This window comes from Trachemys scripta, chromosome 4 (assembly GCF_013100865.1).
Source record: "Trachemys scripta elegans isolate TJP31775 chromosome 4, CAS_Tse_1.0, whole genome shotgun sequence".
Taxonomy (NCBI): Eukaryota; Metazoa; Chordata; order Testudines; family Emydidae; genus Trachemys; species Trachemys scripta.
In genome coordinates this window covers 128,309,315-128,370,262 of record NC_048301.1, presented here as the reverse complement: position 1 = coordinate 128,370,262, position 60,948 = coordinate 128,309,315, and the positions used below count along the sequence as shown (strand labels likewise).

General features: G+C 51.0%; 1 protein-coding gene and 1 long non-coding RNA gene across 2 annotated transcripts in view; one reads left to right on the top strand and one right to left on the bottom strand.

The window, feature by feature from the left end:
• Positions 1-7,346: 7,346 nt before the first annotated feature.
• Positions 7,347-25,694, bottom strand: LOC117875886 (chemokine-like protein TAFA-5). The gene is made up of 4 exons (XM_034767451.1): positions 25,371-25,694; positions 17,173-17,325; positions 15,467-15,594; positions 7,347-9,970 (listed from the first exon to the last, which is right to left on the bottom strand). Exons 1-4 carry the CDS (start codon positions 25,465-25,467, stop codon positions 9,962-9,964), a joined length of 387 nt encoding a protein of 128 aa, XP_034623342.1. The 5' UTR covers positions 25,468-25,694; the 3' UTR covers positions 7,347-9,961.
• A 21,204-nt stretch (positions 25,695-46,898) lies between these two features.
• LOC117875887 overlaps positions 46,899-60,948 on the top strand; it is a 20,144-nt gene continuing 6,094 nt past the window's right edge. Inside the window, exons 1-3 of the long non-coding RNA XR_004645381.1 lie at positions 46,899-46,982; positions 47,648-47,784; positions 52,437-52,516. This is a non-coding gene — a long non-coding RNA (uncharacterized LOC117875887). The remainder of the gene's footprint in view (positions 46,983-47,647; positions 47,785-52,436; positions 52,517-60,948) is intronic.

Genomic DNA, 60,948 nt, shown 5'->3' with positions numbered 1-60,948 from the left:
CATTGCTGGAATCCTGTGTCCAGTTCAGGTGCCCACAATTCAAGAAGGATGCTGATAAATTGGGAGAGGTTTCAGAGAAGAGCCACAAGAATGATGACAGGATTAGAAAACCTGCCTTATAGCGAGAGACTCACAGAGCTCCATCTATTTATCTTAACAAAGAGAAGGTTGAGGGATGACTTGATTACTGTCTATAAGTACTTACATGGGGAACAAATATTTATTAATGGGCTTTTCAATCTAGCAGAGAAAGGTCTAACATGATCTGATGGCTGGAAGCTGAAACTAGACAAATTCAGACTGGAAATAAGGCGTAAGTTTTTAACAGTGAGAGTAATTACCCACCGGCACAATTTACCGAGGGTTGTGGGGGATTCTCCAGCCTGACCATTTCTAAATCAAGAGGGGATGTTTTTCTAATAGCTCAGCTCTAGGAATTATTTTGGGGAAGTTCTCTGGGCTGGGTTATGCAGGAGGTCAAACCGGGTGATCACAGTAGTTCCTCTTGGCCTTGGAATCCATGAATCTATGAACTTGTGATAAGATACTTCCCCAGGTGGGAAAAAAATATTTTGGCCATGTGACAAGAAAGTCATGTGACTAACTCAGGCCAGGCCTCGGGATATAAGGGAGAGGCCTGAGAGCCTCCTGGGGGAGTTTGAACCAGTAATGCCAAGTAGTCAGGGCTGGGAGTGCAGGAGCCTGGGGAGTTGCAGCTGGCTGGAGGAAGCAGCTGTAGGTGAGTGCTGCAAGGAGCAGGGCTGGCTCCTGAAGGGATGAAGGGACTGTTGGGGTTGTTGTGACCCAGCTCTGGGAAGGAGGGCTGTGGGCTCCTGGTTCAGGGACAGGCTGGTGGCTGGTGCTCCCTGGATTAGGGGGAAGGGTTGGAGCCTGGAGGGCCAATGTCTGGATGGGGTACATGAATTGGATCCCCCTCCAGAAGGGGAATGTTTTAGAGTGATATGGACTGAGTGGAGTTCTTGGGGGGGGGCTCTGTGAGACTGGGAACCTGAGGCAGGGTGCTGCAAAGCCACCCCAGCCCACAAGGGGGTGCTTGGGAGGCAGTGACCTGTTCCTGTGCCAATATAGTCAAAGAGGCCTATGTGATTTAGGTGCCCAACTCCCATTGAAAGTCAATGTGAGTTGGGCACCTAGGGGGTAGGACTTTCAAAAGTGCCTGAGACCAGACCCACAAAGGTATTTAGGCTCCTAATGTCCAATGATTTAAGTGGACGTATCTTTGTGCATCTGGGCCAAAAGTGATGTAGGGGCACTAATCTTTCAATGGTACTTGTGCTCCTAAGTCATTTTTTCAAAATCCCACCTCTAGCTCCCAGCGGAGATCAGGCGAATCTGGAGTCAGGCGGTCTCTAGGAAATACTGTAAAGCCTTCCTCTTTCACAAAACCTTTCCCACCATCAGCCTGACACAACACCCCCTCCACCCACGCTGACACCTGCTTCTACCCTGAAACCTCTATCAAAAAAAAAAAAAAAAAGGCAAGTTGATAAAATTTTGAAAACCAAACAAGCCCTATCTGAAGCGGAGTTTTGACCCCCAAAAAGGACCAGTGTCAGTGTCTCCACAAAGTGCACGCATGACTTCACTATTGCTATTGATTTCAGATGGCAGGATAAAGCAGCTAGCTAGCTGGATGTGTATGTGGCTAGATAGATGGATAAACTCCTTTTAGGCACCTTTGAAATCCCACTTTGGCTACGGTCACCTATACTGTAACTGGACTCTTCCCTAGAAGGAGAAAAGCGTGATGAAAGTTATCAAGTGATAGGAAAAGCCAGAGTGACTGATAAGCTACTTCACAGTTGAAAGATACTTTGTGGGCTGTGGGAGAGTTTGCTTCACAGCTTGTGTATTTAACTCTGCCTGTTTACTTTGTAACTGATCAGAAAAGAAATGAAATTGTCATGCTGATATATTTTAATTGGTCCATTAGAATTGCTAAATAAAATAAATTTTCCCTGGCAGATGCACCCACTGGAGCGTGAACTTTCATTTCTCATTCTTGGTTTGAGCAATGCAAAATTATTTCTTCTGCCTTCCAAGAAGATTTCAATTAAAATTCAGTGTCTGACGCTGTATCCATCCACATACGCTGTCTTTTGCTGTGTGTGATGGTTCAGAGATAGCTCTGTCCCAGCTGGGGCTGAGACAGTCTGTTGGGAATGGGAACGTGGCATTGCTAGAACAGCTACTTGAGCATTGGAAGCTGAAAGTTGCCTATTGGATAAAGGAAAGTTGATTGTGGTTAGAGTCTACGGTGGAAGGTGGGTGGCTTATGAATTAAGTGGACATGGTTTGTGGGATGGCTTGCACAAAAGTGGTTGGGATCAAATGATTTAAAAGAAAAAACTTTCCTGAATCTGTGATTTTAAGTTAGACGGAGACGTGTTAAGCATCTGAATTAGGTACCTGCCATATCGGATCAGACGTGAAGTCCAATATATTTTAGCTGTGTACACATAAGAAGATACTTTAGCACTGATAGAAAAGCTAATATGTATCTAGGTGTGCAATGTTACGTGTCAGGGGGATGAAGCCTGGGGGGTGCCTTCCTGACCCCTAAAGATAACCAGTTTATGGCATGAAGCATGAGAACTGATTTTAGTTTTTATAGAACTACAGAACAGAGCTGTGAAACCAGTGCAGGATTGATCTACAATTATCTGGATTCAGACTTTGCAAATCTGTTTTTCAGACTGTAAGCTTTCAGGGGACATGGACAGTTTGCTTACGTGCATGTGCAAAGCCTAGCATAGTAGGGCTTCAGTCCTTGACTAGGCCTCTCGGGACCACCACAAGGAGCTCTAGCCATAATAATATCTGTGTTCAAGTTTTACCTCCCCTCAGTGGCGGTTGCATCTGGGGGGTTCTTTCAGGCTCGTTGGGAATAATTGAAAACTGTCAGTTTATCTTTATTCCGGTTTAATCCAAGATGATAACCTACCCACCCACACCCCACACACATCTGAAATAAGAACGCAGATGGGGTTGCATCTGCTCTTTAGGATAAACCTGTACACAGATAAACTTGGGATGCGTGGTAACTAATTCTCTGTGTGTGCGGCGCTTCGGCATTGCCTTGCTGCTTGTGGTTAGCGGTGAGCACGATTTGCCACCCGTGTCTGTTTACCGCCTAACCTGCCTCATGGCGTCCCTTGCTTTCTGGTGCGTGGCGTTAGGCACTGCTGGTAGTCAGCCGCCTCCAACCCCTCTGGGAAGCCAACAGCTGTGAGATGCAGTGGCGTGCTGGCATCAGGAGGTGCTAAACATGCTGCCAATGAGCAGCTGGCACGCACGTTTTAACAGAGCTTCTTGTTCCCCGTCAGCTGCTGGCTGGAAGCTTGGCAGCTCTGGAGATGTGCCAGCACATGAGGAGGAGGAGAGCCAGAAGCTTTTGGGGGGTGACAGCCAACAAGCCAAGAGAACTTGCATTGCCGAAGCACGAGGGATGAGAATGCCAAAGCAATGCCTAGATAAGAGAATCAGTGGTGCCAAAGCAGTAAAGCTGGCAGTGCCGAGACCGGATTGCTGGCAGTGCCAAAGCAGGAGAGTTAGCAGAGCCAAGACAGGCAAGCTGGCACAGCCAGGAGGCAGTATTAGTCTCTCCAGTGCACAGGCATTGTTCTTTATTCCATAAAGAGCATCTTGTAAAGTCCCAATCAGTCCTGCTACAGTTGTTGCAATGCAATTTTTCTGCCTCAGTGGCTCAAAGCAAAATAGGTTTCATGCTGTCTCTGGCGTTCCTCTCGGGGGAGAACAATACTGAATGGAAGGCAGGGCTTGGCACAAGGGATGTTTAGTGGGCCGGGTAGCAAAGATGGGGCTTAATTTTTGAGCTCACCAAAATGAGTCCACTCTGCTTGACAGTCTGGGCTACTCCGTTTAGTCAGAGATGAGTGACAGAGCAAGCTTCTACCACGCGGCCCCCAACTCTAGTTTGGAGGGACCACCTCAGTCTCCACGGCCCTTTAACTCCTAGGTTCCTGTCATGCAAAATATGGAGTCACAGCCCATCATAAAGAAATCAGCAACAAAGTATAGAAACAAACAGGATTCCACCTAGCTTGAGTACCAGCTTTCTCTGCTTTGTTTACCAGGGGCTGCACCCTGGCTGGAACTCAATATGACACGGAGACACCTAATGGCTGAATAACATACTGCAAGTAAATATATATTCGGGGCCATCTCCCAATATTACCCACTTGTGCCAATTGTGGGTATGCGCCCCTGCCCTGTAAGAACAAGAGCAAGAGGACTTTAGCTCATTTCACAGTGGGTAGAGGGTTAGGGCTTTCAGCACTACCTACCTGGGCAACAGCTACCCAGGTAAACTGCAAGAACTCTGTACCTTATTACCAATCTCTTGAGTCTTCCATGCTGTCACCCCCAATTCATTCTGACCCTCAACGCTGCTTCAGCTGATTTGTTTTAGGGTAATTGACATTGTGATCTATGGGTGGGGAGTGGAAGAAGAAAAGGTAGAAGGACCTGTAGTAAATATTTCAATCCTCTTATTTTAATCTGGAGCACTAATGGAATATATAATCTACTGGTTTTTATGGTGCATAATATTCACCGGTTCAGGGAAATATGTAACTGTGGTGATATTAAAATATGGGTCCTTGGCTTCCTTTATGATTCCTGGCTGGTGCAGGAAGTTGTATTGGTGATTTGATAGCAGGGGGTTCAAGCCAGTCTCTGACTCAGTACTGAGTTGATGCCCTGTGCATGAAGTCAGGGGGGTCTGTATTGCTGGAGGTGGCCTCTTTTGGATGTTATGCATTATAAGAGCACTACTGGTCATTAATAATTCCAGGCAGGGAGCATAAATTCTTGAGTCTTGACCAAATTACCTTCAACAGGGGAATTACAATCTGCCTTCCTAAAACTTTCCCTGTCATTTTCAGTTGGGTGGAACAATCTTCACTTCCTGTCCTGCGTAATAGCGCTGTGTGGTATTGTCAAACAGCTCCACCCCAGAGTTGGCTGCATTTCAGAGGTTGATGATTCCCATATGATTCTCTATTTATGAAAATACTTTGGGCTCTTCCTGGACACAAGGCATTATTGCCATCCTGTGGAGTGCTTTGTGGTTAGTTGGATCAGGGGCTAGTTGGGAAATATTTAGTTCAGAGATGTTAAATAAATAAATGTTTAAACTCTTGCAAGGTGATCATGGAGATGAGCATGATTTAAGCCTTAGACAGAGTAGGTAGGTAACTGTGTATTAAATTCCGTGATGACATTTTTGGATGAAATAATTAAATTTTAAAAAGCATGTGTGTTTTTTTTTTTTTAAAACAAAGTAATGAAATTACAACTTATCAAGTTACTCCATAGGCATCCATAACAATAACAGCACCTCATCAGGAAAGGCAAGTTAGGAAACTGTGTAACCCAGTGGGTAGAGCACCTATCTAGCTCTCCAGAGAGCTGGGCTCTGTTCCTGGCTCTGCTGTGTAGCCTCTAACAAGCTAGTTACTGCTCTGTATCTTCGCTGTTCCCACCTGTGAAACGAGTGTAAAGATACTCTTCAAAATGCTTTACAAAGGAGAGCAGCACTACTAAACTAGGAGCATCCTTGTAACTCAAATAGACCCATTGGGGAGGCCCAGTTGGCCATCAAAAAGAGGGGTGGCAGCCCAGTTCCTAGCAAACAAATGTGTACATTGCACAACCCAACTCCAGGCCAGCACTAATTGGGGTAGCAATTACCATAGTGGTGCTGTCTGTGTAATACCGTGGTGGCCGTAGCATCTGGACGCCCTCTTAGACAGTGAACTCCTTGGGGGCAGGGACAGCACCTAGCACAGTGCGGCTCCTGGCCCATGACTGGACTCCAAGCGCTGTGATGATATAAATAATTGGGTGGCAGCCTCAGCAGAGAAGCTGAGGACAGAGGAGGGCCTGATCCAAAGCTTGAAGGCAAGTGGGAGAGTCCCAGTGACTTTGGGCTTTGGCTCAGCCCCGGCATGGGGTCAGGGACCAGTTGAGATTGCTTTTCCAGATGAGGGACACTGCTCTCCTGCCAGCCTGTGTTTTATGGGTAATTAAAGGCTCCTTGTCTGAACTGCTCTGTGCCTGGGCTGCAAATCGCCTCTCTTGGTTTGAAGCCGCTTCTCTAACAGACCCTCACGTAGAACCGCTCCGAATGGTGCCCTGATAATGACAGAGACTGTTGAACGTGGAAATCCAATCAATGGTAATTAGGTGGAGACATGAATTAGTGCCTTGGAGACTGACTCTCTGAACTCTGGAGGTGGGGGGAGGACGATGAAGCCCTGTAGAACAAGGCAGGTATTTAAATGCTGCTGGCTAGCTGCCCACCCAGCTCCCTTGGTGGCTGCCCAGTCGGAGGAGAGTTCATTGTGCACCTGAAGCACATCACAAAGAGGAGGAGGCAGCTTCTGTTAACCCTGCCACTGGCCTGGGAGCTGTTGAAGGCCCATGCTTGCTGCTACCCATCCCCAGCCGCATGTGTTCATTCACAGGCAGCAGCCTAGCACAGAAGGAAGAGGAGGTGTTTACGGCTTTGTAAGGGGACTAGAGGCTTTACTCCCAGTCCTGCCGTCCTGATGGGCGGGCGGGGGACCTTGGATGTGTACAATAGGGGCAGGTTCTCAAGAGCTCAGCTGCCACAGTTGACACAGGATTTTTCCAAAAAGCTCAGCTCCCAGTGTGAGGCTTATGGCCGGATTTTCATCACAGCTGTGCACTCCTCTGCAAACCTGGCTCTTCGTCTCTCTGGGCCTGTCTTTCCCACTCTATACATGGGGAGCATAACTTGGTGGGGAGTCAGAGGGATAAATTCAGTAATGGGGGAGGCTGCTCGGATATTGCAGTGTAGGTGGGGCTATAGAAAAGCCTATCCCACTCCCTCAAGCTCAGCCCTCTACCTAAGTGAGGTGAAGGGCCGAAGAGGGCAGTTGGCTTTTGAACCTCAGAGCAGCTGCCGCAGTTCTCTGGCCAGTGCCTTCCATTCAGGTTGGTGCGCTCTGCCCCCAAAGTCCGGAAAACCAGAGCAAGCCACTGAAATAGGAGGTGGTGGCTGCAGCGTATTGGCAGGCCATAAAGCCTGAAGCAATAGGTTCCCTGTAGGGCTACCCCTTCACTCTGCCTATTTGTGGAGGGATTGCAGGATCAAGGCCAGGACCTCTCGTGTCACTGATTCCTTTTAAGATGTGCCCGTTACGTAGCGGCCTGCCAAGCCATTGCCAAGAGCTCCCAGGAGGTAATCCCCGCTTCCCCCAGCCTGTCTCGCTGCGGCAGTGGGGATGGGGGAAAACCATCACCAGGAAAACAAGAGCCTGCCCAGAAGGGGCCTCTTTGATTAATAAAGTTAGAATTTTATTTCCTTATATTGTTGACATCACAAGTTTTTTGGAAACTTATTACAGTGAAAAAAATTCCGTGGATCAGAGTCCCACTCATAACGAGATGGTGGGGGAGGAGAAGGACCCCTGTTAATATTTACAAGATGATGGAGTGGGGCTTGCTAGGGATCTTCTCCCTGGAGCCAGCTCTTTATGCCACGTGAGAGAGGACTGGGCCAGGTCACCCCTGGGCTGCAGGGAATGAAAAGTGGAACCCAACCCATGGCCCATCCTGCAATCCCCAACTACAAAGCCACTCTGGGACCCAGGATAGGAAAATGCTGTAAATCACTAGCCAGCTACCTGTTGGCTCTTAGTATTGGGGGCACAGAGTGAGACCCCCTTCTTGGACAATGCTGCCCGCCACTGTCTAGCATTCAGAGACACCCCGGTAGCAGGGATCAAGCCTCTCCTAGTTTAAGTCTGCCTCAAGGACTCCTGCAAACTTTGATCCACGTTGGTCTTGCTCAGTCTCCCCTTGGCCTGCTCTCTGCCTTCTGCCATGCCGTCCCCTTGAATTACAAGGGACCTTTCCTATAGGCCTCCTTCCTCCCATGCAGACCCGCCTGTTCTGTAAGGCCTGGCTGCACTAGAGTCCAGATGCATTTCATGTGTGTTGATGGCTCTGTACCTGTTGGTACCTTGGAGGAGGACATGCAAGGCCTGAGATCCAAACTTGCCCACAGCTCGGGGATGTCTGCACCCACGGCTTTGGCTCAGGCGCCTCTCTAAGGATAAGCTCTTCGGGGCATGGACCTTCTCTTCTTCAGCTGTGTAGTTCTCACCACTGTACAGCACTCTCTATAGAGAGCAGAAAAGGCCTGATCCTGAGAGGTGCCAAGCAACTTCAGTTCCCATTAGCTTCAGAGTGGGTTGTAGGCAATCGGGCCTTGTCCAGGCAAGGATTTGGAAGGTGTTAACAGTCTAGTGTGGTCAAGGCACAGTGCTTTTAATATGTGTTACACTGGTGCCTTAACCTAGGCTTTAACATGAGCCATGCAACATAGATCATAGACTATCAGGGTTGGAAGGGACCTCAGGAGGTCATCTAGTCCCACCCCCTGCTCAAAGCAGGGCCAATCCCCAGACAGATTTTTGCCCCAGATCCCTAAGTGGGCCCCCTCAAGGATTGAACTCACAACCCTGAGTTTAGCAGGCCAATGTGCAAACCACTGAGCTATCCCTAGGCACCCTACCTTGTCTGCACCAGGCCATGAACACAAGTTAGCCCATGCCTCCTAAATCCTGGTCTAGACAAGGCTGCAACATTGAGCCCTGAGTGCTTCCCCAGCAACCTGACTGGCTCCCCTGACCTTTCTCTTACTTCGACCGTGGGATCAGACCAGTGTGAGGCAAACAACCCTTTCCAACCCAACAGCTCAGAGTCTCAGCACGTCCTCACTCCACCCTCTCTCTCCCTCCTGCCCATGCACACGGCGAATACCTGCCCAGACTACCCTCCGCCGACAAGAACTGAACCCCCGTCGCCCTTTGGGAATCTCCTAGCCAACGTTTCGTAGCAGGGACGTCAGCGTGAAGGTTGGAGGGCACTCATGGGACCCCAATTCGGAACATATAACCCCATCCCAAGAGCGATGCTTGGCCAGTCAAGGCCCCAAAACACCACCATGGGACCAATCAAAACAAATGAACATGACTCAATTGAAAGATTTCCCCCCACACACACCTACCCAGTGATGAATTGACTGCAAGTGGGCGACAGGCTGAGAATTTATTTGTAGGAATAATTTGGCCATTTGTTCTGAGCTGCTGAATAAATCTGGGGAAATTGTGAGCTGCTGATGGACAAGTTGCAAATGGAAAGGGAAGAGAAACTCATCAAATCAGTGTTTCCCTATGGAACAACTCACAGCAGCCTGTGGGGAACCTGTGCTGCTGGGTGTGGGGTGAGGGCTTGGCTCAGACAGCCCCACAACCTCAGGGGACTCTCGAAAGGGCTGAAGGTGAACCAGTGGGGTCGAGATGAGATGACCTTAGCACCTTCTCTCTGGAGCTGTCCCCTCTGCATTCTCTCTGTCTCTGCAGATTGGGAGAGGAGGAGAAATACAATAAGAGAGAGTTTGCTTCAAGGTGATGGACAGAAATCCCCAACTCTCAGCTACGCTGTGGTTGAACATCAGTCTGCGTCCGTCTGTCCTTGGGTCTCACCTGGGCTGCTCCCTAGTGAGCCAGCCGCAGCAAATATGCCCACTCTTTAACCCTCTGGGTGCCAAGGGGCTGCTCCCTCTGTTCACAATGCAAAGGTTTGCAGAAAGATGCATTTCAGTTAAAACCCCTCCGGACGCCGGAAATCCATTGGATAGGGATAAACCCGACACGTCTTTCCAGCTGTTTGACATCATCCCAGCCGGCAACAGAGCAGGGCTCCCGGCCTAGGCGGTTCTGTGTCCAGCGTATGGGCTGCAGAGCAGTGTCTTACCAGGCCCTGCTGCAAGGAGACCGGGGAGCGGACAGAGGGGCTGGTCCCTTGCCCCAGGGCAGCGGTATTTATACTGCTGCGGAAGCCAGGAGTGGAGGCACCAGGCTCAGGCCTTCAGCTGCTGCTGTCAGGAGACCTGGGGAAACAAAGCACACAGGGAGCCTGTGAATCCCTCCCTCTTTCTCTGCCTCCTCCAACAGCCCTGGGTGCTTTGGGGCAGGTCGGGAGGAGCCCTGGCTAGGGGTTTGTGCACCCAGAGACCCATCTGCTGCCTCCTGCCAGGGGCATCCCCACTCTTCAATAGCCCCTGTGCCTCACTGGAGCATGGCCTCCATGCTCTTAGCTTGACCCAGTTAGGGACACTGTGGAAAGGCCTTTTGCACCCCTGGGATGATGGGGAGAGCCCAGTGCACGATAGCTCTGCCCCCTCCGAAAAGGAAGGGGCCCCAAATGCGGATATCAGCAGGGGACGGGGGTCTCAGCCTACAAGGACGGGGGTGCAGGCTGCAGGGTCCAAACGGGGGATCCAGAGGGGGACACTGAGCAGAGAGCCCTGGCCAATGCGTGTGCGGAGTTCAAATACCTGTGTCTAGCCACAGGGCAGGTGCCACGGGGCAAGCTCGCCGCGCCTCTCTGCCCCAGCCTGGTGGGATGAGACGGGAGGTTGGCCTCCCTGCCCCGGTCAGTCCTTGGCCTCGCTGCGGGCAGCTCCTGCACTTAGCACTGGCCATATATAAGGTGGGGCAAGGCACCTCTGGAGAGCAAAGTCCTACGTCTTTGGAACAGATACAAGCATGGCCAAGTGGCAGGGCAAGCATCCCTCATGCTGCCCTAAACCCTGGCATGGCGACCCCACCTCCAGTCTCCATCCAGTCAGTCCCCGGCACCTCTGCCAAGACTTGTCATTTGGTGCCAGTTATGACAGTGTGTGTCCACTAGGAACTAGAGTGAGACCCATTAGCTTATTGCACATAATCTTCTGATGGCAACGGCTTTTGGTCACTCACTCTCTGGGCTGGAAATGAAGCCCAGCCCCCTGAGCCATCACCTTAGCTCCCTGTTTCTTAAATGGTTGTAGACGACATCATGCTCTTGGAAGCAAAGGTCTAGCAAGGAGTCTGGCTGCACTATACAATCAGCTCTGTGCAGAGTCGCCCAGACAGACCAGCCAATGTAGCTCTCTCCTGACCTACAATCTCACCTGCTATCTAGGTCGGGGCCTCCCCTGAGCCGGGGCTGCCAGCTGGCCCTCTCTGCATGGTGGTATTGCACACAAATGTTTCCCGCAGATTAAGCCGGGAGCAGCAAATCAGTTTCACCTGGGAACAAAGTGGTGATTTATCTCAGGTCCCCAAGAGCTGGCTGATGCTTTACCCTGGTTGTCCTCTGAGAAACTTGTCTTTCAAGCCCCTGATCTCCTTGCTGAACTGAGACCCAGCCAACTCATCACACAGTCCACAGGCTTGTGCCACAGTAGTTCTCTACCTTTTCCATATTGCAACCTGCTTTTCAATAATCTAGCCCTGACATTTATCAGTAGGGGCAGGGCAAGGTGGCTATGACCCCCCCTGACACCTGGGCATGACCTCCAGGTCAAGAACCTCTTCCCTAAGCCGGTTGGTTAGTGCCTTGTCTAGCCGGTATCTTCCCCCTGTACTGATCTACTTCTGGTTGGGCTTATTGAAGGAATTAGGGGCTCCCGCTCCTCCACAGGAATGAACTCTGAATCTCAAAGGGGTCAATAAGGAAGGCCCTCTTGACTGTCCCAGGACAAGAGGCATAGAGTGGGGGGGGAGAGGTGGGGTGTGCTGCCCCTTTCAGACCTCCTGGAGAGAGGTTGCAGTTGTGTCTGTTTACTGTGATCCCTTTGCTCTGGTGCGGAGGTTTCTCCGCTCCAGAGGCAAGTAGGGTTCTGCGTTTCCCCCAACTCCTGGGGAGAAATGTGCGGATTCCACACTGCTGCCCAGTGTATCTGAATATTGAATTATGCAAAACAGGGCTGTGTAAATGGGACAGGAGGGCAGTTCTGAGATAGTGTCTGATAAATATGAATGCGCCGCTCCTCTCCCCTGGTTCCCACTCCCAGCATCCCAGGGTGGATTTATCTTTCCTTCACTGCCTGGAAATGGCACGCAGTTGGCAGTTGTTCTCTGGAACGGTCGGGATCCTTCTACGCTGCATGCCAGGCTTTTACACCAGAGAGACACGCAGGGAAATTCAGGCTGAGTCAGAGGGATGGAAGGATGGGATCCCAGCCCAGCAGAGCCCCAATATTCTAGACGAGGCCTGGGCTCCCCAGAAGTGAGCCCACTCCCCATGAACAAGAGTCCTGACATTACAGACAGGGCTCCATCCATACCCTCACCACCCCAGACTTCTCTCAGAAGTCTCCCCAATCTCTCAGAACCAGCTTCAATCCTAAAACCAAACCCAGTTACAACTGGAGAAAAGACCCTGATCCAAACCCAGAGCTCAGCCTTATACAGAGACTCAGTCCCAACCATGTAGATAATGCCCTGACAATACAAAGGGTCCCATCCTTTTTAGACAGGACTCCATGGTCATAGAGGCATAGGCCTGGAAGGGATCTCCTGGGTCAAGTCCCCTGCTATCGCCAGGGCTGGCGCTGGCAGCCCAACTCTGCAAGGCAAAGCCCTGACAGGACACACAGACTCAGACAGGACATCAGCCCTGGATACAGCGTCCTGAGGCTGCAGATCAGGTCCTGACCACGCTAATTAGATTTGTCATTTTGCACATCATTTGACGGTGGAACTCACTGCCACATGATGTCACTGAGGCTAAGAATTTAGCAGGATTAACAAAGGGATTGGACAGTTACATGGATACCATGAATAGCATACAGTAGTTATTGCTAACACGTTTTGGAAGGGCTAACCTCATGCTTCATGGCTTCAACCGATCTCTATAAGGGATCAGGAGGAGACATAATGCAGGTTTTCCCCTTAGCCGCCCACTGAAGGGTTCTTGCACCTTCCTTTGAAGCAGCAGGTGCTGGTCACTGTTGGCAACAGGATACTGGGCTAGATGGGGCCCCTGGTCTGACCCAGTGTGGCTGTGCCTATGTAACTAAACAGGAAACTAAACTGTACTTCAGAGCCCAGAGATCAGCCCTTTGCATGGGCACCTCATTCTAAACCAGCCAGAGAGCCACATTTCTGCAAAGGCTCCGTCCAGCCCTGATTCCTCCCTGTGCAGCAGAGGGTCCCTCCCACCGGGCCCTGAGACAAACCCGATAACGTGGCGATGGCTAGCGGCCAGGACAGCCGTGTTCACACGGCTGTCTGCTTGCGAGATAAACGGCCGTGGCCCGGCGAGGCCTGTCTCCCCTGTGCTGCGGGGAGCGTAATTCGCTCTTCTCCAAATCTTCATGTCTCTGACATCAATAAAATATCCCGCTGCACTTCGGAGGCTCCCGCCAGCAGCGCCCAGCTCCCCGCTCATTGTTATTCACTTGCTGAGCTGCCTGCAGAGCAGACTCCCGGGCCTCGCGCGGAGGGAAGCCACGCAGCTGCTTCTGGATCCGAGGGCTCCTTTGGAGGATGCTGCTAGAGGAGTGTCACTTTGACAGCCTTCAAATGCAAGCTGCACAGACCCTCCTCCACTGCGTTCCCTCAGCCCTCCCCACAGCAGACACCAGGGCTCCAGTCTCTCTTGGCTGTCTGGGAAGGGAAAGGCCGAGCAGCCTGACAGAGATGGGCCCCAGCTCAAACCCTGGATCCAGACAGCCCCAGATTTTCGGGAGATGCCTGGAGTCTGAACCTGGATCCAGATCTGAACCTCACAGCTGGCCCCCATAGCTATAACAGACCAAAACCGAACCACCAATCTCAACACCCCCAACACTTGGGGTCAGAAAGGGTTCCACATCTGGATCCAAGTTTTCCAGCTCGGGCTTGTCCACTCCCCACCAGCCTATAAAATATCCCCAAAGTTCCTGTGGGTGTTAGGAAAAGCATGCGCCTGTTGGAAGCTGGCCCCCTTCCCCTCCTCTGTGGCACTGCTGCTGTACCAAGCCCTACAGCACCCCCTGCTGGGAATGGCAGGGACTGGAGTAGTTGGGAGCTCCCCCACAGCCAGTGATCTTGCCTTCTTCTTTACAGTTCCCGTGCTGGGAGAGGCTGGCACTAAACCAGCTGTGAACCAGTCTGCAGGTTTCAGATGTTTAAAATGACAGCATGTGTTGGCTGTGTACAGGTCTAGTCCAGGCTGCAGCCTGTGGCATGGTGGGGGAGCCTGGCAAGCAGTCCCAATGGAGAAGCGGGCCTTCCTTCTGAAGACAGAAGGGAGCAGGTGCCAGAGCCTGCTGCCTGTATTCCCTGCACTAGAAACAAAGCCATGATGCATTTGTACTCGGACAAGGCAGAACTGAACTGGGTCCACTCTATAATAATGCAGGGCCTGGGCTTGTACCAAAGGACACCTCCTGTTTATCCCGTCCCTGGGGCAGAGACGGAGCTGAGTGGAGTCTGTGAGTGGGGGTTGGCAAGTGGGCACTAGACCTTCTGCTCTCCCTGGGGGATGGAGCTGGGTCCGAGAACAGGCCTGCAGGATCTACTATTCTCTCCCTGTGTTAGCAAAGCTGATTCCCTTAGGTGCCAGCAGCTGCCTCCCTGTGCTCTCAGGGCAAGCGGAAGGAATGTACCTTGTGTTGGGATTTCAACACAAGCCATCGAAGCCCACTTTAGCCAGAGGTCTGTGTTTCTTGGGGCTGTTTCTCCTGTCGGGGTCTGTGCACATTGCATGGAGCAACCACAGTGCTCTGCTGGCCTGTCTGGAGTAAGAGACAGCAAGCTCCCTTCCTGCCATGCAAATATTCCCCCTTCTCTCCCTATACCTAAAGACTTGACCTTCCCCATACACACATGCATGCTAGGAGAGGGATGGTCTTGTGGTTAATATCCAGGTCTAGGAGGCTGGAGATCTCAGCTCTTATTCTGACTCTGTCACTGAATCTGTGTGAGCAGGTCACTTCCCCGCTCTGTGCCTCAGTTTCTCCATCACTCTAAGATGGGATAACAACTAGGCTGACCTGTCCCACCCCTCACAGGCTCATTTGCGAGGTGCCTAGGCCCAGACCCTTAGGCTCCTAAATAGCTTTAACTCCCATTGAAATCACTGGGAGTTAGGCTCCTAAATACTTTTGAGGATCCAGGCCCTAGATAATATGGTACTTTTAAAGCCAATCTCATGATCTTCGGATGCCTGCCTCATGATCTTTGAATGCTTGGGGTTGACTGTGCAGGGAGAGGCCTGGAAATGCCCATCCCCACTGAAGCTAAGATCAGGCAATGGGAGTAAATCCAGTTTCTCCAGCAAAGGAGCACCCAGCCCTACGGAGACATGTTTATAGCCTTTCCTTATTGCCTGTCCTGGTTGGTTCCTGGAATAGCTCTCTGGGCAGAGCAGCTCAGGTTTTACTGGCATGAGCTGATGGGGGGGGGGTGTCCTCACTCACCCATGGAGACAGACACACACCCCAGTGATTCACCTTCTTTCCCAGCTAACACCAATCCCCCTCTCTCCAGATACCTTCAGACCAGGACACCCTCCACCCCCACCCCCGGCTGGTTTCAGTCGGGTTGGTTACAAGGAGGCAGGAGTTACTTACTGTGATGGTTTTTATTCGGCCCAGTCGTCTAGTGCAGCTCCAGCCTGAACGATTTATTAACAAAGTGCACTGTTCCCCTTCATCACAGGGCTCCATCCCGCACCACTGCTTACTGGCAATGAGCTGAGCTGCCAGAGAGAGCGGGGGAGGGAATGGAGCATGGGGAGGGGAGGGAGAAATTAGAAGGGTTATGAAAGAGGGTAGTGTACAAAGGGGGAAAAGATGGGTGTATATAGGGATGGATAGAAAGGTGGATGTGTATATATATATATATATATAAGGATGGATAGACAGATGTGTATGGGATGGATGGATGGATAGACAGATGTGTATATATAGAGATGAATGGATAGATGGGTATATATAGAAATGGAGAGACAGATATGTATGAGAATGGATAAATAGATGGGTGTATATATAGCAATGGATGGATAGATGGGTGTATATATAGGGATGGAGAGACAGATGTATATAGGGATGGATGGATAGATGTGTATATAGAGAGATGGATGGGTGTATATAGACATGGAGAGACAGATATGTATGGGGATGGATAGATAGATGGGTGTGTATAGGGAAAGAAAGATGGGTATATATAAGGATGGATGGATATGTATTGGGGTGGGTGTATATAAGGATGGATGGGTAGGTAGGTATGAGGAGAGAAAGGGCACAAGATTAAACAAGAACAGGAACAATTAAGGAAAGTAAAAAAAAATCAAAGAGAGTGGAAAGAAGGGTTGAGTTATTCAAAACAAGGAGACCAGGAGATAAAATAAGAGCAAAATAAAATGTGTCAAAGGGGCAGAGGAGAAAGGGAGAGAGAATTGAGGCCATTAGGGACAGTTTATGCAGAAAGTTACAATCTGTATCATTGTAGCACCTCAGAGCAGCCTCTTGTGTTCCCCATGCTTAGGGACACCTGCCACCTGTGAGGGACACATTCCCTATGCAGAGCAACCTGAGATGACATGTCCCTCCCTCCCCAGGGCTCCACGTGGCCCCTGACAGCTGCGGGCATAGCAACTCTCTTGCTTGGATCAGTGGGGCTTTCTTTGCAGCACTCTGTCCAGCAGGGCCTCAGCACGGCTCATGCCTCCCTGCACTCGTGCAGTGCCCGGGAGTGGACAGGAGTTAGCTTGTGAAGCTGGACTTCCCAAAAAGTTCAGAGCTAGATTTTCATGGGCTCGGCACCCACAAACGGGCCAGATTTTCCGAAGAGCTTTGCACCCCCCCTCATGTTTAGGGGGTTCTTCCCCTCCCTTGCCCCCCACCTTGCTACCAACAGATGTAAACCCTGATACAGCCGGACGCTGCTGGACCATGAGTGTTCTCAATGAGCAGGTGTGTGTGTGTGTCAACATGGACCCCTCCCAGGACTGTTTGACTGTGTGTCATGTCACCTGTATGGTTAGCAGCTCCCAGTGATGATAGGGGCCTGTGTTTCTGGGCCAGGCAGGGGTGCTGAGAGCCATTGAACTAAACGCTAAACCTTGCATGTGATGGAAACTGCTTCAAGCCAGGGGGTGCGGCCTCACCCCTAGTTCCAGCCCCTCTGGGAGCAGGAGGAGCTAAGTTCTGTGGCTGCTGTCATCATAAAGTCCCAAGCGCCCATGGCGTGCATAAGATTGAATGAGAACCAAGAAGCCCCAGGCAGCCCCATGGCCCTGGCCCATAGCGCTCTGGAGCAGTCAGAGATCTCTTACCATCCACACAGGCAGGTTTTGTCCTCGTTGTGCCTGCGACTTGGCCTCTCCTGCAGGCACAGCGTGCTGTCTGCCGGGCGATCATCCTCCTGGGGTGGCTGAGGTCTCTGTTCAGTGCCGTAATCTCACACGTCCCCACCTCCAGCTCCTTCCCTGCAATGAGACACGGGGACATCCAGCAGCCACTGTGCAGTGAGAGCGCCAGGGCAGGGCACCTGCGCTCAGGGTGGCAGCCCTTGTAGCAAGAACAGGAGGTGGGAGTCAGGGCGGCTGGGTCCCATGCTCAGCTCTGTCACTGACTTGCTGTGTGTTCAGGGCCAACAGAGTCAAAAAAAGCCACTGATTTTTGGATGCCTCTATTTCTTGGGAGCCCAGCCAGAGCCAGCGAGGGCCTGGTTCTCAGAGGGGCTACCAGCCTGACGCTCCCATGGACTTTAGATGGCAGAAGGAAACCTAAACCCCACAGAGGTCCAAATCCATCAGTCCCTATTGAGTTCAGTGGGAGCAGTTCCTCCACGGGACTTGAGCCTGAGTCAGGACAACTCTGGAGATGGCCCAATCTAGAGAAAAGGCTTTTCACCTCCCCCTCGCCAGGTACCGAGCACCTTCCCTCAGCTCCTTTCCTGTCCCATGGGGCCTGGGAGTGGCTTACAACATAAGCAGGGTGCCTCTCCCCTGATCAAGGGGAGGAGGGGGAGTCATTCGAACAGCTCTACTGTGATCCCAAGCACAGTCTGCAGCTGTGGCATCTCTCTATTTCAGACAGTCCTGCTCCTTCAAATGAAAGAAACTCCACCTGTTTGCCATTTACCCTATTAGCTGGATAAAAACACTTGCTCTTTCTCTTCATATTTTTCCAAATTGCACAGATGAAAAGAGATGAGATCACTGGGATTTATATGGAAGCATTTGGCAGGCCTTTTCCTATTTATTTGGCCTGTAATATATAAATTCAATCTGGACTCTCCCAGAGTAAGCTGTTTGTTATCTGAGTAAGTAGATGTGGGTGGGTAAGATGTTTCTATTAGAATGGCATTCGTCAGGTATGACTTGCCTCGGAGTATGTTGTTTTATGCTTTTGTTTTGATTAATTAGGGCCCGGTCCTTTATTCCTCATGACAGTCGTAGCACTGAAGTCAGTGGGGAATGATCTGATGGGGAAGGATTCCAGGATCAGGCTCTTCATTTGGGCACGTCTACACAGCAAAAAAACCAACAACAACAACATCCCTGCGGTGAGGAGTCTCAGAGCACGGATCAGATGACTCAGGCTCCTGGGGCTGGCACTGCGGGGCTAAAAATAGCCACGTAGACGTCTGGGCTCGGGCTGGAGTTGGGGCTGTGAAACCAGGTGAGCGGGGAGGGTCTGGGAGCCAGGGCTCCAGCCCAACCATCTACATGGCGATTTTTAGCCCTGCAGTGTGAGCCCAAGTCTGTTGGCCTGGACTCTGAGACTTGGTGAATTTATTTTTTTGCTGTGAGTAGATGGTTTGTTTGTGGGGAGGGTGTTGTGGGGTTTTCTGGTTGACTTTTTAAACTTTGGGACGCTAGCTATCAAGAGGAATGAGGAGGTGCAGTCATCAGGGCTGGGACACCTGGAACCTTGGGCAAGTCAATTAGGCCCAGATCCTCAAAGGTATTTAGGCACCTAATTCCCACTGATTTCAATGGGAGTTAGGCTCTGATCCTTATGTGTCTTAGTTTCTCTGTGCCTCGGTTCCCCATCTGTACAATGGGGATAGTAGCACTGCCCTATCTCCTAGGGGCGTGAGGATAAACACATTAAAAATGGTGACGCACTTCGAGATCAATTGTTGAAAAGTGCTACAGAAGAGCAAGGTATGATTATTCAAAGAGTGTGAGGCAGTCGGATGTTATGGCGATGCGGGCCATGTAAGTACCTATGATCGCTAGAGATGGGTCTCAATTGGCATTATTTAGTCTACAGAAGAGAAGAGTGAGGGGGGATTTGATAGCAGCCTTCAACTACCTGAAGGGGGGTTCCAAAGAGGATGGATCTAGGCTATTCTCAGTGGTACCAGATGAAGAACAAGGAGCAAGGTCTCAAGTTGCAGTGGGGGAGGTTTAGGTTGGATATTAGGAAAAACTTTTTCACTAGGAGGGTTGTGAAGCACTGGAATGGGTTACCTAGGGAGGTGGTGGAATCTTCTTCCTTAGAGGTTTTTAAGGTCAGGCTTGACAAAACCCTGGCTGGGATGATTTAGTTGGGGATTGATCCTGCTTTGAGCAGGGGGTTGGACTAGATGACCTCCTGAGGACCCTTCCATCCCTGATATTCTATGATTCAATTCCCAAGTGTGTAGAAAGCAAGAGCTAAACTCTGATCCAAGTGGGCTGTCCATGGAATGGACCGAAACAGTGAACTCTGTCAAATCTTAACACCTCCAAGTGCTGGCGCTGAGTTCTGGCCCCAAAAGCAGGTCTGCATTTGATGGTTCGGGGTCATCAGGAAATCTAAAAAACCCACTGAAAATATTGTCTAAGTATGCAAAAAGAAGAACAGGAGTACTTGTGGCACCTTAGAGACTAACAAATTTATTAGAGCATTAGTCTCTAAGGTGCCACAAGTATTCCTGTTCTTCTTTTTGCGGATATAGACTAACACGGCTGCTACTCTGAAACCTGTCTAAGTATGGTTACACTTCAATAATAACCTTCAGCTCCCGCTCAAGTGAACGGGAGTTGGGCACTTGCCACATCCCCGAATCAGGCCCTTAATTCATAGCAAACGGAGGGCAAAGCATTACAGAGCTTTCAGAACTTCTTTGATCCTTAAATCTATGATCCTCATTTGGCCTCACATAACAATAGTGCCTGAGCACCTCACAGCCTTTTAATGTATTTATCCTTAGTCTTTTCTGTTTTTTATTGATCTGAAAATATAGCCACTTCTTTCTTCAGCAACAGGTTCAGCCTGCAGTCATGCTGAGTAACTGGGATGCGGCTGCTTTGTTCTTGTGTGGCCCTGCTGGCTGGAGCTTCTCTGTTGTCCTGACAAATCCTGAGCTGGCTCCTGCTCCCACTAACAGGGGAGTAAAACAGGAGGGACTCTATTGAAGACAAGCGAGGAAGGCCTGGAGAGTTTTATTGCACTCACTGTCTGGTCTCTTCCAGCCACACCCAGTGCTCCTTCTGGATGAAAGCCAGCAGAAAACCTACACTGCTATACTTTGTGCCAGGCTCTCTGCCGGGATTCCTGGACAGCCTGTCTCACCAGCGCAGCCACATTTCCATAGAGCGAGTGCCCTGCCCCTCAGGGCAGACTCTGGAGTGATGTGATCAGGCCTGACTCTCTTAAATGCTCCAGCTGCCCCTCTAACCAGCTGGCCAGAAACCCCTGTGGGCCCATGCTCTGCTCCACCTGCCTCTCCCCTGAAATGCAGGCTGCTTGGTTTCAATGCTGGGCCCAGTTTGAAATGTGCCGGGGTCAGGCACTGTGGAATTCACTGTGCTTGGAGCTCAGGATGAGCCTTGAAGACATGAAGCGGCGTCTCTTCAGGTCAGCCTCCTGCTCAAGGGAATAAGCCATCCAGCTCAGACTGTGTCTCTCTGTCCACTGCCTGGATGCTCAAGTGTTAGAGCGACTGCCATGGATGGATGGATAATGAGCTAGCATGGTTTTCAAACACAAATTGACTCCATCCACTCCCATCAGCTAAACCAGCTTAGGAACCAGTTTAGGTGGAACCATTATTCAAGCCAAGTTTACGCCCAGTTCCTTACACTTGCAAGGAGGACCCAGCCCAAGGAGGCCAAAGTGGGCTCCCAGCTTGCAACCTGACTTGCAGATCCCTTTAACAGAGAGACCATCTCATGGATGCCTCCCCTGCCATCTATGCTTCTGAGGCGGAGATGGACACCCAGCCTTCTACCCAGCCCTGGGAGCTATGTACATGCAGTTCCCAGTGCTGAAAAAGGCTTTCAGTACAGATGTGGGGTGAAATGAGGCTCCTGGGGGAAGTCAGTGGCAAAACACCTGCTGAGTTCAATGGACCCAGGCTATTAAACTTGGCATTTAAAGTGGAAGAGCGGGGGAGTTAGTCCCCTGGAAGGGTCTGGGTAACTGAGTCAACGTAGGTTTTAAATGCACATCAGAGGCAACACTGACGAATGCCAATGGACAGCTCCAGTTTGTACTTGGTTATGAATCCAAAGCCTCCGTTCCTCGGGGCAATTATTTAACACGCTGTTATCCCTCCCATTACATTGAAATTAATTGTGTGCCTGGCATTCAAAGTGTTCCTAGATTTAAAGCAGCCAGTGCATGTAACTCTAGATCTCTGTTTGCTCCTGCTTCTCACTCCTCTCTCAATCAGCCCCTTGAAAATAGCACTGAAGAGATGGGGCGTTTTCTCCTCCTCTCCTCTCCTCGGGTGACGTGAGTGAGACATCTTCAGGAGCATCAGTCTGTATTAGACAGAGAAAAGCACCACATGGAGAGAGACAGGAGCAGGAAAAATTCACTGGGCTGAGATGTGCACCCCATGGACCATTCCTAAGTGATGGGTCAATAACACTGACAATCCCTCGTCATTACCACATTTTAAAAAATGCACGGACCAATCACCAGGGAGAATCTCTCAGAAAGGGAGTCTGTGGATGAGTATTAGGGGCTTCGGCCATCATTCCCGGCCTCTGCTGGGTGCAGGCAGGGTCACTGCTGAAGAAGCGACCCTACAGTCTGCTACAGGAAGTCACAAGTGTTTTATAGGCAGCTCCAGCGTGAGCCATGTTTGGCCTAGTGTTTGGTAGCTTTGAAGCCAGTGCTATTTGCTGCCCACAGCCAGGCATCCTCTGGGCCAAATACTGGTTCCAATGAAATCAGTGGGAGATTTGCCATTGATTCAGCAGGGATTGTGGTTTGGTTTGGGATATGCCTTGGGAGTTTCTGGGATCTGCAGCAGGGGGATTCATTCACCACCACCCCTGCCCACACATACACTGCCAATTAGCTGTGGCCATTTGAACGATGGGGGATTTCAATAATGTCCGGAGGAGATTGTATGAGTCACAGGTTGCAAAATGCTCCAGCACAAGAATGATGGCAGCTTGGAGAGCATCTAATATGGATCCAAACTAAATCCTCCTTCTAAAGGAGGGGGCGCCGCCAGCTCTGCATTCATACACAACTGCACGCCACAAGGAACGCAAGAGAACTGCTCTGAGTTGTTTTATTCCATCATAAGCAGAGTGAGAAGAAACTCTCAAGCAGGTCAAGGGCACTGAGAATCACGGCTCTGAAAACGTTAGGGTGTCTCTGAAATTTCTCTGCTCATTTGCTTCAAGGGGTGTTAATTTCAAAATTTGCTCAGAGCCATTCAAATTCTATGCTCTCCAGGTACGCAGCCAGAGAGAGAGGGGGTCTTTTGGGGCCACTGGTTTTTAAATCAGAACTCCCCCTTGAAATTACTAGAAACCACTTCCCCCTCCACCAGGATACAGGCATGCACCCATCCACCCGGCCACACGCACACACATCTGAGCATTATACTTCGCACTTGCCTAGAGAACATTAACTGATTAATCCTCCCAACCCACATCTGATGTAGTTAAGTGCAACTGTCCCCTTTATATAGACTGGAGCAACTAAAACACATGCGTGTCAAATTGAGAGCGGGCCAAATTCTCACTTACTCCACTGTGAATCAGGAGTGACTCCACTGAAGTTACTCTGGATTTACACCAGTGTCACTCAGAGCAGAAATTTGGGCCAGAAAGGTCACATGATTTGCTTAAACCCACACAGTGAGTTAATGGCAGAGCTGAAGTTTGAATTTAGGATTTCCTGGTTCAATCTGCACCTCTCTGACTAGGCCTTCTCTCTATTCATTTGCTAAGCAGGGCTTTCTGGTTTAATATCTTAAATCAGAAAGACGCTGGGGTTCCTTTCCTCTGACATTTGCAATCTGCTGCGGCCCCTTACCTCTAACAGTGCTTTACAAATTGCCCAGCAGGGGGTGCTGTGGAGTCAGGAGCATTGCACCCTCTAGCTGTCCTATCTTATAGCTCTGCCAACCTAGCTGATGCTTCAGCAATTCTAGCCTCTTCCATGCCCGAGGCCAGGCTTGAACTTGTCTCTTGCTTGGCTGAGTAATGCTGCATCATTTGAATTATTGCACAAATGTTTAGTTACAGTTGGTAATTGTGGCATTATTTATGGATCCACATGGCTCAGCAATGCTCCTCTCACATCCTCATTTGCAAGCACAGCCTCTGGAGGCGAGGGAGACGCGGCCGGCTCGCTGAAGCGCTCAGCGTAACGGTGCCGATTCAGGGGGCGAGCAAACGTCTTGGCACGGTTTGTTCAGGTTGCTGCCAGCCCCGGCAGTCACGCGGCAAATTAGCAGCAAGAAAGCGGAGGAGAAGATTGAATGGCAAATCAGTTACGTAGCATGGGGCCTGTCCTTTGAGGTGCCATGCAACCTCAATTCACGCTGGAATCATAGAATATCAGGGTTGGAAGGGACCTCAGGAGGTCATCTAGTCCAACCCCCTGCTCAAAGCAGGACCAATTCCCAGCTAAATCATCCTAGCCAGGGCTTTGTCCAGCCGGGCCTTAAAAACCTCTAAGGATGGAGATTCCACCACCTCCCTAGGTCAAGGGGCACAGCACCCCCGCAGGATTGAGCCCCCAAAAAGGGGAGTGTTCTCAGCCATTTGTCACCCCAATTTCCATGCCGTTTTAACAGCTTCTCTTCCAGTTTCCCACTGTCTTTCCTTGGGTCATGTGTGAAACCCGCCTCCCCCATGTTGGCAGCAATTGGGAGACAGACCAAGCAGTGCTGGAAGTGAATTTCATTTCAGCTATAAAAAGGATCAGTACTGCATAAGATACCATCAAAAGACAAGAGAGAGAGAGATTTCAGCTCTCATTCAATATAGATGTCTGGCCATCCCCAAGACACTTTCTGGAAACCAGCTGGGACAACACTGGAAAGTGGGACACTGAACTAGATGAAGTTCAGTCACTGGAAACATACAGCGCCCCCCAGTTTGAAGGAAAAGGGAAACTGACAGTGCTTTTCAGGTTTTTTTTTTTTTTTTTTTTTAACCTGGGAGTTTTCCTTTCTCTGTCCTACTTTCACTTCTCTCCCCCCACCCCCCTTGTCTATGAGAAGAGTCACCCTGGGAACCCAAGCTGCAATCCGCATTATATGGGACTCTGTACAATTAAAGAGAGATAATTCCCAAGGCAGCTTATTTTAATTTATCCCATGTAAATATAACAGCCCCAGCCCCCATGGCACTAATATTTTGCACTTTGTAGCACCTTTCATCTAAGCGCTTTAACCCTGTTAATAAACAATCCTCAGTAAACCATGATCTCCAGTTCACAGATGGGAAACCAAGGCACAGAGAGACTAAGTGACTTGCCCATGGTCCCACAGGAAGTGTGTGGCAGAGCCCAGGGTTGAACCCATACTTCCTAACTCCCAGTCCCGTGCTTCAGACCTTAGAATAAACTTTTTCCCAGGATATCCCCACATCTTCAGGGAGAGATTGACCTATGGGCACATCCCCACTCATGATGGCACAGACCACTTCCCTTCCCACTGGATGACACCACAACTGCCTTACATGGAGAGGAATTATTAGGGAAGTACTGACTGTACCTCATGCTCTTTCTAATGTGATTTAGCAACTGGTAACAGGGAGGAGAGGCAGCCCCATCTCGTGGGCCAGCTCTGACCTAGCCCCATTTGACCCCGTGCAACACGCAGGCCCAGCATCCTCGGGAGGGAAGTGAAGCCCCGGTTTCCTTACTGAACAGCTCAGCTCGCAAGGCTTATCAGGCCCCCAGACTCCCAGTCCACAAAGAGGTGAATCCTCCCCCTACTGCAGGCCAGCGCCTCTCAAATTGAAAACCAGTCCAGGGGTCTGGCCAGGCACCTGGCAGCCAAAGACCAAGCCCAATGGGAGACTGAACCTCTTCTCCCCTGGGGAGCCCTTGCTGGAAAGTTTGCCCCCAGCCCTTACAGCAGGAGATGCTAACTCTGCTATGCGAAATCCCAAAGAGGAGGGGGATCCGTGCAGGTTGCATGGCATCAGATGGCTCTGATGCAGGCTCTCTCGGGTGGCATGTGGCGGAAGGCGACACAACCCCTTTAAAACTCCCACTGCCCCAGCTGGCACAAGCCAGCAGCCTTGGCAGGCATATGATACCACAGAGACTTTACCTTCCTTAGGTGGATGAGAATACAAGAGCCAGAAGAAGAGGAGGCAGCAAAGCGTGGCACCAATCCCTGCAGAGAGCTCTCTCCAGCCGGCCAGCATCCTGAGTGGGCTGGGAGGGGGGCGGGGAGGCAGGGCTGGGCCCCCCTCTCACGCTGCAGGAAGTCCTGGTTCCCTCTAAATCCAACTACCAGGGCCGTCTCCACCTGGCACAGGGTAGCCCAGCATGGCTGGGGAGCAGCTGCATTCCCTTCAGAGGAGGAGCAGGAGCTGGGGCGCTGGAACCATTTGTACAGTGGGGGTGCTGAGAGCTGTTGAACCAAACTGTAAACCCTGGATGTGATGGAAACCACGTCAAGCGGGGGGGGGCAGCCCCCCTAGTTCCAGCCCCTTTGAGCAGCAGGAAGGCTGCAGCCAGGGAGCCCCCAGCTCCAGCCAAGCTGGACAGACTGGTTCCTTTAGTACCTGGGTCACCGCATCCCAGCCGTGCAGGGGGACCCCACGCGCGGGGGAGGGAGGATCTGCCCCTCTCGAGGGTGGCTCCTTGTCACAGCTGCCTGCACCATCCAGTGCTCCTGGGTCAGGCAGGGTCAGACTCTCACCCTCAGCGGGTTGGATTTCTCTAAAGCCCAGTTTCTTCCAGCGGATGAAACCCGAAAGTATCCAGAAGATGCAGCGGGTCCACCCGGCTCCTCTTTGGGGGCCAAGGCTCCAGCGAAAACGCCTCTGCTGCCTGGCGGGGGCTGGAGGGAGCCCGGAGCCCTGGGCTGCTCCTTTGCATTCAGCCCGCAGAGCGGCGGCTAATATTCCCCCCCGGTTTGATGCAGTTTGCCAGGCGAAAGCCAGGCGGTAATTCGCTCTCCGGCCCCGCACGCAGCAACTCTGCGCTTCCCTCCCGCAGCTGAGCAGGGAGCGAGGCGGGCGGCAGGAGGATTCATGATAGGGATGGGGAGGGGTAGCAGACCCCCCTCCCCCTTCTCCCCGGCTGCACCTTGGCAAGCTGACTTGCTCCGCTGGGCGGGTGGTCCTTCCAGGCGGGGGGGCGCCAAGCTCGCTGCCCGGCTCTAGGCTCGCTAACCTGTGGCGGGTACCCAGGAGCAAACAGCCCCCGCCATCCCGGCTCAGCTCAGCAAGCGGCAGGGGAATCCCGGGAAGCGCAGCGGGGGGAGGGGAATCAGCCCCGGTAGGTCCCCCCCTGCAAACTGAGACTTGCCACAAAGCCCCCCCCCCTCTTGGGGTGTCAGCTCCCCGCAGCCTGCGGATTGCAACCCCCCTCCCCCAGTGCTGCTGCAACCCCGCGCCCCAGGGCTAGGAGCGGTGGCGGCTCTGCAGCCAGCTGCGGGGGGACCCACGGCAGCTTCTCCCTCCTCCGAGCATCCCCCGCAGCTCTGGCAGAGCCTCCGTCTCCCCCCTCCGACCCGGCCGTGCAAGGAGCCCCCCCGCCAGCAGTCCCTGCAGCCGGGGCTGCCTCCCCCTCCCTGTGGAGCCGCTGCCGGGGAGGGGGCGGGGTCCCGGCGCAGGGGAAAGTTTCTCGGCGCGCGGCAATGGCTCCCGGGAGCCCGAGCTCCCCGCCCGGGAAGGGCTCACGCTGCAGCGCCTCCCGCAGCCACCCGGCCTGAGCTGCCGCAGCCTCGCCGGGCCCGGCTGGGAGCGGGGGCAAGGCCCGGGCCGCGCACGCAGCACTTCTCTGCTCCAGCCCGGCCAGAGGGGGAGCCCGCGGCTGGGATGCAGCCTGGCGCGGGTGAGCGGCTTGGGGCTGGGATGCCCGGCGCGGGGGGGTCTGGGATGCCCAGGGGGAGGGGCTGGGATGCCCGGCGCTGGGGCTGGGATGCCGAGGGGGAGGGTCTGGGTTGCCCAGCGCTTGGGGGGGGGGGAGAGCTGGGTTGCCCAGGGGGAGGTTCTGAGATGCCCAGCGCTGGGGTCACGGAGGATGATGTTGCTGGGATGCCCAGCTCACCCCCTGGGTGGCTGTGGCGGTTGACCACAGGCCCCTCTGGCACAGCTGTGGTGGGTGGCTGCTGGGGTGTCCGGCCCTCTCCTGGGCCAGCTGGGGTTGCTGTTGTGGTGCCCAGGCTTTGCGCAGGGGGAGACGTGGCGAGCCTGCAGCGATACCCATCTAGTCCAGCTCTCTGGCTGTGGGGGGATGGCTGCTGTGTGACCACTTCTGGGGCACTTCTGTGGTTTCTTTTTGTGGCTGAGAGCTCCAGACTGCTTGGGTCTGCTGCACGGTGCAGGGGGAGGCGGGGTATTCTAGGGTCCCGAATGGCAGGGCCTCTTGGCTGAGACCCCACACGCTCATCACATCTGCCTGACTTAGGTCTTGATGGGATATAAGGCCCCGGTTCCCAGAAAACAAGGGGTAAGACTCTAGGGAGAAAGGTACAAAACTGGAGATGGGCTTGAATGAAACTCCTGGCCCAGTCCCTAGCCCCCCCAAACCTGGATCTGGATCCGAATTGACTCCTATCTTTATAATGGGCTGGACCAATCCTCCAGGTCTGAACACCCCCCAAATTGGGACCTGGATCTGGATGGGGAAGGTTGTGGGGCATCCATCTCATCCCTGGCACCGAGGGAGAACAGGCACCAGCCTCACGCCCCTCCGTCTAGTGCCACAGATTCCATTCAAACACAGTGACAGGAGCTAATTTATTACCATGGGCAGCTCCAGTTTTAACCCCTGCTGCCCCTCCCCCATACACCTTCTCAGCCCTCTCCTTTGATTTGGGGGAAATCGATACATGTTTTCCGCCACAGCAGCGCCTGTGACTAGTTTGTTAACTATGAGGACTCCTGAATGAATAGTGCTCAGGCAGGTAATTTACCAGCAGATCTGAGAGGGGATAAAGGGAAACCAATATAAATAGTCAGTAATAAAACTGTTTACTGACACCGGGCCTTCTTTTAATGAGATTTGTATGCAGGGGAGGGCGCCTCTGATAAGCTCTCCAGCTTACAATTATTGACTCTTGTCCAGTGGAGCCACAAAGCAGGAGAGACTATCTTCATAAAGCCCCTGATCACATCAATCGGGAAGAGAGCTGGAACAGAGTTGAAAAGGAGCCGGGGCACGAGTCAGTGTTATTAGTGCTGCTAGGATGGGACCTGATGCTACAGCACAGTGCCAAGACCACTCAACTCCCAGGAGCTGAGAGCGCCCGGCACCTTGCATGAGTGGGCACGCGATGCAGACACACTTGCCTTGAAAACACTGAGGGCTCTGCTGGGTCTAGTGATTTTGCTAGTGATTTTCCTGCACTCTTCAGGAGTTATGCAGCCTCGGCCCCAGACTGCGATGGTGATCCTTGACCTTCCTATTGTGCCTTCCACCTGAAGTAAGCAGGACTAGCCTTATTTTACTGATGGGGAAACTGAGGCACAGAGACGTTATTGGCCTGATCCTTAGAGGTGATAAGTATCTGCATCACTTGTTGACTTCAGCTGGACTTTTTTGGGGGGCGGGGGGTCAGCACCTCTGAAAATATGGCTGGAGGTGTCTTGAGTTGCTCCCAATAATTGAGGCAGCCAAAGTCAGTGGCTGCTTTTGATCTGAGTGAGTTGCCCAACATCACAGAACAAATCAGTGGCAGAGCAGGGAATAGATCCCAGACTCCTGATTCCCTTTTTGCTCTAAGCACTAGACTACACTCCCACCAGATGTGAGACTAGAACTCAGGGTCCTGACTCACAACCATCAGATGTACCCTGGGCTGTAGGGAACTGTCCTGTACCCACTGGGGAATGGATCATGGGCTTGCCAGCCTTTCCCCACTCTCGTGATGCTGCGTGCACTTCCATGCCCTCCCGTATCTCCCTCCCTCCTTCAGTTCTCATCTAACCTGGTACCAACAGGGCTTCGGCCTGGTTAATGCTGCCCCTTGTGGGAGGCCACCAGCAGCACTGAACTGATCCTTGCTCAGAGAAATGCTTGCTGCATACATAACCCATCACGCTGATCGCAGTCCGTGCAGCTCTCAGTGGGGAAAAGGAATGTGGCAGCCCCTCCCCAAATAGCAGTGCCGAGATTGCTGGGTAGATGAGCACAGGGAGGACATGGACTGGCAGGATCTGGAAAGCTGTCTCCACTAGAGCGGCCTTGTTATGGGCTGGACTGAACCTTATTGAACTGGGAAGGGGTGTGTGTGTGTAACTGCTGCCCTTCATTTAAGACAGTTGGAGGTTAATTGTTTCTTACTTTATGGAACCAGATAGCTGAAACAATAGCAGCCTCCACCCAAAACACAGGCACATTGGAGGGGTTTCGCTGGCTATTGTTCTGTGTTGGTTTATGTGTCTGTGCAAGAGAGACGGAAGGGCCAGAGGAGCAGAGACAGAAGCAGGCGATAACACAAGAGAGCAGGGGCCAAAAAGCCCCTGTACAAGTACTGGGAGTGTGGCCCTGAGAAAAGCTTTTGGGCTAGGTGCTGGCTAGAAAGGGTCTTGGATTTGGAACTGCAAGCAAAGAAACTGTCTCCTGTTGTTTGATTCCTCCTGCATTCAAGGAAATAGGACTTTGTACGTTCTCTGTAAATAACACTGGTCTACAATTTTTGAGAAGTCGTCTGCTTCAGAGATAAAATGTGCTATTTATTATGTATTTTGATGTGCTGAATTCAAATATGACAATTAAAACAACTGATTGGCTACTGTTTCTAACATATTTAAGTTTTTACAATTTACGTCTATGTATATTGTGTAGATAGTAGAGTTTTAATGATAAATTGTAAACCTAGGTCTTTTCATCTGTTTATGGTTGCTTTACATGATAATATTTCACCTGTCCTGTTTATGTAACACTTTAAAAATCAGCAAAAGGGTTATATAAATAAAATGTATTATGAAACAAAAGGCAAAAAACTATTATGTACATAGTTTAGTCCTATTCAGTTCTACTCGGTGCTTCTTGGCTTGTCTCTTGTATTCATTAAATGGAGCATCTCTTGTCACTGTCCAGCAATAGTCTGCAAGCATTGATGGGCTCCATTTGCCCTAATAGCGTTTCTCCATTGTTGCAATGTCCTGGTGAAATTGCTCGCCATGCTCGTCGCTCACTGCTCCACAGTTTGGTGGAAAAAAATCTAGATGAGAGTGCAAAAAATGTATCTTTAATGACATGTTGCAACCAAGGCTTTTGTATGCCTTGAGGAGGTTTTCCACCAACAACCTGTAGTTGTCTGCCTTGTTGTTTCCGAGAAAATTTATTGCCACTAACTGAAAGGCTTTCCATGCCGTCTTTTCCTTGCCACGCAGTGCATGGTCAAATGCATCATCTCGAAGAAGTTCACGAATCTGAGGACCAACAAAGACACCTTCCTTTATCTTAGCTTCACTTAACCTTGGAAATTTTCCACAGAGGTACTTGAAAGCTGCTTGTGTTTTGTCAATGGCCTTGACAAAGTTCTTCATCAGACCCAGCTTGATGTGTAAGGGTGGTAACAAAATCTTCCTTGATTCAACAAGTGGTGGATGCTGAACACTTTTCCTCCCAGGCTCCAATGGCTGTCAGAGTGGCCAATCTTTCTTGATGTAGTGGGAATCTCTTGCACGACTATCCCATTCACAGAGAAAACAGCAGTACTTTGTGTATCCAGTCTGCAGACCAAGCAAGAGAGCAACAACCAAATCGCCACAAAGCTGCCTCTGATGTTGGTCATAGTTTATGCACCTCAAAAGTTGTTTCATGTTGTCATAGGTTTCCTTCATATGGACTGCATGACCAACTGGAATTGATGGCAAAACATTGCCATTATGCAGTAAAACAGCTTTAAGACTCGTCTTCGATGAATCAATGAACAGTCTCCACTCATCTGGATCGTGAACGATGTTGAGGGCTGCCATCACACCATCGATGTTGTTGCAGGCTACAAGATCACCTTCCATGAAGAAGAATGGGACAAGATCCTTTTGATGGTCACGGAACATGGAAACCCTAACATCACCTGCCAGGAGATTCCATTGCTGTAGTCTGGAGCCCAACAGCTCTGCCTTACTCTTGAGTAGTTCCAAATCCCTGACAAGGTCATTCAGTTCACCTTGTGTTATGCGGTGTGGTTCAGAGGAGGAGGATGGGAGAAAATGTGGGTCCTGTGACATTGATGGTTCAGGACCAGAAGTTTCATCCTTTTCCTCTTCCTCATCTGACTCAAGTGAGAATGATTCTGGTGCATCAGGAACCGGCAGTCCTTCTCTGTGGGGTACTGGGCGTATAGCTGATGGAATGTTTGGATAATGCACAGTCCACTTTTTCTTCTTTGACACACCTTTCCCAGCTGGAGGCACCATGCAGAAGTAACAATTGCTGGTATGATCTGTTGGCTCTCTCCAAATCATTGGCACGGCAAAAGGCATAGATTTCCTTTTCCTGTTCAACCACTGGCGAAGATTTGTTGCACAAGTGTTGCAGCATATATGTGGGGCCCACCTCTTGTCCTGATCTCCAATTTTGCAGCCAAAATAAAGGTGATAGGCTTTCTTAACCATAGTGGTTATACTGCGCTTTTGTGATGCAAAAGTCACTTCATCACAAACATAGCAGAAGTTATCTGCACTGTTCACCCAAGTACGAGGCATCTCTGCTCACGTTGGCTAAACAGAAATGTGTCCCTTTGCAAAATCAAACACTGACAAATAAGAGAGCACGACACTGTATGATTTCTAGAGCTGATATAGGGCAATTTGTTCAGCAGAGTGATGTAAGCTTCGTTATTATTGCATCATCCATGACTTCTAGGAATAACATGATGCAATTCCTATCATGTATGACGCAATATCAGCTTCAGATTGCATCATTCATTGTTTTGCCTAAAAAGCAAGTACTGTCCAAACCCAGTCATAGATTTATTCATAGATCCAGTCAAAGATGTATTTTAGTCATTTCTGGTTTAAATTGAGATCCCTTCCCTTTATAACTCACTTACCCTCCGCCATTCCCAAATCAGGGTCATATATACTGACCCAATAGCATATCTTGAAAACTAGAGCCAATCAACAATTTTAAGCATCATTTTCGTTCTCAGTGACGCAGAATTAGTAAAGTTTGACTACATTTATTTCAGAAGCATTTTGGCTGTAGAGCAGTGTAATAATCAGCATTGGATCAAAGAAAGCTGACTCCCTCATCAATTTCTCCTCCTACTGGAAACAACCCTCAGCACCCCAAGTGGGCTAACCGCTCGGGTCAGAAAGGGATAACACTTTCATTTGCACCGAGGGCCCAACACTACACTCGTTCAAGCTCAGAGTGCGGGCACCAGCAAGCAAAGAATAGGCTTTGCAGTGAGTTGCTGCATCTCCAGGGGCAAGACCCCTTCTTAGCTCCATCACGAACGGTTCTTGTCTGTGCAGTGGCTGCTGGTGCTAGCTGCAGAGACCTCTCTTTGCTGTCTGGAGCACTTGGAACTGGAGTAGCTTGTGTGCGTGGTAGTGGTGGGCGAACCTTGGGAAGCAAACAGTGGGCAGAAAGAGAGGGTTTCTTTTATAAAGTGCTTGCCAGGTTGGAGAGAGGACTAATGAGGCCCTAATTAAAGTCAGTGGGGAGAAATTAAGAGGGGGAAGAATTAGGGCAGCAGCGACACAAAGGGAAAAACACCCTCCTCTAAAAACCAGAGGAGAGGAGATCAAAGGAGAGCCGGGGAACCGAAGGAAAGCATGTTTCCTAATTGTGCTTTGAGCTTCTTCTCTCTGAGGTATGCCCACCCCTCCCTTCTCTGCCCAGCATCTGGCATGGAGGCAGGTCCTGCAGAGGCAGGCGTGCAGCTGGGCGTCTCTGGCACGGAAGCGTTTCCCTTTGTAAACACTAGTTCTCCATGGGAGCGCCCACAATCGATATCAACAGGGGTTCCCTTGAGCTCATCCTTCCCCAGGGCAAGATCAGGGCTTGAGCCACTCTCAGTCCCTCACCTGGCCTCACTTGCAGAGTCTGCAGCCATACCAGCGAGGTGGCACTTTGCTCCCATCTCAGTCCCTGGGAGTTGGACTCCAGGGGGAGCAAAGTTAGGCCAGTGCTGAGCACTTCTGAAAATCCTCCCCTGCGGGTGGAGCAGAGGCAGCCCCTTAATGGCCCCACCTTCATCGCTCCCTCAAAGCTCGTGTTGCCTCCTGGGCTTAAAGTGTGGCTCTGCTCTGAGACGTGACTGTGAAAATGGCACCACGGGGTTCCCTGGATGGATTTCTGATCAAGTTTGCTCAGCTTACTAGCAAAGAAAAGGGGGATTCCCCCCCACACACACACACAACTGCCAGCCCTCCAAACTCATGTGAGCTAGGATGCACCAGCATAAATTCAACTCCCCTTTCTGTTCTGAAACCTGCTGGGATGCAGGACATCTCTGCTTTCACTGGGGGAAATTCAACCTGGGCAGAGAGCCAGCACAGGCCTACACACCCCTTAAAACCTAGGCTGCTTCAGGGCATCAACCAAGCTGAAACTACCAAGGGATGAGGAGGAGATTTCCCATGGGGCTGATTATCCCACATCTGCCAACTGTGTGGTTATCTGCACCTTCCTCTGAAGCATCCAGTGCTGGCCATTGGATCCTGGGCTAAATAGCGCATCCAGTCTGGCAATCTGTGTGTTTGGTTTTTTTTAAATGCCACCCCCTGATGGTGGTTATTTATTGCTGTTTCTGTTGCCTCAAAGGCACAGAGGGGCAGGAGGCGTGGTGATCGGATCCTGTGAGAAGTCGCATGGGTCTTTGATGACAGCGCTTTAGCATTCCAGGAGCGTCACACAGCCCCGGGCCCTATAAAATACACCTCCTGGGAAAGAAGCCCCGATCAGGCAGTGACAAACCAATCTCCAGGTAACTAGCTGCAGCCCCACATTCAGTGTACGTCTACACTAGCATGACCAGATAGCAAGTGTGAAAAATCAGGATGAGGATGGGGGGTAATAGGTGCCTATATAAGAAAAAGCCCCAAATATCAGGGCTGTCCCTATAAAATTGGGACATCTGGTCACCCTAGTCTACACTGCAAAGTGCAGGTGTGACTGTAGCACAGGTAGGTATACCAGAGCTAGCTTTAACCTAGCTAGCCCGGGTCTCAACACTAGTGAAGATGTGATGGCATGCCAGGGGTTCTGGGTACATATTCAGGGTTGCTAGCGTGCACTGAAGCTCGTGCTGCTAGGTCTTCACCACTATGGTTAGCTCTGCTAATTAGCCTAAAGCTAGCACGGGTTTGTTACAATCTCACCTTCACTCTGCACTGGCAATTGTGGGCACCCCCTTACTTAACCTTTCTCCAGCAAATCCCTTAATATCTCTTTGGAACTGAACCTAAATCCCCAGTCAGTGCTCTAACCCCATGACCATTCTTCCGAGGCCACCTCTTGGCTCTGCTATTGGCTTGGGCCTGGGCCTAGCAAAGCACTTAAGGACATGCTTAATTTAAGCATGTGAATCATCCTCATGCCTTCAGTGGGATTATTCACATGCTTACAGTTAAGTGGGCACTTAAGTGTTTGGCTGGCTTGGTTCCATAGCGCATGGATGGGAAACCCCTCCCCCAGACGTCGGTGGGTTCTCAATCTAGATGCAGCTGGCACCTGTTTTTATCATAGGCTGAAGCGATGTAGCTCTGAACAACCCCACAACCTTCGAGGCATGTGTCTGTCGTCACCCAGGTCCAAACAGTGCCGCTTGCGAGCGTCTGGGGAAACATGATTGTGAAACCAACTAATATTTAATCCAGGGAAAGGCCCAAAGTGTGGGGCGGGGTTGGGGGAGAAATCTGAGCTCCAAACTTTGTGGCTCACTGAAAGCAGTCGCTCTACCTCCCAAAAAAGTCTAAGAAAGCATCCGCAAATGTATAGTACGTTATTTCATATCATATCAATTAGGCAGGAGGGAAAAAAAAAAAAGCCTGACCTGTTAGGCTGACAAGTAGTTTGATGCTGGAGTATAATATCCAACAGTTCAGTGGGGAAAGTTGTTAAGCAAATTCGCCTCCCGCAGGTGAGCTCTGACCCAGGGAAAGGACGCGAAGGAATAGCAGCTCTTTTAATTTAATTTTAAATGATTTTGAAACACTCTCAAGCGTTCGGACCCCAAAGGCCCTCCGGAGCTTTCGTTTATTTTTGTTTCAACCTGAGCGGCTTGGAAAGGAAATGCCGCGTTGGAACAGACAGGTGACTTATCTAGGCTAGTGACTGAGCCTGGCTGTTGGGGAGCTGGTCATAATGCAATGAACTAGGCTGTGCCCTCTCATAGGGCAGTAGGAGTTTTCACACTTCTATCACTCAGGAAGAAAGTGGGCCATTATCTGTTTATTGCCAGTACCTGTATGGCTCCCACCGTCGTCGTGTGTGAGCACTTCACAACCTGGACAGCAGGGCAGTGCTATTATGATTTTACAGATGGGGAACTGAGGCCTAGATCCTCAACGGTATTTAGGATCCCAGCTTAGTTAGGAATCTAAATACCTTTCAGGATCTGGACCAGAGAGATTAAATAAAAATAAGTAGCTCTTAGAAAGCGGCTTTACAAAGGAAGGAAGCATCGTTGTCCCCATTTTACAGGTGGAAAAAATGAGACACAGGGATTTAGCTGAGGTCACCCAGCAGCAAAGCGGAAAATAGAAGCCAGATCACCTGAGTCCCAGTCCAGTGCTCTGTCCACTAGGCCATACTGCCACCCTTGCCCAAACTCACCCAGGAAATCTGTGGCAGAGCAGGGACTTGAACAAGGGTCTCCTGAGTCATAGGCTAGGGCTCTACATGCCTGGACAAGCCTTCCTCTATCAGCTCCTCTTTTTTCCTAATTGGCACTGGATAATTTGGGTCTGACTCCAGTGCCCGTTAGGTGGAAAGACTCCCACTGACTTCAGTGGGCACTGGATAGTGCTCTTTGTGGCCATTAATCAATAGCCTTTGCAGCTCTAATAATATGTAATTAGATGTTTAATTCAGCCTCAAGCTTCCAGGGTGTGTGAGCTGATTGTCTGGCCGAGGAGTCAGACCGGCAGCTGCACTTTTGAAATGGTTTTAGTCCTTACTCGCATGATAGATAATGATTTGATTTCTGGTAGCAGCTTCCATAACATCAAGGGGCTTTGCAGTGTCATAGCCCACAGCATCATAGAAGAAAAGTAGCTATGGTCCTTTTTGGTCCTTTTAAAACATTATCTATCTGATCTTTGCAGCTTTAAGGAGGCCACCAAACTGACTTTCATGTCATGTGATAATGTGGAGACCACCTGGGGAGAGGAAAAAGAGGGCGGCCCAGAGAAACCTTACGCAGAACCATCAAGAAAGACGCCACCTCCATCAACATGACACTCAGAAGCCGGCACAGACCAGCACAAGGCTGAAATAAAGGGTGGAAATTGGTGGACCCCCGATGGTCCTGAGAGTGCAGGAGGAGAGTGAGAGAAAGAAGAGGTAATGATAGCCATTGGATCAGTGGAGACTCATTAACTCAGTTATGTGATTGGTGACTTTTTATTACCCATGTCAGGTGACCAGGGCTAAGAATGAAAAGTCCAATCTCTGAGTAGCACTACCGTGTGTCGTGACTTTATTACATCCTCGGTAGCGTCCCTGCCCCTTGGCCCTTATCCAAAGCTCATTGAAGTCAATGGAGTCATCGTGACTCCAGTGGATTTTGGATCAGGCCCCCTATCGTTATGCATAGGGGTGAGTCCCAGTAATCCCAGTTCTAGCGGCACCTCCACCGGTTGTTCCATGAGATGAGAAATAACCACATTATGGCTACAGTTCAGCAAAGCATCTGGGGGGAATTTGTCGTAGGCAGAGAGGGCAGCTGGGTCCCAACTCCCATTGGAAGTCAATGAGAGATGGGTGCCTCCCTCCCAGATGTGTCTTTAGCACTCTCCCACATCAGTGCGTACTCCACACGAAGGATGCCCGTCCCACCGAGGCCAATGGGATGTTTCACATGCTTAAAGTTAAGCACATGCTTAAGTATTTTGCTGAATCAGGGCCTAAGGTCTTAGAGTCCAAGGTCCACTGACATCAACGCAAAGCATTGGAGCAGGCCCCTTCTAGGTAAGAAATTCACGCTAGGAAACTTGCTCTGGGGCAACATGAAGGCAACCCAGCCTTGATGCCATGCATTTCATCTCCCCCATGCCACCTGAGTACCAGCACCTGGATGCAATGGAGCACGGGGACTGAATTTCCCAGGCTGCAGTCAGGCCTTTAACATTATTTTAATGTATTTTTTTAGTCTTTATTACATCAGCAGTCACCTCAGGCGTGAATTTGTGACCTTTAATCAAAGCTCTCCACTACCTGGCCGTCTCTCAGTCAGAGACTTTGTGCCCATTATAATGTTGATTAACTGTGTGTTGCTGGTGGAGAAGGAAAGGAGACTGAAAAGAGTAAATTGCACAAAGTGCCTGAATATATCTGGATGTGATGTTATGGTACGTTCCAAACTAATGCGTATTTTAATTTAGTGGCTCCTCCTAACCTTCTTATAAAGGTCACCCCACATGGGGTGAAGTGTTCTCATTTGAAGGAGCCTCAGCCTTCAGCGTGGGAAGATTGATGTGTCTAGTGTGGGCGGGTGAAATACATGAGATCCCATTTCCATTGGGATGAGGGCTCTGGGGAATGATCTCTATTTCAGGCCAGCTGACTCTAGGACTGTTAGCTGTGGAGTACTCCGCTGTCAGCTGACGTGTGCCACTAAGATAGATCAAAAGGATGCTGGATACTAGCTGGTTTGGGAGGACAAATGGCCTTTTGGACAAAGCCAAACAGTTTTGTGAAACAGTTTCGTGTTTGAAATCTTCTGATTTTTTTTTTTTCTGACCAAAGGATTTGAAATGAAAATGTTTGATTCTAATTAAGTACCAGTCTGGGGGCATGACGCTCCTTTCTCTCCAGTGGAGAACTGAAGGGGAGGGGACGACAGAGAACGGAGGGGAACCCCTATACCAACTCTTTTCCCATTTCAATCCTCTGTGTGATGTGAATCAAAATCAAAATAATAAAAAATGGTTCAAATCCTTTTGTTGAAAAATCTGGAAAAATTTCCAAATGAAACGAACATTTTTCATTTCACTCAAGATTTTTCATAGAAAAAATACCCAGGGTTTGGTTTTTTTTTTCTTTTTGACCAGCCCTAATTGATTGGCTGTCAGTGCCTATAGTGATCGCCAGTGGAACTGTCAACCATCATAGAATCATAGAATATCAGGGCTGGAAGGGACCTCAGGAGGTCATCTAGTCCCACCCCCTGCTCAAGGCAGGACCAACCCCAACTCAATCATCCCAGCCAGGGCTTTGTCAAGCCGGGCCTTAAAAACCTCTAAGCCACAGAGTGCCTTCACTAGGGCCCCGATCCTGCCATCAGCTCCATATTAGCAGACCCCTGTGCTTGGCTGGAGCCCCAATAGGCAGGGGTCTGCCCTCTCGGAGAGCATTGCAGGCTTTAAGGCTAATGCCACCAAAGAGCGATTCTCACTGCCTTAGTGTATCTGGGGGCTTCTGGCTGGGGGTGAGCAGTAACATGCTTTGTGGGCACCCACCACGCTCCCTCCGGCGAGGCAGCATTTCTAGCAGACAGATGATATTTTTGGGTGGTAGCATTTCACGCCTGTCTCTTGGGACAAAATGTGGCTTATCATCTAAAAAAGGAACATTCTTGGATTTCCTTTCAATAGCATCTCTTGCCCCCACCCCCACTCCTATTTTTCCTCCAAAGATTTATCTCAGCCAATTTCCTTTTAATGGCAGGAATCATTTAGGTCTCCGTTATTACAGCCTTTCAGGCTTAATGCTTTAATAAAGTCCTGATCTTATCTGCAGAAGAGGGTTGCAAATATGGTTGCATTTAGCGAGCTGTTTATTGTAATGATTGCGGGACGAGAAAGGAGTAATACAATTTTCCATGTTAATTCCATAACAGCTTCGTTCAGGATCAAGGACCAACCCTGAAAGTTACTCTCTTGTTGTTCAATTTCACTAAGAGCCTCTTGGAGTATGTCTTTAGAAAAATAAAAGATGGGGAGGTGGGAATATTTTTAAATTATTATTATTTATTATACGTCTTATACAATAGCACCTTGAAGCCCCGACCAGGAATAGGGTCCCATTGTGCTGATGCTACACACACCCAAAGCGAGAGGCAGTCCCAGCCCCAAAGAACTGCCGCTCAAAGACAGATAAAGGGTGGGAAACTGAGGCATGGAGAAGTCAGGTGACTTGCCCAAAGTCATGCATCAGGCCAGTGGCTGAGCTGGGAACAGAAACCAGGGCCTGGGACTCCTGATCCATTAAAAGCAGATCAGATAATGGATTTGAACGAGTATCTGATCTATAAAGAGGCTCAGACCCCCAGGCATGACTAGAAGAGGTACTGAGGCACCACAGCTCCCCTTGACAGCAGCTGGAGTTGTGGGAACTTAGCACCTGTGACAATCGGAGCTCCCACGGACTAAATTCTCCTCCGCTTACATTGTTGAAACTCCACTGAAGTCAGTGGGATTGCACCAGTGTAAACAAGAGAATTTAGCTCTCTCTCTTCGTTCTCTCTAGGTCAGCGGTCCCCAGTCCTTTTCTGGTTGAGTGCCAGTTATAACGGATTAGGCACTTCCGCTGGGACCTCTCAATCCATGCCTGGCAAAGTTGCCACCATCTTTGGAATCTCTCCCCCCCCCCCCCCTTTCTGTTTTCTCTCTGTTGTCCTTTCCTGTCTCTGGTCTGCCTTGCGAACTGATGTCCAGAGTGTCAAAGATCTATTGGTTTCAGTGGGACTTAGGCACCAAACTATGCTTGAGGATCTATGCCTGAGGCCCTCTCTGCTTTATACACACAATGCTTCAAAGGGACATTGCAAATGGTCAATGTCCCATTGGTACTGGTGAACCCACGCCACTGCAAGGAATGGCTTAGAAACACTTGTGTGATTACAGCCCAGGATGGGGCATTGGGGATGGGGAGAGGTTCGTTCCGGGTAAGAAAATGCAGCTTCTTGAGATGGAACATTTGGAATGTCCCGTTGAAGCCTTCACCCAGCCCGGGTTCACCCCCTGGCTTGTTTGGTTGCATGACAACTAAAACTGGCTGACGTTTTTCAGCTGATACGTTTTTTTTTTCAACAACAAAGGCAGATTTGGGGCGTTTTGCAAATTCGTGGCGAGTTCAGCGAATTGCTTCGGTCACGGCGGGAAACGAAATCGGCAGTGTTGAAATGGTTCCTAATATTTTGATTTTTTGGGCGATGTTCACAAGGGGAAGAGGGGGAGGCGGTGCCGCTGTTGTGCCCAATAGCCCAGTGCCTAGGGCACTCAACTGGGATGGGAGAGACCGGTTTGAATCCCTGCTCTGGAGCCGAGACTTGAACGCAGGTTTCTCCTATTCCTGGTGAGTGCCCCAGTCACTGGGCTATAGGGTATTCTGGGGTGGGGCTCTCCATCTGTCCTGTTGAAACATTCCACTGCGTATAAAATACTTGAACAGCCATTGGGCCAGAGAGACTCAATCCGCAGCCTGTGGACCGCTTACGGCCCAATCAGCACGGAGCTGCAGCCCATGTGACATCCTCAGGGCCAGACAGGTAGTATTGGATGTGGCCCACAATGGTAAATAGGTTGAGAACCACTGCTCTATAGCATGTGTGCTAGAAATGCATTGTTAGATATTGGTATTCTCTACGACAGGAGAGGGTCACTCAGCTCACCTGTCAAGGAGCAGGTCCATGTTCCAAAGCTCACAATAGTGTCATGTCCTGGCTACTGTGCATGTGCATTCCTGCCCTCTACTGGCCAGAATGAGATCTGCTCAGCTGTGTGTCACAGGCCCCGTATGGCCGAGAGCCTGCAGAGATTCTCGCTGCAGTGGCAGGGGCCTGTGCTTGGGTACAGGAGGCTCACAGTTCTTCTGCTGTTGGGATAAGCCCTGAACAGATGCCGCATCGCAGCAGCCATTAAATCTGAAGTGTTACAATACCCTGTTAAACAACATCAGCTCTCACGAGTGGCCCCTTCTGGCCAAATTCACCTCTATTTTGCCATGGTAAATGACTTCTCCGAAACAGTTGAGTCAGGACATCGACGCCATCAGCAACCCTGCTCGGGATAAAGTCATCAATTCCACGTCGTTCCGTGCTCCCTCCTTTCCTTCTTGGGTCCCTCATTCCAGGTCTTTGTTCCAGATCCAGCTCTCAGGAGGTTGATGGGTTAGGAGGGTGTCAAACAGCCACTTCTCTGTCCTGGCACTGCATTTGCAGGTGCTGTAAATTGTCTAGCTTCCTTCTGGGTAGTAGGGGGACAAAAAGAGAGAGACAATGAAGACCTGCTCTGTGCAAAGGCAATTGGGTAATGCTGACCTGGGTGTGCCATAAGCAGCCTTTTGTATGTCTACTTATACACAGAGCCTTTGGTTTTTGTTAACACAAGAAACTGAAGCAGCCCCTTTGCCAGAGAATTCAAATGTGACGAGCTCTCTAACACTGATTCCCCTCCGCTCATCCCCAGAAGCCGTGTAATCTCATGCAGCTTCCTTCCCCTCCATTGTGCAGGCTGATGTAGCGATAACAGAAAGAAAAACCCAAAGACCCTTTCTTTCTTTCAGATCTGGCTGGCATGTTAATTGCATTCTTCAGTCTGGCGCTGTCCCAGTACAATTAAAATTCTAATAGATCAACAATTACATCCCTGTACTGCGGGGAAGGATTAAATTGATCCCTGTTAACCCGGGGACTCTGAATGGCGGTGAGTTGGGATGCTTTCATGGGATGCCATTACGCGTTGCGACATTTTGGCCTGGTCTACACTACGAAATTAGGTCAATGTCAGTTGCCTTGTGTTACCCGATGTGTGCATGTGTCTACACTCAAATTTGTCTCTGGCTGGTGTCAGAGCCCTGTGACAGCAATGTGGTGAAACCACCTCCCCGAACGGCATACGAACGTTGACTCAATGCAAGTGTAGACATTGCATGACCTGCATTTACTCTAACAGTCCTCCAGCAGCTGTTCCACATTCCCTGCGACGGCATCTGCTCTGGTCACAGTTTAAAACTCCACAGAGCCCAGGAGTCACAGAGACCGGAAGCTCCCTCCCCTCCCTAAAGCCCCCCACATGTTTTTGAAATGCCTTTTGCTGGTGAGCTCACCCTTGTTGTGTGCAATTGCCCAACCGACCTGCCAGCTCCACACACTAGACGTGCCCCTGCCTGGAGTAGACAGGAAGTATTGGATCTCCTGGGCCCGTGGGGAGAAGATTTGGTGCTGAACTACAGAGCTGCTGCAGGGAACAGGGAGGAGAAGTGGGGAGACGTGGCAGGGGACTCTAGCCGTGCTGTGAGCTGGGACCTGTTTGAGCCTCCGCCGCAGTCTAGCCAGTCCCACCAGGCGAGCACGGGTGAGCCTAGGAGGAAGGTCAAGGGAACTCCGATGTATGTGGATGCATTTTTCCTTACAGTGTTGACATTCAAAGATGGCACCCAGCCCATCTCCCCAGTTAACAAGACAAAGGTATTGACTGTTCATTGTACTTATAGGAGCAGAGACAGAGGTACAACAAACAGAAGTAGAGCTGGCACCTGCTTTTCATTCCCCTGTTGGGTTAGGCGGGGGGTGGCTTGGGAGCACTTTGTTTATGTACACAGGAATGGCCCTTTTATCCTGCTGAGGGACCTTGATGACACTTTCATGGAGATGCTCTGCAATCCTCTCCTGAAGGTTTCTAAGGACCTTATTTCTCCACTGTGGTAGGGCACGTTCCCGTGCCACTCTGCGATGAGTTGGGCTTGCACCATCCATTGTAGCGAACAGGCTGATGGCCTACAGGCCCGGGCGGCTTCGGGACCCCAGTAGCAGCTGTGCTGTCTGTGCCTTTGTGACCCTCAGGAGTGAGAGATCAGCTAAAATCACTTCCACCTGCGGAAAATAGCACCAGGATTAAGTGCCAGTGCCCTACGGTCGTACCTGAGTAACAGGGACCAAAATTTTATCGCTTCGGGCAACAGAAAATTCTCTTCGGGCCATACTCACCATGGCTGGGGCTGGCGAACAGTGCTGTCCAAAGATGAAGTGTCAATTAAAAGTGTTCATGGGAAAAAGGGAAGGGAGCTTTGAAACTTTTCTTTCCCTTTCCATTGTGACTGTCAATCCAACAGCACATCTGTCTTTATCAGCACCCTCTGGTGTGATGACCTTAAGGGTTGCCCCCTCCATGCCCGCACAGCACCTGACCCTAAGGAAGAGGAGAAAGGACGAGGGAGAACATGTTCTGTGAGATCCTGCAAGCCACTGCTGCATCAGACTGGGAACAAAGGGCCTGGACGGCCAACATGACCAAAAGCGTGGAGAACGACAGAGAGGACAGGAGAAAGGCCCGGAAGTCCCAGCAGGACAAGGAGAGGGAAATGCTGCAGGATGTAATGGGTCTTTCCAGCGACAATCAGAGCCCTTGAAGACATCTCAAGTTGGGGACCCAAATTCACATTTGAAAGGCTGGGCCTTCAGCTGTTGGCGCCTCAGTTTCCCATCTGTCAAATGGCAACACCAACGCTTTCTTTCTCCCACCCTTGGTCCCGCCTCAGGGCCAGGGCTATCTCTTTCTCCTTTTCTGGGTTTGCACATCATCCAGCCTGAGAGGGACCTGACCTCAGCTGGGGCAGGGAGGTGCTTCTGTGATAAATATCTGACTGCCATGCGGGGGAGAACGGGAAAGCGCTCGCAAAGGAAGAGAAGTGAGTCAGGCTGTGTTCTCTGGGATTTCAGCCGCCAGTGCACGATAGGATTGATCTACAGCGTCTGCCTGCCTTTTCCCTAAGGAGAGGAGAAAGCAGGAGACTTGCTGGGGAAAATATTCTCATCACCAGAGAGCTTTGGAATGCAGTGAGCTCAAGTGCTCTGCATGTCCCCACGTACTTTGCTCACATAGACCCTAGAGTTAAGGTGATGCGTGGCAGAGGTCTGGTGGTCAATGCTATGCCCCCAGGTCACGTCTTGTCTTTCTTCTTTCAGCTCTGATCGCCGCCCCTGTCCCTTTCTATTCCTGACCAGCCGTGGAGCTGATTGACGAATATAACCTTTCGCTGAGCAGCGACGTAGCCCCAGCGAACGTTCTGACAGGCGCCCACAGAGAAACGCAGCTGTGCTGTGTGCCGGGGCTTTGCATGTGACTGTTACCAAACGCTACAGGCTGGCGTGGCTGAAAAGGAAGGTTAAGAAGACATGAAACAAGCAAACAAGGGGCCTTTAACCCTGGGCATGTGCCCTCAAAAGCCCACATCAACCGTGGCATGGATGCAAACGGCTTTCTCAGGCCCTAAAGGGAGATTAAATTGCATTGTGAAATGCCCGGGTGATTTATCACTCGTCATGGTGTGCTCGGCTCTCATGGCAATTTCCAATTGTGTCCATGGCAGAAGCCATCGCTGGAGGAGGGAGAGAGCCAATCAGCAGCCCACAAATAGTTGGCAAACTGCCAGAAGGACTAGCCGGGTGGCTGGCTCTCCTAGTTCAGGGAACGTAGGTGGGTCCCATGTTGCACCTTTTCTGGTCTGTTTCGGGGATGGGGGGTTATGCCATTGTGGCTTCGGCTTCTTAAATCAAAACCTGGGACTTGACGCTGGGGGCGGGCATAGGCAGAAGCCTCGTTGCGCCTGTCTGCGCTACATGAGCACCCACGTGGCCCAGCTTCAACATCCAAAGTCCTCTCCCCGCAGGTAGTGTGGGGGAGATTTCCTGGGACTGGCCTCTTCTCTGGTTACGTCAAAGTGCCGGTGAGGCGTCTGGAAGGGATGGCCCCATGGCCTTCATGCTACATGATCGTGCAGTGCTTCCTTGGGCAGGGCCAGCAGGCAGAGGGATTTTAGGGAGAAGTTTGAGACTGTATCTGGATTAGATTGGGGAGGGGCACCAAAATTGTACAGGATTTCTACCCCCTTGGGCTGTATCGGAACCAGACCAAGAAAATCAGCCCTTTTATGGTTTTGATCTAGTTTGGTTTGTGCCCAGGTGTTTGAATCTGATCCCATTTCTCCCGCCCCAAATCAAGGGTTGGGGAGAAGCGTGTGAAGCTCCCTCTGGTCCCCTTTCTGCTTTAAAGCCGGAACAGCTCCACTTTCATGTAGATATGTGACCGTGACCTATGCTATGGAGAACGTTACCAGCTCGCGGCTTGATCTCCGGAGATCCTGAGCAATTGCAGTTCCTGCGGAGGTCATTGGGTGGTGCCAGTGCTCAGCACCAATCAGGTTCAAGCCCTTTGTGACGGGGCAAGGGAGAGGAATTATACCCTGGTTCATGCGGCTCCCAGAGGATGGACTCCTGGAAAATACCAGCCAGGAGGATGACAATGGCAGGGAACTAGAGGGTCAGGACCGACTGTAACGATCCCCTGCATGGGTCATCAGCCAAGTTTGAATCTAGCAGCTTCAGCCACACAGCACAGGCCTTGAGTAATTCCTTTAGACAGTAGCACTAGTAGGCTGTTGCTCTCTAATGGATGCAACACACATTTGTCCACTGTAGGCACCAATTCAGGGGAGAGCTCCGACAGGTTTTATCTATCTCCTCACTTCTGCCCTGTAGGTTTATTTGCCGTTGGTTTGGAATATGCTCTGGTGATGCCAGGTGGTGGGCTCAGTTCAAGTTGTCTACTGGAGTCTTCCTTTTTTAGAGCATCTTCCATCCCAATGCGCTTTACAGCCTGGCAAAACAAAGCACCCCCGAAATGCAGCTGCTTCTGGGCTGCACAAGAGGCGGCCCTGGGGTTAGTGGAGCTGAGGCAAGCCGGCACACTAGCCGAACTTGCCGTGGGATCGTTAGATTACGTTGTGTTTATTTATAGAGCACCTGGAATCCAAAGCACTGGGAGACTTTTAATGCCTACAGGGAACAAAGCGAATAGCAGAGCCACCTGGTGACAAACCCAGTTGGGAAGCTGGTTGGCAAAGTCACCATTTAGTGCATTCTTTGGATACATTTCCCAGGGCTCTGGTGTGACGCACGCTCCCGCCCTGCCACATCCAGAGGACCAGGGATGAGGCAGGCTTCGGGCTTATGCATTAGCATCCCATCCCACACTGGACTCTGCTCAGGCCAGCAGCCCCCTCGGGGCTCCCTACTGTCACACAGCTGTTTCCTTTTACTCCCCACAAAGTAAGGGGGTGTACTCTGGTTGTGAAACATTTAAGAGTGGATGAGGGTTTCTAAACTGGGAATGAGAAGCAGGAGTGGAGGAAAATGGCCATGAGAATATTTAGATTGCAAACTCTTTGAGACAGGCACCTGCCTTCTTATACAGTTGTAAATCACCATGCAAATCTATGGCACTGAATCACTAGAGATAATTAGAGAAGGGGAAATAGAAAGACTCACAGTATACAAATACAGGCTCAGGAAAGCTGATTCCATTCTGCAGGCAATGTTTTCTCGCTCTCTCCAAGAAGTGCCAGCAGCTCTTTAAATCCAGGACAACTCCAGGAGGCTGATGGACGTTACAAAGAGGGAAGCATGCAGCAAGCTCTAAATGCTGTGGAAAGCCGGGCTCCTGGGTGGGATCTGGGCTTTCTTTTATGAGTTCCTCCTTTAATTTCAGGTTCGTAATCTGATGCGTCTGTTCTTAGGTGCTCAGAGAAGGGAACGGAAAGCCCAGTTGCTCCTGACGCAATTGTCTTCACACAGGGCAGGGTATGTGTATTCCCGTTCAGCTGGGGTTGCAGAGAGAGCTTTGCAGGAAACAGAGATGGGCTCAGCAAAAGGAAGACCTAGTTTTTGCTGGTTGCAAGCCGGGGGTGGGTGTTTGGAGGTGGGGGGCTGATTTCTTTCCAAAGATAAAGGTTGAGATTTTTTGATGGCGACTGGGGGTTTCCCATCGAAAGGAATGGGAGATCTGCGGCCTCTCTCCGGAAATTCAGCCAAAAGCTTTTGGCAAAACTCAATGCTCAGCAACCGGACATATCAAACAACCCCACACTTCCAGGGGCAGCTGTTGGGTTTGTGTCACCCACAGACCAGGCTGGCTTTGCTCAAGATTGTCCCGGAGAACAGATGATACAGTAGCAGGACCCCAGCCTGGATTTTGGTTTGGTCCTGGTTCAAGGCGAAATGTGCCTGGCTTAGGGTTTCCTTACAGCTGCGCTAGATTTCTCTATGTTATATTTGGCCATAGGCACAACCTCTGGGAAGGGAGATGGAAGGGGCTGGTTCCTCTATCAGTTAGCGGTTCATGTGTCCCCTCCCCCCGTCAGTGCTGCACTTTATTATGTGGCTGCACTTCAGGATTAAACTAGATCCTTTCTTTGAGCAACTGGAACAGGCTTAGCATTTTGCTTTCTTCTCTTCCCCCACTCCAGGCTCCGCCGGTATTTCCATCACTTGCGTCTGCGCTGTTCTATTAGCAGTGGATTCAACAATGGAGCACACCGATGTCTGGAAATGAGACGTCGCTTACCACTCAGAAATGCAGAAGGAGCGGGGTCTGCGGGAAAAGGTGTCTGGACGGTTTGCTCCAGGCAGAGGCGCTGCTCTGCATTTTGAGAGGGGAAACTCAGGCCTTACTGATGCTAGAGACTACCCCAACTCAGCAGTATCACTCGGTGTTGTCAACACGGCGAGTGCGATAGCTGAGCATGCACTGGCCCTTTAAAAACCAGGAGAACTTCCGGTCACTCTGGCCACTGGGCAGTAAAGGTCAAAAAGGTTACCAGACCGGTCACTACTGAAGGGAGCAGTGCAGCATGGGATTGGAGTGGGAGGACTTTATGTAGCGATAGAGCTTTGGCAGTGTCCATGTGCATCCACACTGCCGTTGCACCAATACCAGCAGCCTGGGCTGGTGGTGCTCTGACAAGGGGAAGTCCCTGAGGTGGCAGACACAAGTGGGGACACACATCTGCCTCCCTCGTGACAAGGGGAATTCTACTGGTGCAACTGTCGTGTGTAAGCCAGGCTTTAGTGTAGCCAAGGCCACGCTGAGCCTTGCTCCTACTTGCAATCAAGGCAAAACCCAGCTTGCCTTTGTCTGCACACAGAGCTCAGTCCTGGGGCAGCTATGCGGGTGACTGAACCAGGGCAATACCTGAGTGTGGACAAGATTCGGCAACTTCCACTCCCCTTTTGGGGTGCAGCAGGGAGATGGATGTGGCTAACAAAATAATAGGGAGGAAGAATAGACCCCCCCCCAGCCTGATTTGTGACCTCCTAGGAGCTGCTGCGCTGGAAACTTGCAGGCCAGAGGGACCAGAGGGCGTCGAGAGGTGGGTGGGCTGCAGGGAGAGAGCTGCTGGTTGCTGTTTTCCCCACAAGTTGTTGTGGTCCCATTCCCTGTCTCTCTGCTAAGTCTCCTCGTCATTCATCAGGACAAGCTGGTATTTTCCTGCACAGAAGAACCACCCTCTCCATCCACATGCCTTCAGGCACCCGTTGGATGCTAGGAGAGGAAAGGACTCGGGGAAGGGAGGGGACTGTACAGGGCTGAGCTTTTCCAACCTGCCTCAGAGACTTGCGGGTGAGAGCGAAGGATCAGGTTTACACGTCTCGCCCCAGTGCTGTCCCCATCAGCCTGCGATCCAGAGAAGTGCCGCTTGCTGTCAGGAATAAATCCGTGCTGCAAAAAGCTCTTTGGCATGAGAAATGCCTTTTTGCAGAAGCACAAGGACTGGCTGCTGCTGCTGCTGCTTAGGGAAGAGATGAGGGGGGAGAGAGACAGATGCTGCAACATGTTGCAAAGATTAACCTGTTCGTGAATCCAATGGAGGATCCAAGCAGGGAATACGCCGAGTAGGGCCCACCAGAGACACCCCACTGATCACTCACTGCCCGGCATGATGCTTGACAACTAACACTCCACCATCTTGTCTCCTCTCTTTAAATTGGCCCGGTGAGAACATTTTCTGAAGGTGGGGGTAAGACCCTGTAGGTAGGTCAGTACCGTTCGCTGCCTTTTACAGAGCCGGGTGGAAACGCAGCAGAGAGAATCCAAGGTCCGGTGTCCTTTAGCGAGCTCAGTGGGTGTGATGTCAACGGAATGAATTACACCACTTGTCCTAACTCCAATGGAGTCAGTGCTGTGAGCTACGCCCTGTGTTCACCCAGGAGGGGTGCTGCACCGATTAACACTGGCTGTGGTATTGGGGCAGAGTGTCACAGGGCCCGCGTGTATCCCTGATTCCCAACACTGTGGTCTGGCATGATGCATTCTGGGTAATTTTGCATGGTCTCGTGGGATACTTTGTGTGGGCCCAAGGGAATTGTGGGAGAAGAGGCTCAAAGTCCCATGGTTTCCTTACGCTTACGCTAGAACTCCGCAATACTCCCCACCAGTGGAAGGACATGTTCGCCAATTGCTGTCTCTGATATACACCAGGGCCTCAAGGCCTGATTTTCCGAATCAGCACGTGCAGAAAATTGCACACACAATTTCCTACTTAATTTGCATGCCCTGTTCCTATGTCTGCAGGGGCAAACCCGGTAAGCCTGCGAGCCAATGATTATTTGCATTATGGTGGCACCCCGGGTGTGCTGGGTGTTTGCCAAACCCAAGAGCAGATACAGTCGCCGCCCCAAAGTAGGGGGCAGTCCAGAACCACAAAGGCAGACGGAAGGGCTATAACAGACAGGCAAAGTGATCAGGTGCATGGCTTATGATCTGGCACCATGGTGTTAATGGGAGTTGGGTGGGAAAAGGGAGCAGCACGACAGGAAGGAAGGAAGGGAAAAGCCAGTGTTCCTGCACCTGTTTAAGGCAGCGCCCTCTCACCTCCAGCCAAAATCCCGACATTTACTTTCTAAGGCAGAGTAAAACATGGCTCAGTGCTACCCCTGGAGACTTGGACTGTATGTGTGTTTTGAGGGGTGGACGGAGAATACTGCCCTGAAGGGCCGGGGGGTGTGGGGAGTAGGGGTGTGAGATTTGCTTTGCTTCAGACTGTAATCGCATTTTAACTCTGAGGGTAATTAACCACCGGGACAGTTTACCAAGGGCCATGGTGGATTCTCCATCACTGACACTGTTTACATCGAGAGTGGATGCTGCTTTGCTAAAAGCTCAGCTCTAGGAATTATTTGGGGGCGGGTCTCTGGCCTGTGCTAGACAGAAGGTCAGAGCAGTGGCGCTGGAACATTTTTCATAGTGGGGGTGCTGAAATCCAGCCCCCTTACCCTGTCGTGTCCCCTCCCCCTCCCCCGAGCTGGGGCCAGGAGCTGGGCTGTGTCTCCAGGATGTGGAGACCTGGACAGGGATAAAGGGGCCGAGGCTGGGGCCACAACTGGGGGTGGGCGCAGGACCAGCAGTGGAGCCTCGGGTGTGGGGCGGCAGCTGGGACCCCAAGCACAGGGCTGGCAGCGGAGCCCCGGGCACGGGAGCCCCAGGACCACGGCTGGCAGATGGGACCCCATGTGGGGGGCCAGAAATGGAGCCCTGCATAAAACTTGGGGGTGCTGCAGCAACTCCTGCACCCATAGTTCCCACGCCTATGGGTCAGATGAGATCACAATGGCTCCGTCTGGCCTTAGAATCTATGAATCAACATCTCACGTTCCCCCCATCCCGGGACTGGTCTTTCAGGACACCACCACTCCCGGCCCGGAGGCACAACCCACCAGTGGTCCAGTAGGGAGAACAGTAGCTTGGGGCTAAGGAGACATGGGCTTGATTTCCAGCTCAGCTACAAATGTCCTGTGTGATGGTGGGCAAGTGACTGAGCCCAAGCTGGGCCTCAGTTCCCCATCTGCAGCCGGGGGAAAGTCTATCCCTGCCTCCCAGGGCTACTGGGAGGGTAAAGATCCATTGCTGATTGGGAGAGGTTCTGCTACACTGCTGATGGGGACCGTATAACTACCTAGGGGTGTTGGAGAATCCCCCCCTTGCTGGGCACAGATCCCTGCTCCTTCACCCATTCCTGGACTTATGGAGATGGGGCTGTTCAGTCATAGGCTGATGGGGGCAAGGGGAGGACGGATGATGCTGCAGCAGGTGCTGGTGAGATCCTCTGTGCCAATGAGTTTGGTGCTTTGCTCTCACTCGGTGCCCTGGGCTTCTCCACCCCGACCTTGTGAATGAGGCTAATCAGCTGATGAAGATGAACACAATGAAATCACTTATTCCCGCTGCATGGCCAACTCGGGTTGTTAGCGGCTTGCTTTTGCAGCCTTCCCCCCCCCAATGAGGGCAGAGAAATTCCTCCTCCAGCCGGAGTGTCAGAGTTAGTTAAGCTTTCCTTCCAGAGTAGCAAGGCAAACAAGCCAGTTTCCATGACAACTCGGGCAAGGATCACTTCAGACAGCAAAACAGGACAAAACTGCAACCTACAGAGCTTGGACATAGAAGGGACGAGTGAGAGAGAGAGAGAGTGGAATTCCTTCAGTGAGAGCAGGAGGGGAAAGCCCATCAGTGTTTGAGGATACTGTAGATTACAGAGTCTCATCTCTCTGATAAGTATCAGAGGGGTAGCTGTGTTAGTCTGAATCTGTGAAAAGCAACAGAGGGTCCTGTGGCACCTTTAAGACTAACAGAAGTTATGCTTATGCTCCCAATACTTCTGTTAGTCTCAAAGGTGCCACAGGACCCTCTGTTGCATCTCTCTGATAATAGTTTGTCCTCCTAGAGTGCTTCCACTCCTAGGGCTTCCCAACACCCTTTTGAAGGTCAGGGATATAAATTGTTATGAGCTGGGTGCAACTTTGTTATGGTTTGAATTAAAACCCCATTGAGATTGATAGGTGTGAACTCAGCCTTCAATTAACATAACTGTAAGCATAGCCCCTTTTGCCTCCACTGCGTAAAACAAAAGGTGTGTATGACTGTGCCCAGGAGCTTTTCTCTCTCTCTTTCTGTGTGTGTGTGTGTGTGTGTGTGTGTGTGTGTGTGTGTGTGTGTAACACACAGAAACTGAGAACAGAGAGAGAGCCAGAGACAAAAGCAAGAAAGCCAACCAGTAGCCTGTGAGCAGAGCTCAGTGTGATGCTGGAAGAAGCTAGAGAGAGAGCTTTTGATTCTGCTGGCTAAAGAGGCTTGGGGCTGTAGGCTTTTGGTTTTTGTCCCTCCTGTATTCAGAGGAGCAGGCCTTAGTACATTCTTTGTAAGCAAACAAGATTGCCTCAAAGAAAATAACAGACTCCATCACTTTCTTCTTTCATCTCCAGGGTCCCAACATTTGACTAGCCGCTGGGATCAAAAAGGGGCGTCACTCTTTCGTAGCATCAGAAGTATCCGAAAGAATGAGGTGAGTTCCAACAAACTTGAATGCAGCTGAGCCGGTGAAACACAGGAAATTGCTCTGCCGGGCACATGGGAACACTGCACACCAGTTTAGGAAGGAAGAGGCCACATTCAGTGGAAACTACAAAGGGGAGACTTTAGGCAGGCAGATTATAATAACCCTGGATTAAGGCTGGGCACCAGGGTTAACCAAGAGCACAGAATCATAGACATGTAGGGCTGGAAGGGGATTAAAGACACAGCAGCAGCCCCCGGCCCGGGAACGCGTGTGTGGCTGCTTGGGAACTCCGGGTGGCAGCCCCAGCTCGGCTCCGTCACACTTCATTCACGGTGACCGGGCGCTCGGTACGCGCTGTTACTGGGAGCTTAACGCAGCCTGACTCAGAGGCAGTGACTGTAAGACAGCCGCTGGCCTGGGGTCCAGGCGGGAGCTGTGGCGCAGCCAGGCAGGGACGGCCTGTGCGTGGGGGGGCGCTAATCAGTGCTAATGGTCATTTTCTCAGCTTGTCTCTTTCTGGAAGAATTGCCTGGCTTTGGCTCCCACAGCACCCAGCCCTTTCCTGCTGGCACTCAGCGGCGCTGCAGTCCTGGAGTGGCTGGGTACTGCCACAGCTTCCCAAGGACCAGGCCCTGCTCAGGGGAGCAGCCCACCCCTCTAGGCCCCATGGAGGGTGTCGCACGTGGGGAGCTACCGGGCTTTCCCTGAAAGCAGCGTCTGGCCCGGCAGCTGTCACGGAGTATTGGGGGACTCAGGGCCCTGCACCCCCGGCTTCCTNAGCCACACTCCCCCGTCAGCATTCACAGACCACAGTGAGAACAGGCCCAGTTCGTCACAGCAGCTCATTTCCTAGACACGCTCCTGCAGAAACTGAGCCCTGGGGAGCCACCCGCTACATTTCACCAACTCACCACAGACCCGCCTGCCCAAGCTCCTCTCGCATTGATGCTGTTGGCAGCTCCGTTGAGACACCTACAGCTCCCTGAAGCTTTCCTTTGCTGACCCACCTATGGCACGGCACCTCAATGCTGCACTGGGCCCCTGCATCCCTCTCCCCAGCCACCCAAGCAATCCCTGACCTCAGTTCAAATGCTGGCCCGTGGTTTCTCACAGTCCCCATCCTATCCCTGAGTCTCTCCAGGCCCCACACAGATTCCTCCCTGACCCCACCTTTGCCTCTGTCCTGCCTGGCTGTGGGAGCCGTACCTGAGTTATGTAACTGACCTGCTGACACCCATGACCTCTAGTGAATGGCTCAAAGTGGCGGGTATTTTCCCCAGCATATACACCAGGAATTGCAGGCAGTGTGTTCAAAACACTTGGCTCAGAGGCCTGAGATGCTACTTTGGCAAGAAAGAAAACAATGATAATCATAATTCCACAGCTGGGTTTCTTTAAACCACAATTTAAAGGGCTGGAAATGTACCCTCCAGCAGAGCCTGTGTGACATGCACCAGGTATCTGCTCCCCCACCCAACCCTCAAGATGGCTGCAAGAGAGAATCTGGGGACAAGGCCTGCCTGCTGGTTCCCCTGCAGCGTCACCGGCTGTCCCTGTTGGGTGCAAGGCCTGCCTGCTTGAGAGACCCTGAGAGCAGCTGGTGCATGGACTCACAGTGTTCCTGGGAGACAACTAAGCAGGCGAGTGGGTAAGAGACTCAGGGTATGTACCGGCCTGTATGCTGAGAAAATGCACCCACTGTGCATCATACATCATCTAGACGTCCCAGGGACATGCATTTTAGAGGTGCGTTGTGTTACCGCTGACGTCAGCTGAGACCCGAAGAAGAACCTCGGGGGGCTCGAAAGCTTGTGTCCAATAAAAGCTAGCACCTCCCCCACTGTGTCTCGCCAACTGAACAGAGTACGTGGGAGTGAATAAATGCAACACTCACAAGACAGCACCTGGGTCTGGGCTAAGGAGGAAAAACCAGGGTGCCAGTGATCTGTCCCCCTTCCCAGACCTGGCTCTGTGCCACAGGGGAGAAGAATGAGCCCCACCACCTGGGCTTGCAGGCCCCACTCAGAAACCTGACATCAGTGGAAGCTGGGGAGACTCCAGCACCTCTCAGGATCAGGCCCCATGCCGTGGGGAGAGCGCTCACATGGCCTGGTGATTCTGTAGCACTGTAAGTGGACAGCAGACATTTGGTGAGGGGCTGAGACTCCAGGTGGCCTTTGCTACCAGTGGGCAGGGCCATTGCTTCTGTCAATTAATCTGCTGTTCCAGTTGGATTCAGCAAGGGGCAGGCAATCCCTCTCCTGCCTTCCCCCGCCCGCCCCGAGGTTAGCAGGCAGCTCTCACGCCTGTCCGTCTTCAGGAGAGGGAACGCGAGACCGTCTGGGTTGCCAATGAGTGCCAGAGCGGCTCCACAGAGGCATCAGTCACTGGCACCCGCTGTCTGCACAGGGGCCAAGTGTGTGCTCAGACGAGAAAACAAGCTGGACGTGCCCATCACAGACTATATTCAAATGCCGCAGGACCAGCTGTGGGCAGCTAGCTGTCTTCAAACCGGAGTCACTAGCACTAAGATAACAGCAACAACACTCTGCATCTCTTCAGGCCTGTCTATTTGACAGGCTCTACGTGGTTTACAGACATTAGCCCCACCCGCCAGCCCCTCAGGAGGCAGGTACTTTCTGTTAGCCCTGTATTACAGATGGGGAAACTGAGGTACGGGAAAGCTAAGTGACTTATACCAGGTTACAAAGTGTTAAGAGTTGAGGCTAGAATCCAGAAGTCCTAATGCCCAGTCCTTTTCTCTCTCTAACAGATCACCCTCCTTTCTGGAGTGACACTGCCTGGTCCCACCCGTTTAGCTCTCCTTGAATGTATTAGGCCAAAGGAACCAAATTGCTCAGCAGATAATATCTGAGGGTGGGGCAGAGGAACCTCATAATCAGCTGATTGTAAGCCACGCCCATGCCAGATGGGGCTCTGTCCCCCTCTAGTGGTGACTGAGGACCCGCTGGCAGGGAGTGGGGGTGGGTTTATGATACTTGTTGGGTGAGTCTGGCATCCCGGCACCCACTGGGGCCCGCTCAGTGTCCTCGCTCCCCTGGATGGAAACATTGGGCGGAAGGGGAGCCGCTCTGGCGCAGCGCGGGATGACATTTTGAAATCCACCCGTTGGGATTTGACCTTTAATCCAGAGCAATGTTGACATTTCTAGGCTGTCAGAAGAAATCAGGCCTGCTTGACTAAGTGCAGAGCAGGACAGGGATTGGAGGGCGCTCAAATGGCAATGCGATACTACCAGAGATGGGGTTGGGAAGGGGTGTCACTCCCCGGACACCTGCATCCACTGGAACTGCAGCTCCCGCCAGCCAGGGGCTGAGTGCTAACCCACAGATTTACGGCTCCTGGTTGCTCACAGCCCATGAAGCCCCTGTGTGGCCTGATCCTGTGCAGTACTGAGCTCCCCCAATTCACACAGGTGTCGGTGGGAGTGGTATTGATTTCATGGGCCTAAATACTTTTGAGGATCTGAGCCTCTCAGGATCAGTCCCTTACATACCCCCTGACACTCAGCCAGGCTGTAATCTCCTCCCGATCCGTCCCCACACAGATTTGTTTTGGGAGGGGAGAGGGAGAATTAATTTGCCTCATATCCACCCACTAGACTAAGGTCCTGTTCCCAGTCAAGTCCAATGGCAATTATCAAGGAGAGAAGTAATGGGCTCTTTAATGCCACACTGGAGGCAGTGTGGCCTAGTGAAGGGAGCCTGGGACTCAGGAGACCTGGGTTCTAATCCTACCTCTCGCCTACTGGGTGATCTTGGGCATGTCACTTCCCCGCTCTATGCCTCAGTTTCCCTATCTGCAAAATGGAAATAATGTTCCTGACCCCCTTTGTAAAGCACTTTGAGATTATGGATGAAAAGAGCTAGGTCATTATTAGCTTAACATTAATTAGCCCGGAGAGGTCTAATTACTCACCCCCCCCCACGCCATGCTGGTGTAACTCCCATTTCTGTTTCTTATTCCATGGTGTTCAGCCCATAACTCTTACAGCTGTAATTCCAGCTGCTGTTGCTACTTATACTCCCACAAGGGGCAGTACAGAGCCTGGAGTGAGGGCAAAGAAGCAGTTGCTATTTCAGCCCCCTAGAGAGAGTGCAGGAAGTTGGTGCTCATGCCCAGTAGCTGTTTGGAAGCTGGTTTGGAAGAGTCCATTAAGGGCAGCATCGCTGCATGTGCCCACATCTCCCCTTAGAGGCTGGGAGCTCTGTCAGGGTACAAAACTGGTCAGATGCAGCCTTGACCTGCAGGGAGAAGATAGAGCTGCCAGGGGAGACCCAGACTGAGCTGTTGGGTGGATCTCAATGCAGTTTCCTCTAATTGCACAGGTTATTTGGACTTTACTGGTCTGCAGCGGGCAGTGCTATGCTAAGATATCTGTACAGTCCTTAGATCCAAGAAGGAAAATAAGTTTGTTTTTATATTGCAGTGGGTTAGGGACTGGGAAATTTGCTACTTGCCTGAAAGGCTGGGGTCTTACCAGTGTTAGAAGTAAGTAGGGCAGTTGTGTTTGTGCGACTGTATCTAATGCATGGCCCTGTGCCGTGACTGGTAGAGCATTTGTCCAGCCCAGTCCTGCAGGGAGAAGATAGAGCTGCTGGGGGTAACCCAGACAGATCTGTGGGGTGGATCTAGGGTTCCCAACAGTGCCTTCTTGCAAGGGACGTCTCTTATCTTTTCATCGCTGTACAACAAGAACGAGAGCTGCAAAAAGCAGCAAAAGGAATATCCCTGGTGAAAGTAAGTGAGTCCTGCTTAGTATTATTTTTAATAATGATGATAATAATAATATCAGGAGGGGGAGGTGCTAAGAAAACCGTCCCTTATTTTGAAATACAATCTTGGCAAGCCTAGTTGGGTCTCCATACAGTTTCCTGTAATTTTACGGAAATCAGTGGGATTGAGACTGGGAAAACCCCATAAAGGTGTAATTGCAGACTGGAGGCCAGATGTCTTCAGGAAGTGTGCTACATCACCGACCCAGAGACAGTGGGTGAGCCTGACAGCTACACGTACTGTACAGTTTCTCCCTTTCTCACTGGAAGTTGTGTATGTGCCCAGTAATATGGATGCTGAAACAACTGAGTATGTATGGAATCTCCTTCCTTAGAGGTTTTTAAGGTCAGGCTTGACAAAGTCCTGGCTGGGATGATTTAGTTGGGGATTGGTCCTGCTTTGAGCAGGGGGTTGGACTAGATGACCTCCTGAGGTCCCTTCCAACCCTGAGATTCTATGATTCTGTGATTCTATGTGGGACAACTAAATGTTTTATTTTAATTGTCACCATAATACGCAGGGTGAGCCTACGTGAAAGCGGATCTCCAATTGTCAGAGGTCACAATCCCTGTATTGATTTGGTAAGGTAGTCTATATATTTGGGGTTTAGGCCCTGTGTTGTATTCTTCATTTAAAAGGAAAAATAGCACATCTCTAGTTAATGATGTTAGTCTAGCCAGAGGCTGTTGTAATTGCAGTGGTGCAATGGTTTATCGTTGGAGTGTTATTCATAAAAAGGAATTTGAAGTGTGTGTGTGTGTATGTGTGAATCCTATTATAATTTCTACTTTTAGTATTTAAAAGGTTCCTACTGAAAACCCAGCTGTTGTCTCTCTTGCAAGGATAGGATTTCATGGTCTGTGCAAATACTTTGTCAAAGAGAAGAATGCTATAGCACAGAACTGGTAAGTCCTTCCCTCTACCCAGGTTATCCCGGGACTTAGCCTCCCAGATTCTTGGTGGTGCTTTGCAGGGCCGGGGCTCTGCAGCCACATCCTCGGGGGAGGGTGGGATCATGCTGCTCCATTATCCCTGCTCCCTGGCTCCCATTTCCCATCGCCGGGATGGAGCAAATGCCCCAGCACTGGCTGTGAGATCCAGCCTCATCTGCTCACCCTGGAGGAATTCACAATGGAGTTCATATGATTGCCCCAAAGGCTTTTGTCCCATACCACGAATACCAGGGTGCCTTGCCAGCCACAGCACTCACCCCTGTGCCTTCCCCTTTCAATCCCTGCTTCATTGGAGGAAAACCTCTGGAACAAAATCACCCGTGTTGGAATTAACACAGGGCCTGCCCTTTACTGGGATCAATCTCATTTGCTTTAGGCAGGTATTACTGGTTAATTCCAGCCCTGGGGTTTTGGCCGTCCCTATGGGCCAGGTTGTGCCTCTCTTAGTCCTGGTGAGCAGTGTCTTGCTCTGTGAGCAGCCCCATTGAGTTCAGCAGGAGAACTGGCAGGGTGAGGCGCTGTTCACTCCGAGGAGGGCTGGAATCTGGCCCTGGTCGGGGTAGTAAGGAAAGAACCAACATCCTGATTCATTGAGGCTGAGCTTTGCAAAGGGAGTTAGACACCCAATTAATTTTAGAGGGACGTTAGCATCCAATCCCCTTAGGCAGCTTTGGAATAATCAGCCTTGATTCTTAGGAGATCCTCAGAGGAAAGATATCCCTGAGAGAGGAAGGATAGAATATTTCCTCCCCTGAGTCTCTCCAGGGCTGTCACCTGTGCTGTCAGGGTGCCCCTGGTAGATCGCTCTTTGAAATGGGTGATGTGGGGCTTTGCTGGCCTTCCCATTCTGCAGAGGACTTTGTAAGAGAGGGGTCTCCTCCACTGCTTGGCTGCTAAGGTATTTCCCTCCGCTGGTCCAAAAGGAAGGGCTCCATGGGCCACAAGTAACCCATTGGTCACTGCCTCATCAAAGACCACTTACAAACTGGGGCAGGACATCGCAGCCCCACCACGGGGACCTTGGTGATACACAACAGTTTAGTTGCCTGAAGCCTGAAACGCTTTAGTTGAACCCAAGTCACTAGGGTCAGTGCAGGAGTAACGGAGTGAAATCGACTGGCTTGTGATGTACAGGAGGTCGGGCGAGATGATTTGGCGGGTCTCTTCTGCCCTGGAACTCGCTGGAACTGTGACGCACACGCTTGGAAACAGTAACTACGGAACTGCCTACAGAAATCTTGACAATCAGTGCTGTGGCCACTGTTGGTGCTGCTGACCAGTATTGTCTGTCTGTATCCACGTGTTGGCCCTTGCCTTGTACTTAAATTGTAAACTCTTTGAGGCAGGGACTGTCTTTTTGTTCCATGTTTATACAGCCCTAGCCCAGTGGGGTCCTGGTCTCTGACTGAGAGGAACCCCAGGAACAGGTACTACTGCATTACAAATAATGAATTATAATAATGAGTATAATAATTAATCATAATAATTTCTGGGTGCTGTTAAACAGCTGCCATGTCCCACCCAGAGGTGGCTGCATCTGAGTGGTGGGCAAAGCAACCCTTATGCATAAGTTATATATTAGAATGACAGCCGCGCTCTGCACTTCTCAAACATCTTTCCTTTGAGGATCTCACGCTGCCTTGCTGTGACAGAATGCCTTCACACCTAGCACACTATTGTAATAATCTTTGTACAAAATATGCCTTGTAAGGGAGCATTTGAAAACCAATAACTTGCTGATCAGTAATGTCAGTAATGTCATGGTGAGACTCCGGCAACTTTTAAATAGGGTCATCTGAGCTATTTTATCCAGCTCTCCGAATGGACAGTGCTTGGGGTGCCCTCCCTCCCCCACCCCAAACAACCAATTCACTACTTTTCCCTATCAAAAACTAACCTGGATTAATGACAACAATAGCCTGGCATTCGTGGCAACCGTACAGTAAACAAACCAGCAATGGAACAGCAATCTAGATGGAGGACTACCTGCCACAGAGCTGTAACAGGGCAGCGGGATCTGTCTTAGAGACAGAATCAACATCTCTCTCGCTGATGATGTATAGCCCTGACAGTTCAGGCTTGCTCTGTTCAGAGAGAACCACCCTTAGCAGTGTTCATGCCCCTCTCCATATCAGGAATTCAGTCTCTCTCTAGACTGGTGTGGTCCATTGGATAAGGCACTGGACTAGGCTTCAGGAGAGTTGGGTTCTATTCCAGCTGTGTTACTAACCAAGTGTGGGTCCTTTAGCAAATCAATCTGCCTCTCCGTCCACTCCTGCCTTGTCTTTTTAGACTGGAAACTCTTCAGGGCAGGGACTGGCTGTTCCCCTTGGCGTGCGCAGTTCGTTAGCGTCTCTAGGCACTAATGAAATACTGACAGTGGCAGGAGCCCCCAACAGCTGCTGTCGTGAATGGGGCTGAATAGTCTCGATTTCTCATTTCAACCCAGTGCCTAAAACTTCCCCGAATGCAGGCCATGTGGTTGAACTGGCTCAGCCTTTGATTTACTTCTGCAGCAGCTTCCCCAGACAGCTGCCAGGGTTGCCTTTCAGGCGTCCTCGGTCTGTTCTAATCAGCCTCACTTGGTTGGCACATCCGAGGCTTTGCTTGGGAATACAGTTCAATTAAGGCTTTCACGCATTTGAAATGGAAATTCCTCCACGAGCTGACGGGCCTTCCTGCCAGCCG

Bases quoted from the DNA above. Each gene is read 5' to 3' on its own strand.
- LOC117875886 (XM_034767451.1), bottom strand. From the start codon at position 25,467: ATGCTGGCCGGCTGGAGAGAGCTCTCTGCAGGGATTGGTGCCACGCTT. The intron at 17,326-25,370 runs GTAAAGTCTCTG...GTCTCATTGCAG, and splicing joins TTCTCATCCACCTAAGGAAG to GGAAGGAGCTGGAGGTGGGG. The intron at 15,595-17,172 runs GTAAGAGATCTC...TCTCTCTGGCAG, and splicing joins AAAACCTGCCTGTGTGGATG to CTCAGCTCATTGCCAGTAAG.